This window comes from Ranitomeya imitator, chromosome 7, assembly GCF_032444005.1.
Source record: "Ranitomeya imitator isolate aRanImi1 chromosome 7, aRanImi1.pri, whole genome shotgun sequence".
NCBI classification, from domain to species: Eukaryota; Metazoa; Chordata; class Amphibia; order Anura; family Dendrobatidae; genus Ranitomeya; species Ranitomeya imitator.
The window spans coordinates 221,243,327-221,302,670 of NC_091288.1; the positions used below are offsets into that span (position 1 = coordinate 221,243,327).

The window sequence follows — 59,344 nt, forward strand, 5'->3', positions numbered from 1 at the left end:
CTGTTGGTGTGGATGTGGTCACTGGTCCGGTTGCCCCCCCGGTGGTGGCAGCGCCTGTCAGGAGTTATGCTGCTGTCACCTCCGGGGGAAATAGAGCGTCCTCCTCGTCTCCGGGGACGGCATGTTGCAACGGCGTCTCCTGGAGGCTCTAAGGAAGGGGGAGAGATCACTAATAGTAGAGGGTCGAGAGGTTGATCTATCCTTCCGGATAGAGAGGCATGGCCTCGGGGCCTTCCGAGAGCAAAGAGGGGGGGATACAGTGTGGTCCCTCCCAACAGCCGGGCCGGGTAGTGTGCGTAGGAATGTGGTCCGTCTTCAGTGGAGGGGCAATGATGCGTGTCCTCCAAGGTCTAAAGTTGTGGAGCTCCTGCTGAGGATGGGCTTCAGTGCGATTGACATCTATGCCTTGATACATCCCTATTCCACACCTAATTTTGATGTCAGCTTTGTTCGGCCGGAGGGACTTGAGCTCTTCTAGTCGAACTATAAGTTGGCAAAAAATTAGCCCGGCTGACGAGACTTTGCTGTTCAGGTGGTGTCTCGCCAAAATCAAATCAAGAAAGTGAATAGGGATGTATCAAGCCGTAGATGTCAATCGCACTGAAGCCCATCCTCAGCAGGAGCTCCACAACCTTCGACCTTGAGGGACATGCATCACTGCCCCTCCACTGAAGACGGACCACATTCCTACGCACACTACCCGGCCCGGCTGTTGGGAGGGACCACACTGTATGTACACAGTGACTGCACCAGCAGAATAGTGAGTGCAGCTCTGGGGTATAATACAGGATGTAACTCAGGATCAGTAATGTAATGTATGTACACAGTGACTGCACCAGCAGAATAGTGAGTGCAGCTCTGGAGTATAATACAGGATGTAACTCAGGATCAGTAATGTAATGTATGTACACAGTGACTGCACCAGCAGAATAGTGAGTGCAGCTCTGGGGTATAATACAGAATGTAACTCAGGATCAGTAATGTAATGTATGTACACAGTGACTGCACCAGCAGAATAGTGAGTGCAGCTCTGGAGTATAATACAGGATATAACTCAGGATCAGTAATGTAATGTATGTACACAGTGAGTGCACCAGCAGAATAGTGAGTGCAGCTCTGGGGTATAATACAGGAGGCAACTCAGGATCAGTAATGTAATGTATATACACAGTGACTGCACCAGCAGAATAGTGAGTGCAGCTCTGGAGTATAATACAGGATGTAACTCAGGATCAGTAATGTAATGTATGTACACAGTGACTGCACCAGCAGAATAGTGAGTGCAGCTCTGGAGTATAATACAGGATGTAACTCAGGATCAGTAATGTAATGTATGTACACAGTGACTGCACCAGCAGAATAGTGAGTGCAGCTCTGGGGTATAATACAGAATGTAACTCAGGATCAGTAATGTAATGTATGTACACAGTGACTGCACCAGCAGAATAGTGAGTGCAGCTCTGGAGTATAATACAGGATATAACTCAGGATCAGTAATGTAATGTATGTACACAGTGAGTGCACCAGCAGAATAGTGAGTGCAGCTCTGGGGTATAATACAGGAGGTAACTCAGGATCAGTAATGTAATGTATGTACACAGTGACTACACCAGCAGAATAGTGAGTGCAGCTCTGGAGTATAATACAGAATGTAACTCAGGATCAGTAATGTAATGTATGTACACAGTGACTGCACCAGCAGAATAGTGAGTGCAGCTCTGGAGTAGAATACAAGATGTAACTCAGGATCAGTAATGTAATGTATGTACACAGTGAGTGCACCAGCAGAATAGTGAGTGCAGCTCTGGGGTATAATACAGGAGGTAACTCAGGATCAGTAATGTAATGTATGTACACAGTGACTGCACCAGCAGAATAGTGAGTGCAGCTCTGGGGTATAATACAGAATGTAACTCAGGATCAGTAATGTATGTACACAGTGACTGCACCAGCAGAATAGTGAGTGCAGCTCTGGAGTATAATACAGGATATAACTCAGGATCAGTAATGTAATGTATGTACACAGTGAGTGCACCAGCAGAATAGTGAGTGCAGCTCTGGGGTATAATACAGGAGGTAACTCAGGATCAGTAATGTAATGTATGTACACAGTGACTGCACCAGCAGAATAGTGAGTGCAGCTCTGGGGTATAATACAGGATGTAACTCAGGATCAGTAATGTAATGTATGTACACAGTGACTACACCAGCAGAATAGTGAGTGCAGCTCTGGAGTATAATACAGGATGTAACTCAGGATCAGTAATATAATGTATGTACACAGTGACTGCACCAGCAGAATAGTGAGTGCAGCTCTGGAGTATAATACAGGATATAACTCAGGATCAGTAATGTAATGTATGTACACAGTGACTGCACCAGCAGAATAGTGAGTGCAGCTCTGGAGTATAATACAGAATGTAACTCAGGATCAGTAATGTAATGTATGTACACAGTGACTGCACCAGCAGAATAGTGAGTGCAGCTCTGGAGTAGAATACAAGATGTAACTCAGGATCAGTAATGTAATGTATGTACACAGTGACTGCACCAGCAGAATAGTGAGTGCAGCTCTGGAGTATAATACAGGATGTAACTCAGAATCAGTAATGTATGTACATAGTGACTGCACCAGCAGAATAGTGAGTGCAGCTCTGGGGTATAATACAGGAGGTAACTCAGGATCAGTAATGTAATGTATGTACACAGTGACTGCACCAGCAGAATAGTGAGTGCAGCTCTGGAGTATAATACAGGATGTAACTCAGGATCAGTAATGTAATGTATGTACACAGTGACTGCACCAGCAGAATAGTGAGTGCAGCTCTGGGGTATAATACAGGATGTAACTCAGGATCAGTAATGTAATGTATGTACAGAGTGACTGCACCAGCAGAATAGTGAGTGCAGCTCTGGGGTATATTCCATGACAGAGGAACACCTGTAGGTATGGTGTTGTGGCTTTGACATTTATTCTCCGTTCACATGCAGATAAGGCTTAATATAAGCAATAAACGTTCCATCAGAGATCTCTGCTATGTCGACGCTTCCTTCCCGAGCTGCGGATCGCACTTGTCCTCCTCGTCAGTCCTCCATCGCGCTCTTCAGGCACCAGCTGTAACCGTTGTGGAAGAGGCGCATCCAGGGCGATGCGTCCATTGTGGTCCTCCAGTCCTCTGGCATCCAGGGCCACTGCCACTTCAGGACGCAGCGCTCAGGGTGGGGCATCATCGCCAGGTGGCGTCCATCCTCGGAGCAGAGGCCGGCGATCCCGAGCGGGGAGCCATTAGGATTCATGGGGTACTCCTCCGTGGCGACATTCTGGTCATTCACGTAGCGCAGAGGAGCCAAACGATGAGCGGTCAAGTGTTCGCGAACCTTCTCAGACCGGAATCTCATGAGACCTGGAGGACGGAGGTGAATGGTCAAACCGGGTGACAACCAATGCTCAACCCCGACAACCGGCAGAACCGTTCCCGGAAGAACCGTTCTTTACAGACTTCTCCTGTACGAAGGTCAGAAGTCACCTGGAGACACTTACCTTCTCCATGTGCCACCCACACCCCGAGCGATGACCCCGCCATCCCCTGCAGCAGGACACTGGGACTTTCCTCAATCTTAACAGTCACAAAGCGAGACTCAAACCTTCCGGACAGGTTGTGGCTCAGCAGGACCCCCTGTGTGGGACGCTCCCCTGCCAGAAGGACAAGAAGTGAGGAGAGAAGAACAACATACAAAAAACCCCCAAAACACAAATGTGCGGGTCTCTCACCTGTACGAACCGGGCCCTCCGCTCCTACCCAACCCAGCAGCGCCAACAGCTGGCAGCCATTACAGATACCGAGGCTGAAAGTGTCAGAGCGACAGCGGAAAGCATCAAACTGATCCCGGACACCAGAGTTATACATGACCGAGGCCGCCCAACCTACAGCAGAGAGAAAAACGGTGACATAAGAAATACCAGAATATAAGTAATACTGCCGCTATGTACAAGAATATAACTACTATAATACTGCTCCTATGTACAAGAATATAACTACTATAATACTGCTCCTATGTGCAAGAATATAACTACTATAATACTGCTCCTATGTACAAGAATATAACTACTATAATACTGCCCCTATGTACAAGAATATAACTACTATAATACTGCTCCTATGTACAAGAATATAACTACTATAATACTGCTCCTATGTACAAGAATATAACTACTATAATACTGCCCCTATGTACAAGAATATAACTACTATACTACTGCCCCTATGTACAAGAATATAACTACTATAATACTGCTCCTATGTACAAGAATATAACTACTATAATACTGCTCCTATGTACAAGAATATAACTACTATACTACTGCCCCTATGTACAAGAATATAACTACTATAATACTGCCCCTATATACAAGAATATAACTACTATAATACTGCTCCTATGTACAAGAATATAACTACTATAATACTGCTCCTATGTACAAGAATATAACTACTATAATACTGCTCCTATGTACAAGAATATAACTACTATAATACTGCTCCTATGTACAAGAATATAAATAATATAATACTGCCCCTATGTACAAGAATATAACTACTATAATACTGCTCCTATGTACAAGAATATAACTACTATAATACTGCTCCTATGTACAAGAATATAACTACTATAATACTGCCCCTATGTACAAGAATATAACTACTATAATACTGCCCCCTATGTACAAGAATATAACTACTATAATACTGCTCCTATGTACAAGAATATAAATAATATAATACTGCCCCTATGTACAAGAATATAACTACTATAATACTGCTCCTATGTACAAGAATATAACTACTATAATACTGCTCCTATGTACAAGAATATAAATAATATAATACTGCCCCTATGTACAAGAATATAACTACTATAATACTGCTCCTATGTACAAGAATATAACTACTATAATACTGCTCCTATGTACAAGAATATAACTACTATAATACTGCCCCTATGTACAAGAATATAAATAATATAATACTGCCCCTATGTACAAGAATATAACTACTATAATACTGCTCCTATGTACAAGAATATAACTACTATAATACTGCTCCTATGTACAAGAATATAACTACTATAATACTGCCCCTATGTACAAGAATATAACTACTATAATACTGCCCCCTATGTACAAGAATATAACTACTATAATACTGCCCCTATGTACAAGAATATAACGACTATAATACTGCTCCTATGTACAAGAATATAACTACAATAATACTGCTCCTATGTACAAGAATATAACTACTATAATACTGCCCCCTATGTACAAGAATATAACTACTATAATACTGCCCCTATGTACAAGAATATAACTACTATAATACTGCCCCTATGTACAAGAATATAACTACTATAATACTGCTCCTATGTACAAGAATATAACTACTATAATACTGCTCCTATGTACAAGAATATAACTACTATAATACTGCCCCCTATGTACAAGAATATAACTACTATAATACTGCCCCCTATGTACAATATATCTACTATAATACTGCTCCTATGTACAAGAATATAACTACTATAATACTGCCCCTATGTACAAGAATATAACTACTATAATACTGCCCCTATGTACAAGAATATAACTACTATAATACTGCCCCTATGTACAAGAATATAACTACTATACTACTGCCCCTATGTACAAGAATATAACTACTATAATACTGCCCCCTATGTACAAGAATATAACTACTATAATACTGCTCCTATGTGCAAGAATATAACTACAATAATACTGCTCCTATGTACAAGAATATAACTACTATAATACTGCCCCTATGTACAAGAATATAACTACTATAATACTGCTCCTATGTACAAGAATATAACTACTATAATACTGCCCCTATGTACAAGAATATAACTACTATAATACTGCTCCTATGTGCAAGAATATAACTACTATAATACTGCTCCTATGTGCAAGAATATAACTACTATAATACTGCTCCTATGTACAAGAATATAACTACTATAATACTGCTCCTATGTGCAAGAATATAACTACTATAATACTGCTCCTATGTACAAGAATATAACTACTATACTACTGCCCCTATGTACAAGAATATAACTACTATAATACTGCTCCTATGTACAAGAATATAACTACTATAATACTGCCCCCTATGTACAAGAATATAACTACTATAATACTGCTCCTATGTGCAAGAATATAACTACAATAATACTGCTCCTATGTACAAGAATATAACTACTATAATACTGCTCCTATGTGCAAGAATATAACTACTATAATACTGCTCCTATGTACAAGAATATAACTACTATAATACTGCTCCTATGTACAAGAATATAACTACTATAATACTGCTCCTATGTACAAGAATATAAATAATATAATACTGCTCCTATGTACAAGAATATAACTACTATAATACTGCTCCTATGTACAAGAATATAACTACTATAATACTGCTCCTATGTACAAGAATATAACTACTATAATACTGCCCCTATGTACAAGAATATAACTACTATAATACTGCTCCCTATGTACAAGAATATAACTACTATAATACTGCCCCTATGTACAAGAATATAACGACTATAATACTGCTCCTATGTACAAGAATATAACTACAATAATACTGCTCCTATGTACAAGAATATAACTACTATAATACTGCCCCCTATGTACAAGAATATAACTACTATAATACTGCCCCTATGTACAAGAATATAACTACTATAATACTGCCCCTATGTACAAGAATATAACTACTATAATACTGCTCCTATGTACAAGAATATAACTACTATAATACTGCTCCTATGTACAAGAATATATCTACTATAATACTGCCCCTATGTACAAGAATATATCTACTATAATACTGCTCCTATGTACAAGAATATAACTACTATAATACTGCCCCTATGTACAAGAATATAACTACTATAATACTGCCCCCTATGTACAATATATCTACTATAATACTGCTCCTATGTACAAGAATATAACTACTATAATACTGCCCCTATGTACAAGAATATAACTACTATAATACTGCCCCTATGTACAAGAATATAACTACTATAATACTGCCCCTATGTACAAGAATATAACTACTATACTACTGCCCCTATGTACAAGAATATAACTACTATAATACTGCTCCTATGTACAAGAATATAACTACTATAATACTGCCCCCTATGTACAAGAATATAACTACTATAATACTGCTCCTATGTGCAAGAATATAACTACTATAATACTGCTCCTATGTACAAGAATATAACTACTATAATACTGCTCCTATGTGCAAGAATATATCTACTATAATACTGCTCCTATGTACAAGAATATAACTACTATAATACTGCTCCTATGTACAAGAATATAACTACTATAATACTGCCCCCTATGTACAAGAATATAACTACTATAATACTGCTCCTATGTGCAAGAATATAACTACAATAATACTGCTCCTATGTACAAGAATATAACTACTATAATACTGCTCCTATGTGCAAGAATATAACTACTATAATACTGCTCCTATGTGCAAGAATATAACTACAATAATACTGCTCCTATGTACAAGAATATAACTACTATAATACTGCCCCCTATGTACAAGAATATAACTACTATAATACTGCCTCTATGTACAAGAATATAACTACTATAATACTGCTCCTATGTACAAGAATATAACTACTATAATACTGCTCCTATGTACAAGAATATAACTACTATAATACTGCTCCTAAGTACAAGAATATAACTACTATAATACTGCCCCTATATACAAGAATATAACTACTATAATACTGCTCCTATGTACAAGAATATAACTACTATAATACTGACCCTATATACAAGAATATAACTACTATAATACTGCTCCTATGTACAAGAATATAACTACTATAATACTGCCCCTATGTACAAGAATATACTATAATACTGCCCCTATGTACAAGAATATAACTACTATAATACTGCTCCTATGTACAAGAATATAACTACTATAATACTGCCCCTATGTACAAGAATATACTATAATACTGCCCCCATGTACAAGAATATAACTACTATAATACTGCTCCTATGTACAAGAATATAACTACTATAATACTGCTCATATGTACAAGAATATAACTACTATAATACTGCTCATATGTACAAGAATATAACTACTATAATACTGCTCCTATGTACAAGAATATAACTACTATAATACTGCTCCTATGTACAAGAATATATCTACTATAATACTGCTCCTATGTACAAGAATATAACTACTATAATACTGCTCCTATGTACAAGAATATAACTACTATAATACTGCTCCTATGTACAAGAATATAACTACTATAAAACTGCTCATATGTACAAGAATATAACTACTATAAAACTGCCCCTATGTACAAGAATATAACTACTATAATACTGCTCCTATGTACAAGAATATAACTACTATAATACTGCTCATATGTACAAGAATATAACTACTATAATACTGCTCCTATGTACAAGAATATAACTACTATAAAACTGCTCCTATGTACAAGAATATAACTACTATAATACTGCTCCTATGTACAAGAATATAACTACTATAATACTGCCCCTATGTACAAGAATATAACTACTATAATACTGCTCCTATGTACAAGAATATAACTACTATAAAACTGCCCCTATGTACAAGAATATAACTACTATAATACTGCCCCTATGTACAAGAATATAACTACTATAATACTGCCCCTATGTACAAGAATATACTATAATACTGCCCCTATGTACAAGAATATAACTACTATAATACTGCTCCTATGTACAAGAATATAACTACTATAATACTGCTCCTATGTACAAGAATATAACTACTATAATACTGCTCATATGTACAAGAATATAACTACTATAATACTGCCCCTATGTACAAGAATACAACTACTATAATACTGCTCCTATGTACAAGAATATATCTACTATAATACTGCTCCTATGTACAAGAATATAACTACTATAATACTGCTCCTATGTACAAGAATATAACTACTATAATACTGCTCCTATGTACAAGAATATAACTACTATAAAACTGCTCCTATGTACAAGAATATAACTACTATAATACTGCTCCTATGTACAAGAATATATCTACTATAATACTGCTCCTATGTACAAGAATATAACTACTATAATACTGCTCCTATGTACAAGAATATAACTACTATAATACTGCTCCTATGTACAAGAATATAACTACTATAATACTGCCCCTATGTACAAGAATATAACTACTATAATACTGCTCATATGTACAAGAATATAACTACTATAATACTGCCCCTATGTACAAGAATATAACTACTATAATACTGCCCCTATGTACAAAAATATAACTACTATAATACTGCTCCTATGTACAAGAATATAACTACTATAATACTGCTCCTATGTACAAGAATATAACTACTATAAAACTGCTCATATGTACAAGAATATAACTACTATAATACTGCCCCTATGTACAAGAATATAACTACTATAATACTGCCCCTATATACAAGAATATAACTATAATACTGCCCCTATGTACAATAATATAACTACTATAATACTGCTCCTATATACAAGAATATAACTACTATAATACTGCCCCTATGTACAAGAATATAACTACTATAATACTGCTCCTATATACAAGAATATAACTACTATAATACTGCTCCTATGTACAAGAATATAACTACTATAATACTGCTCCTATGTACAAGAATATAAATAATATAATACTGCCCCTATGTACAAGAATATAACTACTATAATACTGCTCCTATGTACAAGAATATAACTACTATAATACTGCTCCTATGTACAAGAATATAACTACTATAATACTGCCCCTATGTACAAGAATATAACTACTATAATACTGCCCCCTATGTACAAGAATATAACTACTATAATACTGCCCCTATGTACAAGAATATAACGACTATAATACTGCTCCTATGTACAAGAATATAACTACAATAATACTGCTCCTATGTACAAGAATATAACTACTATAATACTGCCCCCTATGTACAAGAATATAACTACTATAATACTGCCCCTATGTACAAGAATATAACTACTATAATACTGCCCCTATGTACAAGAATATAACTACTATAATACTGCTCCTATGTACAAGAATATAACTACTATAATACTGCTCCTATGTACAAGAATATATCTACTATAATACTGCCCCTATGTACAAGAATATATCTACTATAATACTGCTCCTATGTACAAGAATATAACTACTATAATACTGCCCCTATGTACAAGAATATAACTACTATAATACTGCCCCCTATGTACAATATATCTACTATAATACTGCTCCTATGTACAAGAATATAACTACTATAATACTGCCCCTATGTACAAGAATATAACTACTATAATACTGCCCCTATGTACAAGAATATAACTACTATAATACTGCCCCTATGTACAAGAATATAACTACTATACTACTGCCCCTATGTACAAGAATATAACTACTATAATACTGCTCCTATGTACAAGAATATAACTACTATAATACTGCCCCCTATGTACAAGAATATAACTACTATAATACTGCTCCTATGTGCAAGAATATAACTACTATAATACTGCTCCTATGTACAAGAATATAACTACTATAATACTGCTCCTATGTGCAAGAATATATCTACTATAATACTGCTCCTATGTACAAGAATATAACTACTATAATACTGCTCCTATGTACAAGAATATAACTACTATAATACTGCCCCCTATGTACAAGAATATAACTACTATAATACTGCTCCTATGTGCAAGAATATAACTACAATAATACTGCTCCTATGTACAAGAATATAACTACTATAATACTGCTCCTATGTGCAAGAATATAACTACTATAATACTGCTCCTATGTGCAAGAATATAACTACAATAATACTGCTCCTATGTACAAGAATATAACTACTATAATACTGCCCCCTATGTACAAGAATATAACTACTATAATACTGCCTCTATGTACAAGAATATAACTACTATAATACTGCTCCTATGTACAAGAATATAACTACTATAATACTGCTCCTATGTACAAGAATATAACTACTATAATACTGCTCCTAAGTACAAGAATATAACTACTATAATACTGCCCCTATATACAAGAATATAACTACTATAATACTGCTCCTATGTACAAGAATATAACTACTATAATACTGCCCCTATGTACAAGAATATAACTACTATAATACTGCTCCTATGTACAAGAATATAACTACTATAATACTGACCCTATATACAAGAATATAACTACTATAATACTGCTCCTATGTACAAGAATATAACTACTATAATACTGCCCCTATGTACAAGAATATACTATAATACTGCCCCTATGTACAAGAATATAACTACTATAATACTGCTCCTATGTACAAGAATATAACTACTATAATACTGCCCCTATGTACAAGAATATACTATAATACTGCCCCCATGTACAAGAATATAACTACTATAATACTGCTCCTATGTACAAGAATATAACTACTATAATACTGCTCATATGTACAAGAATATAACTACTATAATACTGCTCATATGTACAAGAATATAACTACTATAATACTGCTCCTATGTACAAGAATATAACTACTATAATACTGCTCCTATGTACAAGAATATATCTACTATAATACTGCTCCTATGTACAAGAATATAACTACTATAATACTGCTCCTATGTACAAGAATATAACTACTATAATACTGCTCCTATGTACAAGAATATAACTACTATAAAACTGCTCATATGTACAAGAATATAACTACTATAAAACTGCCCCTATGTACAAGAATATAACTACTATAATACTGCTCCTATGTACAAGAATATAACTACTATAATACTGCTCATATGTACAAGAATATAACTACTATAATACTGCTCCTATGTACAAGAATATAACTACTATAAAACTGCTCCTATGTACAAGAATATAACTACTATAATACTGCTCCTATGTACAAGAATATAACTACTATAATACTGCCCCTATGTACAAGAATATAACTACTATAATACTGCTCATATGTACAAGAATATAACTACTATAATACTGCTCCTATGTACAAGAATATAACTACTATAAAACTGCCCCTATGTACAAGAATATAACTACTATAATACTGCCCCTATGTACAAGAATATAACTACTATAATACTGCCCCTATGTACAAGAATATACTATAATACTGCCCCTATGTACAAGAATATAACTACTATAATACTGCTCCTATGTACAAGAATATAACTACTATAATACTGCTCCTATGTACAAGAATATAACTACTATAATACTGCTCATATGTACAAGAATATAACTACTATAATACTGCCCCTATGTACAAGAATACAACTACTATAATACTGCTCCTATGTACAAGAATATATCTACTATAATACTGCTCCTATGTACAAGAATATAACTACTATAATACTGCTCCTATGTACAAGAATATAACTACTATAATACTGCTCCTATGTACAAGAATATAACTACTATAAAACTGCTCCTATGTACAAGAATATAACTACTATAATACTGCTCCTATGTACAAGAATATATCTACTATAATACTGCTCCTATGTACACGAATATAACTACTATAATACTGCTCCTATGTACAAGAATATAACTACTATAATACTGCTCCTATGTACAAGAATATAACTACTATAATACTGCCCCTATGTACAAGAATATAACTACTATAATACTGCTCATATGTACAAGAATATAACTACTATAATACTGCCCCTATGTACAAGAATATAACTACTATAATACTGCCCCTATGTACAAAAATATAACTACTATAATACTGCTCCTATGTACAAGAATATAACTACTATAATACTGCTCCTATGTACAAGAATATAACTACTATAAAACTGCTCATATGTACAAGAATATAACTACTATAATACTGCCCCTATGTACAAGAATATAACTACTATAATACTGCCCCTATATACAAGAATATAACTATAATACTGCCCCTATGTACAATAATATAACTACTATAATACTGCTCCTATATACAAGAATATAACTACTATAATACTGCCCCTATGTACAAGAATATAACTACTATAAAACTGCTCCTATATACAAGAATATAACTACTATAATACTGCCCCTATGTACAAGAATATAACTACTATAATACTGCCCCTATGTACAAGAATATAACTACTATAATACTGCTCCTATGTACAAGAATATAACTACTATAATACTGCCCCTATGTACAAGAATATAACTACTATAATACTGCCCCTATGTACAAGAATATAACTACTATAATACTGCTCGTATATACAAGAATATAACTACTATAATACTGCCCCTATATACAAGAATATAACTACTATAATACTGCCCCTATATACAAGAATATACCTACTATAATACTGCTCCTATGTACAAGAATATAAGTACTATAATACTGCCCCTATGTACAAGAATATAACTACTATAATACTGCTCCTATGTACAAGAATATAACTACTATAATACTGCCCCTATGTACAAGAATATAACTACTATAAATACTGCCCCTATGTACAAGAATATAACTACTATAATACTGCCACTATGTACAAGAATATAACTACTATAATACTGCTCCTATATACAAGAATATAACTACTATAATACTGCTCCTATATACAAGAATATAACTACTATAATACTGCCTCTATGTACAAGAATATAACTACTATAATACTTCCCCTATGTACAAGAATATAACTACTATAATACTGCCCCTATGTACAAGAATATAACTACTATAATACTGCTGCTAAGTACAAGAATATAACTACTATAATACTGCTCCTATGTACAAGGATATAACTACTATAATACTGCTCCTATGTACAAGAATATAACTACTATAATACTGCCCCTATATACACGAATATAACTACTATAATACTTCCCCTATGTACAAGAATATAACTACTATAATACTTCCCCTATGTACAAGAATATAACTACTATAATACTGCCCCTATGTACAAGAATATAACTACTATAATACTACTCCTATGTACAAGAATATAACTACTATAATACTGCCCCTATGTACAATAATATAACTACTATAATACTGCTCCTATATACAAGAATATAACTACTATAATACTGCCCCTATGTACAATAATATAACTACTATAATACTGCTCCTATGTACAAAAATATAACTACTATAATACTTCCCCTATGTACAAGAATATAACTACTATAATACTGCCCCTATGTACAAGAATATAACTACTATAATACTACTCCTATGTACAAGAATATAACTACTATAATACTGCCCCTATATACACGAATATAACTACTATAATACTTCCCCTATGTACAAGAATATAACTACTATAATACTTCCCCTATGTACAAGAATATAACTACTATAATACTGCCCTTATACACAATTTTAGCTCCAGTCTATAGGGGGCAGTATTATATTAGTATTATTCTTACTGTGTAGGTTTTTACATCCCGGTGGTCACTTGCCTTTCGCGGACCCTAGAACATCTGCATAGCTGAATCCTCCAACAAATATCAGACCCCTAAACATATGCAGCGTTGCTCCTCCGGACAGAAGATCTTCCATGGTGACGTCCCAGACCTATGGAGGAGGAGGACAGAGTGATGGGAGTAGTTGTCGCTGTCCCCTCCCCCTCCATTACTGACAGTACAGTGGAGAAGATCCTGAGCGTCGGCAGGACGTCAGCAGAGCGGTTACTCCTGATGAGCCTGCAGTAATGTTATAGGACATGTCATATTATGGACGTACAGCACAATGTGTTACCTCAAACCCGGCCATCAGCAGCGCGGCCGCCATCTCTCTGTCGCCATTACTGCCCTCTTCCCGTACAACAGCGACACGCGGCTGAGCGGAGCCTGTGAGATAAGTGCCCAGTTATACAGTCACCCGGCACCCTCCCGTATATCCACCACCATCCATCATTACTGCACCTATCAGAGCCGGCTTGTGTGATGGATCGAACGTCAGCTGGTAGTTTGGCCCCTCCCTCTTAAGGAGCCCCGCCTCCTCCTGGGTCACACAAGTGGGGCTGGCCTGCAATCGCTCCAACTGGAAACTTGTCTCCTCCCACCGCGCCCGCAGCGTCCCCACGTCATCGCACAGGACCTCCTCCCCATTCACACGGACTCTGACCTAGAAATTAAAAAAAAAGGGAGGTCTCCTTTAAGAGGCGGGGCCAATGGAAAGAGAAATGCAAATGAATGCAAATCCATAAACAGCAGCACAGAGGACACGGTGCTTCAACTGGGTGAGCACGGACGTCTCCAGCGCACGTCCTGTACCTTTTATAAATTCAGGGTTCATGGCCCTTTAAATAAAGGGAATGTTCCCCATGATGGGACATACCGTGGAGCTCGGGCCCCTTCCCTGCGTCCGTCCTAGTTTCACGCACTGCAGCCCCGCGGCTCGGTACTGCCGCATGACTCGCTCCTGTGCCGCCTCTGAGACCTCCAGAACAATCCCCAGCTCCTCGGAGAAGAGCAGGTCCAGCGCTGAGGAAGAGGAAGGAGACGTGAAGACGCCCAGACGCCGACCGTCACCGGAGAGAAGCTGCGCAGAGACTCACCGCTGACGTCGGGGGAGGAGAACTCCACATCCAGCCCGCAGTTACCAGCAAACGCCATCTCCAGGAGGCAAGTAATGAGGCCGCCATCACTCACGTCATGCCCTGCGCTCAGCGCACGCTCTGCGGATCAGAGGAGGCAGAGGAAGGGTTAAAATAAAGTGCAAAGTACTGAAACACAGATAAGGCACCGAGACCATCAGACGTCCTGCAGGTTCAGTGCTCGCCCAGGTTCTGCGGCTGTGTAATGTGGGAGATGTAGGAAGCAGTGGTTCAGTGTGCGCTCAGGTTCTGCGGCTGTGTAATGTGGGAGATGTACGGTGCAGTGGGCGCTCAGGTTCTGCGGCTGTGTAATGTGGGAGATGTAGGGTGCAGTGGTTCAGTGTGCGCTCAGGTTCTGCGGCTGTGTAATGTGGGAGATGTAGGGAGCAGTGGTTCAGTGTGCGCTCAGGTTCTGCGGCTGTGTAATGTGGGAGATGTAGGGAGCAGTGGTTCAGTGTGCGCTCAGGTTCTGCGGCTGTGTAATGTGGGAGATGTAGGGGGCAGTGGTTCAGTATGCGCTCAGGTTCTGCGGCTGTGTAATGTGAGAGATGTAGGGAGCAGTGGTTCAGTGTGCGCTCAGGTTCTGCGGCTGTGTAATGTGGGAGATGTAGGGAATAGTGGATCAGTATGCGCTCAGGTTCTGCGGCTGTGTAATGTGGGAGATGTAGGGAGCAGTGGTTCAGTGTGCGCTCAGGTTCTGCGGCTGTGTAATGTGGGAGATGTAGTGGCAGTGGTTCAGTATGCGCTCAGGTTCTGCGGCTGTGTAATGTGGGAGATGTAGGGTGCAGTGGTTCAGTGTGCGCTCAGGTTCTGCGGCTGTGTAATGTGGGAGATGTAGGGAGCATTGGTTCAGTGTGCGCTCAGGTTCTGCGGCTGTGTAATGTGGCAGATGTAGGGAGCAGTGATTCAGTGTGCGCTCAGGTTCTGCGGCTGTGTAATGTGGGAGATGTAGGGAGCAGTGGTTCAGTGTGCGCTCAGGTTCTGCGGCTGTGTAATGTGGGAGATGTAGGGAGCAGTGGTTCAGTGTGCGCCCAGGTTCTGCGGCTGTGTAATGTGGGAGATGTAGGGAGCAGTGGTTCAGTGTGCGCTCAGGTTCTGCGGCTGTGTAATGTGGGAGATGTAGGGAGCAGTGGTTCAGTGTGCGCTCAGGTTCTGCGGCTGTGTAATGTGGGAGATGTAGGGAGCAGTGGTTCAGTGTGCGCTCAGGTTCTGCGGCTGTGTAATGTGGGAGATGTAGGGAGCAGGGGTTCAGTGTGCGCTGGCGGCGCCCGGGAGAAGTCATGTAGTTCTGATACTGCTGCAATCCACGGTTGTTACATATAAAGTGTCATAAATGAGTTGATACATTGTTACAGACTTTTTATGGAACAATTTTATAACTCCAGCCCAAAACCTCACCCTATCCCTAAAGCTCACTCTGCCCCTAACTGTAGCCCTGGCCCTCAGAGTTAGGAGAAATATGTGAAAACTTACAAAGAGTCAACTTTATAAGAAAAAATGAGTGAAGATATCTGGAGCAGTAGAAGAGCGCAGTGCAGCCCTGGATATCTACATGGCTGCCTATGCAGAGTGCAGCAGTCGTGAGTAGCTCATCTTCAGCTGCTGACCTTCGCACCGTGACCTGGATGACAACGCTCACTACATCACACCGAAAGGCTTGTTATCTATTTAGCTCACCAAGTAATAAAACCCCTGCGCCTTCGGCAACCTGAGAGCCAGCAGCAAATCAGCAGAATGGAGAGCGCAGCTCCGGATGTGAATGGTCTTACCTTTGATGAGATCTTGTGTGACCTTGAAGCAGGAGACCAAGGTCTGGGGGTCGTCCAGGTCAGGCGTGTGCTCTCCCAGCTGTAAGTAGCACTGAGCCAGGGCGCTGCCACCCAGACGATGCTTCCCGGGATTCACGGGGACGTAGAGGAGGACGCCTGGGGTGCAGACAGAAGAGGCCAGAATTATTCCTGGTCCTCTGCTGTATGTAGCCCCATGGTGCCAGACTCCAGAGGGGGCACTTACCCTTCTGCCCAGGGTTCTTCAGGTCTGGTGTGACGGTGGCAGAGATATCGGGGCACACGGCATACACAGAGATGACCAGAGACCCTGGAGAGCACAGACAGTATGAGACCGGGAGGATGGAGACAGGACCCTTGAGAGGACACAGGGTCATCGGTCACCTGGAGCCTTCACAGTCTCTGATCCCACTCTGGCGGCCATGCTGAGCGAGTCTTTTCCTCCATCCACCGCGATCCCGACCTGCTCCATGACATCACACATGGCCACACACGCATCGTACAGCGCGGCACCTTCTCCCGGGAGTTTGGCCGCCCACATCCAGTTACCACTACACTTCACATCCTGCAAAAATAATAAAAGATGAGCGACTGTACGGAGGGGCAGCCGACAATGAACATCTCGAGAGAATGGGCAAACGGGCACGACCACAGGGGTCAACGGTCGAGGTGCCCCTTCAATGGAGACAAAGGGTAGACCTCCACACAAAGCGGTGTACGTCCGGCACCGATGACACCACAGAATCCCCTGAACTTCACAGGAAAATTACCTTTAGGTCCGTCACTAGGGCAAACACCAGATTTGTAAGAGCCTCGCCCACCGCCATGCGGGCCCCTGCCGCCGGGTCCAGGAGACCTTTAATTGGCTGCTCCCCAATTGCTGTGGCGCCACCTACAGTGTCCGTGTAGGACAGCGAGATCACAGCTACATCTGCCAAAGGGGTGTGAAGTGGCCCCACACATTGCTGCTGGGCCACAAGACCGGTGACCGAGCGATCCACCTGCAGATAGATGACAATTTCCAGGTCACTGTGGATAGCTATGAAGTCACCACAAGTCCCAGCATGGACATGAAATCCACCTTGTTGGTCAGGTATCGTTTGCTGGCAACAGACGGCAGCTTCAGGACGCGCTCCAGGGCGTGCTGGACGCTCAGGTTTTCAGGGAGGGTCAGTGGTAGAAGTGTGGGGGTAACGCGACTCAACTCAAACTCCTATAGAGGAGAAATAAAAGATCAGAGCCGGCACAGCAAAGTCACCATGTCTGGAGGAACCAAACACAAATTAGGCCCTCTACCTTCTGAGGCATCTTCCCCAGGACCCACTCCAGCTCCAGGTCCACCGGGACGCAGTTACGATCACTGCGATCCGGGACAGGATCGTTCTCGCTCCCATTTACCAAGACGATCTATACAGGAGAATATAGATCTCATCAAAGGTGACCTCAAGATCAAGAAATCAGAAGCCTTGCACATGAGGATGACACAGGTCTGGTCTAATTTAGGGGGATATTATCCGACTCTGCATATAATCGAGCTCCATCCTTGACTCGAGGGGCTGTAGGTTCTCACCCGGCCATCTCCTGTGATTCTACCCACAAAGTCCACCGGAGACCTCTCCCTACGACACACGGACTGCAGGAATTCTGCATCCTCTGGACGGATGAGCAAAGCGTTAGATTCCTGGTACTCGGCCCCCCAAATCTCCAGGACACTCAGAGTGGGATCTCCTAACTGGAGAAGACAGATAATCAGCGAAGTTACTGATCCACGAGATCCTGCCCCCAGAAGATCCACAGGTCTCCTACCTGAAAGTTCTTGGTGTAGATGATGGCCCCTTGTGGCTCACTCAGCTCCTTTAGGACATTTCCTGCAAAGATGAGAAGTCTACAAGTCAAGACAGAGGAAGAAACCAGAGAAGGATTCACAGGGGGCAGAAGTGACAACGCAGTTGTCCATCTCTCACCGTTCCCACCGGCCCCCTGGTCGTGAATGCTACAGATTGGATTCCGCTTGCCTCGCTCCACACAGGCGCGGACAGCTCGGTTCATCTTCTGCTCCATTTCCGCGTCCCCTCGCTGCACTGCCCCAAAGTCCAGTTCACTGGCGTTGTCCCCCTGAACCTGATCACCCCCCCCCCCCAAGAACTAAGTATCCATCTGATACAATGTCTGTAATGCATATGATACATTTTAGAATCATTACTTACTTGAATGGAAGATGCGGCCCCGCCGCCTACCCCAATCCTATAGACGGGGCCCCCAATCTTCACAACATGCATGCCTGAGTGGGAAGAAAGGTGTTGTGAGGAGAGGAAGTGAGGTCCACACATTTGACCACCAAACCAGAAAGACACGACAACTCTAGGATAGACATCCATTCGTCGTGGAGGAGCCTTTACCTGGTTCTGGAGCCTCTTTGGTCCGATGAACATCTTCCATAGAACCGATCCCTCCACTGAACATGATCGGCTTTACCCACTCTCTTCTCTCCCCGGAGGGCAGACGGAGGCCGAAAGAGCGAGCGAATCCTGTTACCATAATGAGAGGACTAGAATCGATGGCGAGAAGCGCAGAATAATCCTAAGTGTCTCAGATTAGACGACCCATTCCAATGGCGGAAAGTCATCGAAGCTTGGGAGTGGGTGACCTCACCTGCCAGCACCGGCTCTCCAAACTTATTGCCATAGTCTGAGGCTCCATTACTGGCTTCGATGGCCACCTCTAGGGGTCGGGCAAACTGGACCGGATATTGATATGAGGCGTCCTCCCAAGGCATAGAGTATCCTGAGAGCAAAAGAACACAAGCTTACTGGACAGAAGGAGCCGTAAAGTCAATAACCCGAAGAACGAGATCTTACCGGGCAGAAGACACCAGTCCTGCACGATTCACTTACCGGGAATGTGCAGGTTCCCAAAGCAGTATCCAGCAGTGCCGGCGATTACGTGAGCCCCCTTCCCGGTGCTCTGTACATCCCGAATACGACCCCCCGTGCCTGTAGTCGCACCACTAAATGGAGCAACACCTATAGAAGAAAGAACAATGGTATAAGAAGGATCAGCCATGGGAACACCAGGAAACAACGAGCTCTACGCTCACCTGTAGGAAAGTTATGGGTTTCGGCAGTGAAGATGAGGTGACGGGTGGAGGTCTTCTGTTGGTAGGGGCCAGGACGTGAAGGATCGATGGGGACCAGGCTCGACACCGGTTTCCCCTGGATTGCACTAGACAGGTGGAGACATTGGGAGGACGTCAGCGTTAGTCAAATTAATTATTCTCAATCCTCCTCGTCAACCTTCACCCATCACTGTTAACCATCACCATCTAGTCATTGTCATCATCCATCAATGTCATCATCAAACCGCATCATACATTTCCATCATCATGGTCACTGGTCACCACCCATAGTCCTTGTCGTCCTTCTGTGAAGCCACCTCTTACCTGCTGTTATCACAGAACTTGATGACATTATTCTGGTTGCTGGTGTCCTGGGTCTTCATGATCAGATTGAACAGCGAGTGCGGCCTCTCCGCTCCGTCCACTAGGAGCTTCCCCTTGAAAAACCAATGACGGCTGTGCTCACTACAAGATGGAGGAAAGGATCAGCGATAGTCCGAAGACCTTCTAGATGAGTCACAGCGAACGTCCAAGACATGGACCTGTTAGACTGCGCCAGATCGAAGCACTCCACGCTGCTCGGGTTGCGACCCACGCGCTGGAAGAGAGACGTGTAATAATCCAGATCCCAGGAGTCAAACGCCAGACCTGTGAATGATAATGGGAGGATGGCGAGGAGACGGGCCAGGACTGAGGCCGATAACAGACCCGGCGCCATTTATGCTCCAGTTACGTCTAAAGCTCATTAAATCTGCTGACTTGCAGTTGGCTCTCAGGCAGCCGCTCAGATCTCCTTTAACAGTATGGATCATGTTCGATAGGTAGCATTATTGTCCAGCTCAGTGCAAGAGCATCATGCTGAAGAGCACTACAACTTCCATAATGCAAAGTGTCAGAGTGCACCGCTATCAATGAGGCACAGCTCTACTCTTAGGGATTCAGGCAACAACTGGCAGAATGTTGAGTGCAGCTCTGGATGTGACTGGAGTAGAACATACAACACAATCCACAAGGAGAGCCACGTACCTAGCTCCGTGTTGGCCGCTTCCAGCGCCGCTCGTCCTCCTCCGATCACATCCACCTCGTAAACCTTCTCCGGTGACACAGAAATGGCGAAGCTTCTGATGGGCTCAGGGTAGACGCACTCCGTCATCCGATCGTACAGAGACGTCGTCAGCTTCTTCTTCTCGCCCTCCTCGGGGGCTTTCTGAAACTGATTGGTGGAGACATTCGATCACTAGAAAATTTCCAACTACAACTCCAAGAAAATGGAAGGGCAAGCAGGACCATGGCTGGTGGATAAGAAACGTGGATTGTCGGAGAGGTCAACGCCTCGATCACTGATCCTTCTCGGGTGCACGTCATTGATCACCACCGATCACAGCGCCAGAACAGGAAATGTGTGAAACATGGCGCCCGGCTCACCTTCATCAGATATCGCCTAGAACACTCGATGCGGTCGATGTCGGTCAGACCGATGGAGCGACAGATGGATGCGGCATTCGTGGAAGACGCAGTGGAGAAATTCAACCTACAGATGAGAAGAGGAACCATCAGCAGGAGGTCCTCCCATAAGACATGGAGGCCGTCCGCAATCTTCCTACTCACCTGGGTCCTACTTCCACCAGCAGGTCCAGGGGATCAGGGTGAAGGAAACTTGTGTCTGAAATACTCTGAGGGTCAAAGGGGCAACTGAAAAGCCAACACAGGGCAGCCGTCTGCTTGGGAGTCGGTGGAGAGTCACCTGCAGGGTGAGAAAAGTCAGCGAGTGGAGACGGCAAAGATCGGAGCTCCAGGCCAAGGTGTGTCCTCCACCATCACTAACAGCCAGATCTGTAAATTGTGAGAACCGGAGAGGACACTGCTCACTGCGAAACCTCAGGGACCAAGCCCAGAGGAGGCTGGATGACCCCAGAAGAGGCAGGGCGACCCAAGAGGAGGCAGGACAACCCCAGAAGAGGCAGGATGACCCAAGAGGAGGCAGGACAACCCCAGAAGAGGCAGGGTGACCCCAGAAGAGGTGTGACAGCCCCAGAAGAGGCAGGATGACCCCAGAAGAGGTGTGACAACCCCAGAGGAGGCTGGACGACCCCAGAAGAGGCAGGATGACCCCAGAGATGTGACAACCCCAGAAGAGGCAGGATGACCCCAGAAGAGGTGTGACAACCCCAGAAGAGGCAGGATGACCCCAGAAGAGGTGTGACAACCCCAGAAGAGGCAGGACGACCCCAGAAGAGGCAGGATGACCCCAGAGGAGGTGTGACAACCCCAGTCATCACATACACTGTGTGATACCAACGCATCTATTCTCTCACCCGTCCAGCTGACATTGTAGCACAGCTCGCTCTGCACAGTCCGGATATTCTCAGATCCAGACAATCGCGGGGAAGCATCAGACGGCCGGAAAGAGCAATAGAAGTGCAAAATCTCCATCTCCAATAACCGAGGACGCCTGGAGGAAGAAAAAATGTATCAGGATGGCACAGTGTATCTCATCCTGCCACGTGTGACACTGACTGCTGAGCCGTGTATCTAATCCCGTCACATGGGATATTGCCTACTCATCCAAGTATATAATCCCACCATGTGTGATACTCGGTTTACCAATGTATCTACTAGGCTGAGCCATGTATCTCATCTCGTCACATGTGATATTCACTGCTGAGCCGTGTATCTAATCTTATACTGTGATACTGTCTGCTCAGATGTGTATCTAATCCCACCACATTGTTTATTGCCTACTGAGCCATGTATTTCATCCGGTCACGTGTGATACTTCCTTGCTGACCACCAGGTCCTGGACTTTGCTGCACACAGGTGTGTGACCCCCTGAGGCTGGTCACATGACTGCAGAGTGACAGTGGCTGCAGCTCTGGATGTGACTGGAGTAGACATGATGTAAAGTGTCTTATACCTCCTGCTTCAGCTCTGGATGTGAGTGGAGTAGACATGATGTAAAGTGTCTTATACCTCCTGCTTCAGCTCTGGATGTGAGTGGAGTAGACATGATGTATCGCGTCTTATAGACACAGACACCGGCTGTGGAGTGCAGGCTCTTGGGTCCAGGACCTGACCACAGTCAGTGCTATGATAACACACGGCCGTGTGACCCCCTATACGCTTCTCCACAGACGCTCAGCACAGCATTGTGCCATGTGTACCGGACCACCTGTGCCCGGGGGTCTGCCCACCAGTGCCCGCAGAGGCCTGGTGCAGGGGGTTCATTGTTTCTTCCCACTACTGATCGCCCCCTGCTCCATCATTGCTTTCAACTATATCTGCATCCCCAGAAAGCGGTGACCCCGTGGCCCCATGAATACAGCAGCTGTGACCAACATCCCCACAAAAGTAAAGACCCCAAACTATGCAGAGCAATCCGACCCCATCCTAACAATCACTGACCTGCACCATGTGCTTCCAAAGCAAGAGCCTCTAGGAGGAGGAAACCAGTGTATGGGGGAGGAGGAGGATGGGGGTTGTAGGTGGAGACTGGGAGGAGGATGGGGGTTGTAGGTGGAGGATGGGAGGAGGATGGGGGCAGAGCTCTGCCTGCAGCTTCCTGTCCTGTGACAATCACCCTCTGCCCATTAGTTCCCTCCCACGTGACTCTGATCTGGATACAATGTTGCGGTTTAGAATCTTTTATACTTTGTATCAGCAGAAGACACATGGGAAAGTTTAAAGAGACAGTACACCTGGAATCTCTGCGCCCGCGGGTGGTAATAAACCTATTGTCCTCTGTTTTCAGCCGACGCAGACTGGACAGAAGCAGTTTGCTGATTCCCTTTATTTAGATGATTGATAAATCCTCCCTGCACTCCATGTTACATGGGACTGCCACTTGCATGCAACTTGTCTGTACTTTTACAGAAAAATGACAGCGCTAAAAATTTTGTTGCCCGATAAGTCGCCTATTGCCGTCACCAGCCTTAAAGGCAACGGGCGCATCGCAATACCATTTTATCATGGGGTCAGAGACGCGTGCTGTGACCTCAGTCCACTGCCCCCATGACAGATGATGCCGTACTACCGTCCTCAGGCTCCGGTAAGTGAAGGCTCAGATCTTGGAGTGAGGAGAAATAACGGACGAGTTATCAGATGGCGGCCGCATTCTCTTCAGCTGCTCACAATGGCGCACACGTCACTCCCCGCGGTCACTCAGCTTTACTGGAGGAGGATTTGCTCAGAGACAGATTCCGTACTTTCCATGTTGCATTCATTCTCCTTCCAGAAAATTGTGCAGGATCCTGTATAATTATGGCGCCATCATACAAAGGATGGTGTACCGCAAGTACGGTGGAGCTGTGACCATTAGGGAGGAGCAAAATGCTGCACAGGAGCCTGTTCCAGCACACCCCTCCTGCTGCCGGTCTGCATCCCTTCTGGTTACTCATGGTGCCATGATGATGTCTAACAATCAGAAGATGCCACCATGAATGACTGTAGGTAGGTGTTTCCCGGGACTCGGGTCTGGCAGCCATGTACCACCACTGTGACCACTGGATCAGACTCCTATGAAGCACCTTGCACAACTCTACCAGCCATGAAATCTCCACTGGTGGATAAGCAATAATCATTTCTTCAGCCATTTTCTGAGATTCGACTCTCTGACGTCGTCGGCTGCCGTGACCGGACCTGCAGCTCGTGCGCGGTGTGCAGACGGAGACAATGGTGCAGACAACGCAAAAATCCTTCTCTGCCAGTAAGTATGGGTCTAAGTGATGGTCGTGAATGTTATTCGGCTCATCCCAGACCATCATCGAAGACGTGAAACATCTATTGTACTCAATGCCGCAGCCTTCCAGTCATCATTGCTGCCCCCATCGGGGCTCACAATATAGATTCCCGATCAGGTGGTCTATGGAGTGTGGAAGGAAACCAGAGAACCCGCAGGAAACCCACAAAATACGGGGAGAACATATATTAGAGGTCAGCAAATCTCCTGAAATTAAAATTCTCCACATTCTTCCCAAAAATTCAGTGCACTGTGAACGTGAAGTGCTACAAGGCCTCCAACTGCCCTGAGAACAATATATGTAACACTCTGAGGTCTCCTAGGACTGTATAAACCCCTTTATCACAAGCATAGCCTTAGCGATGCTCTCACACACTAACGTTAATGTTTATTCAGTGTTTTACAGCTTTCTCTCCTCATCCCTATTGCTAAGCTGTGACGTCCTCACTATCCAGGCCGCTAGATTCCCTGCCTTGGCTTTTATACAGGCTGTAACAGTCCCTACCCATTGACAGCGCCAGGTCGGGTGACCCCTTCTCTGACTGATCCCTCATTTGGAGAACAGCCTGAGACAAGAGTGGCTTTGGTGGTTATGGACAGACAAGCAGAGACGGTCGTTCTGGTCCTGGTGCACAGGTGATGGGTCCGTGCCAAGTCCGAGACACGGGGATGTGTGAATCCGACATCATGGGCATCACAAGACACAGCAGAGGGGCTGTAAACCACCGGAAATGCGACTCACCTGGAATTACACATCGATCCTGAGAAAACAGGGACCTGTGAGTAAAGGCACGGACTGAGCATGTGCGAGCGAATGATGTCCCCGAGTCCTGCCGGTGCACTATATGGCGGTCCACGCACCGACATCCTTGTGTCTTCATAGATTAGGGCATTGTCGCTTGTCTGAGGTCAGTCCAAGATGGACGTTGTTAATCTCTATGGACACATTAAGGTTGTTGTGAATGGCGTCCGGTGAGGCGCCATGTGTAATACCGCACATCGAGCCATTACTAATGTGGTGGAGGAAAGGGAAACCATGACTCCGGTCCAGGTAATGGATGAAGAGGACACAAAGCCCGATCCGTAGGGCAGGAAAAGATTATTACACAGATTCAGGACAAGTTACAGAAACAGAACCCAAAACCATCACCTAAGCCAAACCTAAATGTGACCGTGTATTTCCCCGGTATGACTGCTGCCCCCATTCAAAGGCATAAGGAGAACTGTGGGGGTCGGAGCAGCACCTCTCCTGCCATGGGATGGACCCGGCCCCGTCATCATCTCACCCCAGCGCCCCCAGATAGCGAGAGAACGAGGGGCAGAAAGCTGCGTACTGGGCGTAGGAAACACACAGCCCCGTGTAGGGTCAGAGGGGCGCCTAGAACTCATTTTTACCTTAATCTCTTACCTCTCCAGTGATTTTTCATTTTTAAACTGATATTTTTCCCTCTAAGAGCCAGGAATTTTTTACTTTCCCGTCTCCTGAGCCGTACAAGGCTTGTTTTATGTGAGATATAGTTATGAATAATGTTCAATTTACCGTAAAATGTCCTGACATCCAGTGTGCGGCTCCAATGATCTGGTAACGCCATTCTACAGGTCGCCACCATGACGATATTTTTTTCTATTTTAGTAGTAAAAAAAAATAACAAATGGTAAAAAAAAGGGTTCATGTTGCTATTTTATAAGACCTGTAACTTTTTATGTTGCTGGGATTGCCTTTTGCACTCCGAGGAGTTGCCTTTTGCACGCCGCGCTCATGTTTTTCCTGATACCACCCTGGGATACACTCGGCATTGTGTTTGCTTTTATTGCATTTTTGGGAGACATTTGGTGACTTATAAGAAGACATCGAGGGTTATACGTAATAATATAATTAAAGTATAGCAATGATTACGTACTATATCAGCGTGCATCCACCATACACACATATTGGCCACATCCATAGTTAGAAGTGATCAGAGGGCTGTCGGGCATTGTCGGCGTACGGCACTGATGATGATGGCGACACCCCGCGACTATCTGCAGTGCGACCACTAGATGCCCCTACACTCTGTGACATAAATCCAGTGCGGCTCGCTTTATTACACCACACTGCGCTGGGATCATCAGCGGCCGCTTCATCCTGTGCTGGCGGCTCCCACCGGTCCTCACACCACCTCCAGGGGGTCGCGGTCAGTCCGGGACACCGTCACCTCCACCTTCCCCTCCAGGCATTGTGTAATTTGCGCCCCCAGTTCCCGCAGGTACCCCCGCTCCGAGTTACTGTGCTCACACAGGATAACGCTGCGGCCCTCCGCCACCGCATCCAGGACCTCGTGGTGCGACATCTCACCTGCGGAGGGAAAAGGGCGCTCATCAACAAGGAGATAGAAGAGCATGGCTGCTGGCTATAAAGACAGCGCTGCCCCCGTGCTCAGGATGTGGGGGGTACTGCAGTCCACAGGTGCAATACCTGACACAACCTGAGGAGAGAGGCGGCGCCGTGCTCCCAAATCACATATCTGCCCCCCCCACCTCCGCTAATAGACACCATCATGGTGGTCACTGCCCTGTGTTACCTGTCAGGTAGAGATCGGCGGGGACGCCACTTAATATGCTGCTCCCGGAGCCGGCGCAGACGGCCATCACACTCACCGGGGAGTCTGCGGAAACCAAGAAGAGAAGAAGCGTGAAGGATCCTCCGGAGATAAACACACCGGGAGATGATGGGGGGCGCACTCACCCAACATCTTCCCTCGCCCCAGGGCGAGACGCACGTGCTTCAGCCCAACGTGACTTTTGATGCGTTCAACAGCGACCGCCATGGACACTGGACCCGCGAGAGTGCAGAGGCGACCCATCCCCGCGTCCAGCAGAGGGGGCTGCAGAGGCAGATTGTACCCGGGGGTCCAGCATTAGAGGCTAGTGCGAAAATACTGCGGGGTCCACCCTGTAAGGACTAGTGACAATATACATCGGGGGTCCACCCTGTAGGGAGTAGTGATATTATACCCCGGGGGTCTGTACAATGTGGCCAGCAGGGGGGCTACTAATATTATACCCCGGGGGTCTGTACAATGTGGCCAGCAGAGGGGGCTACTAATACTATACCCCGGGGTTCTGTACAATGTGGCCAGCAGGGGGGCTAGTGATACTATACCCGGGGGTCTGTACAATGTGGCCAGCAGGGGGGCTACTAATATTATACCCCGGGGGTCTGTACAATGTGGCCAGCAGAGGGGGTTAGTAATACTATACCCGGGGGTCTGTACAATGTGGCCAGCAGGGGGGCTACTAATATTATACCCCGGGGGTCTGTACAATGTGGCCAGCAGGGGGGCTACTAATACTATACCCCGGGGGTCTGTACAATGTGGCCAGCAGAGGGAACTAGTGATACTATACCCGGGGGTCTGTACAATGTGGCCAGCAGAGGGGGCTAGTAATACTATACCCGGGGGTCTGTACAATGTGGCCAGCAGAGGGGGCTAGTAATACTATACCCGGGGGTCTGTACAATGTGGCCAGCAGAGGGGGCTAGTGATATTATACCCCGGGGGTCTGTACAATGTGGCCAGCAGAGGGGGCTAGTGATATTATACCCCGGGGGTCTGTACAATGTGGCCAGCAGAGGGGGCTAGTAATACTATACCCGGGGGTCTGTACAATGTGGCCAGCAGAGGGGGCTAGTAATACTATACCCGGGGGTCTGTACAATGTGGCCAGCAGAGGGGGCTAGTGATATTATACCCCGGGGGTCTGTACAATGTGGCCAGCAGGGGGGCTAGTGATATTATACCCCGGGGGTCTGTACAATGTGGCCAGCAGAGGGAACTAGTGATACTATACCCGGGGGTCTGTACAATGTGGCCAGCAGGGGGGACTAGTGATACTATACCCGGGGGTCTGTACAATGTGGCCAGCAGGGGGGCTACTAATATTATACCCCGGGGGTCTGTACAATGTGGCCAGCAGAGGGGGCTAGTGATATTATACCCCGGGGGTCTGTACAATGTGGCCAGCAGGGGGGGCTACTAATACTATACCCCGGGGGTCTGTACAATGTGGCCAGCAGGGGGGGCTAGTAATACTATACCCGGGGGTCTGTACAATGTGGCCAGCAGAGGGGGCTAGTAATACTATACCCGGGGGTCTGTACAATGTGGCCAGCAGAGGGGGCTAGTGATATTATACCCCGGGGGTCTGTACAATGTGGCCAGCAGGGGGGCTAGTGATATTATACCCCGGGGGTCTGTACAATGTGGCCAGCAGAGGGAACTAGTGATACTATACCCGGGGGTCTGTACAATGTGGCCAGCAGGGGGGACTAGTGATACTATACCCGGGGGTCTGTACAATGTGGCCAGCAGGGGGGCTACTAATATTATACCCCGGGGGTCTGTACAATGTGGCCAGCAGAGGGGGCTAGTGATATTATACCCCGGGGGTCTGTACAATGTGGCCAGCAGGGGGGCTACTAATATTATACCCCGGGGGTCTGTACAATGTGGCCAGCAGAGGGGGCTAGTGATATTATACCCCGGGGGTCTGTACAATGTGGCCAGCAGGGGGGGCTACTAATACTATACCCCGGGGGTCTGTACAATGTGGCCAGCAGGGGGGGCTAGTAATACTATACCCCGGGGGTCTGTACAATGTGGCCAGCAGGGGGGCTAGTGATATTATACCCCGGGGGTCTGTACAATGTGGCCAGCAGGGGGGGCTACTAATACTATACCCGGGGGTCTGTACAATGTGGCCAGCAGAGGGGGCTAGTGATACTATACCCGGGGGTCTGTACAATGTGGCCAGCAGGGGGGCTAGTGATACTATACCCGGGGGTCTGTACAATGTGGCCAGCAGAGGGGGCTAGTGATACTATACCCGGGGGTCTGTACAATGTGGCCAGCAGAGGGGGCTAGTGATATTATACCCCGGGGGTCTGTACAATGTGGCCAGCAGAGGGGGCTAGTGATACTATACCCGGGGGTCTGTACAATGTGGCCAGCAGAGGCGGCTACTAATACTATACCCGGGGGTCTGTACACTGTGGCCAGCAGAGGGGGCTGGTAATACTATACCCGGGGGTCTGTACAATGTGGCCAGCAGAGGGGGCTAGTGATACTATACCCGGGGGTCTGTACAATGTGGCCAGTAGAGGGAGTTAGTAATACTATACCCGGGGGTCTGTACAATGTGGCCAGCAGGGGGGGCTAGTAATACTATACCCGGGGGTCTGTACAATGTGGCCAGCAGGGGGGCTAGTGATATTATACCCCGGGGGTCTGTACAGTGTGGCCAGCAGGGGGGCTAGTGATATTATACCCCGGGGGTCTGTACAATGTGGCCAGCAGAGGGGGCTAGTGATACTATACCCCGGGGGTCTGTACAGTGTGGCCAGCAGGGGGGGGCTAGTGATATTATACCCGGGGGTCTGTACAATGTGGCCAGCAGAGGGGGCTGGTAATACTATACCCTGGGGGTCTGTACAATGTGGCCAGCAGAGGGGGCTAGTAATACTATACCCGGGGGTCTGTACAATGTGGCCAGCAGAGGGGGCTAGTGATACTATACCCTGGGGGTCTGTACAATGTGGCAGCAGAGGGGGCTACTAATATTATACCCCGGGGGTCTGTACAATGTGGCAGCAGAGGGGGCTAGTGATATTATACCCGGGGGTCTGTACAATGTGGCAGCAGAGGGGGCTACTAATATTATACCCCGGGGGTCTGTACAATATGGCCACTAATACTATACCCCGGGGTTCTGTACAATGTGGCCAGCAGAGGGGGCTAGTGATATTATACCCTGGGGGTCTGTACAATGTGGCAGCAGGGGGGGGACTAGTGATATTATACCCTGGGGGTCTGCACAATGTGGCCAGCAGAGGGGGCTAGTAACACTATACCCTGGGGGTCTGTACAGTGTGGCCAGCAGGGGGGCTAGTAATACTATACCCGGGGGTCTTACCTTCTGCAGGGTGAGCAGCTCCGTGCCCCTGTAGACCTCGGGGTCCTCGGACAGTATGGCGAGGGCCTGCAGCATGGCGGTGTGGGAGCAGCTGAGCCGGACCCGGGCGCCGTCCTCCTTTCCGCCCCTGGATGATGGTCGGGGTCAGGTGTATACAGTGACTGACATTACACATGTATATACACGGGCAGGACGTTACCTGAGCGGGAAGGTGCGCACACACGCCCCCTGCAGGGCGCTCACCCTGCTCAGCACGGACTCCGGGACGTCGCCCCCGAACTCCAGGAGGTGTCCATGTCCTCCGGGGTAGGAGAGGGCGGTGGAGGCGCGGAGCGGCACGGACACACAGGCACCTGCACAGACAGTCAGGGGTCAGGCAGGATCTCGGGGCGAGTTCCCCTAATATGAGGACAGGACTCACCCAGCGCTCGCCCCAGCCAGTCGTTGACCCCGTTGGCGAGAGCGTCGCAGGCCGTGTGTGGGGAGTACACCGCCAGCCGCTTCTCCAGAGCCGTCACCACCAGCCGCTCCTTCCAGTGGGCGCAGGTCACACGCTTCAGTGCCTTGAAGATGGGCGGGTGATAGGACAGCACCATGTCTGCCCCCGCCGCCAGCGCCTCCTGCAGGACGTCCTCCGTCAGGTCATTGGTCAGCAGCATCCTGCGCACCTGGTGCGGGGGGCTCGGCTCCACCAAGAGGCCGACATTATCCCAGCTCTCCGCCAGGGCCGGGGGAGCCAGCGCGTCCAGGCGGGAGACCACCAAGGACAGGTCCATCATGTGCCGGCGAGGAGGACGCGAGGATACGGCAAGGAGGAGGGGCCACAGCGGGCGGCAATGCAGCATTCAGGGCAAAGGGGCGGAGTCTGGAGGCGGGGCAAGGAAACGTGAGAACAATGGACATAAATAATGTGTAAACCCCACACCACCTCCTCCGCTTTATGCCCCGCACCCACCTCCTCCACCGCTGCACACCCCACTGCCCCGCACCACCTCCTCCACCACTGTCCACCCCACTGCCCCGCACCACCTCCTCCACCGCTGCACACCCCACGGCCCCGCACCACCTCCTCCACCGCTGCACACCCCACTGCCCCGCACCACCTCCTCCACCGCTGCACACCCCACTGCCCCGCACCACCTCCTCCACCGCTGCACACCCCACTGCCCCGCACCACCTCCTCCACCGCTGCACACCCCACTGCCCCGCACCACCTCCTCCACCGCTGCACACCCCACTGCCCCGCACCACCTCCTCCACCGCTGCACACCCCACTGCCCCGCACCACCTCCTCCACCGCTGCACACCCCACTGCCCCGCACCACCTCCTCCACCACTGTCCACCCCACTGCCCCGCACCACCTCCTCCACCGCTGTCCACCCCACTGCCCCGCACCACCTCCTCCACCACTGTCCACCCCACTGCCCTGCCGCTGTCCACCCCACTGCCCCGCACCACTGTCCACCCCACTGCCCCGCACCACCTCCTTCACCGCTGCACATCCCACTGCCCCGCACCACCTCCTCCACCGCTGTCCACCCCACTGCCCCGCACCACCTCCTTCACCGCTGCACATCCCACTGCCCCGCACCACCTCCTCCACCGCTGTCCACCCCACTGCCCCGCACCACCTCCTCCGCTGCACACCCCACTGCCCCGCACCACCTCCTCCACCGCTGTCCACCCCACTGCCCCGCACCACCTCCTTCAACGCTGCACATCCCACTGCCCCGCACCACCTCCTCCACCGCTGTCCACCCCACTGCCCCGCACCACCTCCTCCACCGCTGCACACCCCACTGCCCCGCACCACCTCCTCCACCGCTGCACACCCCACTGCCCCGCACCACCTCCTCCACCGCTGCACACCCCACTGCCCCGCACCACCTCCTCCACCGCTGCACACCCCACTGCCCCGCACCACCTCCTCCACCGCTGCACACCCCACTGCCCCGCACCACCTCCTCCACCGCTGCACACCCCACTGCCCCGCACCACCTCCTCCACCGCATCCCACTGCCCCGCACCACCTCCTCCACCGCACCACCGCTGTACATCCCACTGCCCAGCACCACCTCCTCCACCGCACCCCACTGCCCCGCACCACCTCCTCCACCGCACCACCGCTGTACATCCCACTGCCCAGCACCACCTCCTCCACCGCTGTCCACCCCACTGTCCCGCACCACCTCCTCCACCGCTGTCCACCCCACTGCCCCGCACCACCTCCCACTGCCCCGCACCACCTCCTCCACCGCTGCACACCCCACTGCCCCGCACCACCTCCTCCACCGCTGCACACCCCACTGCCCCGCACCACCTCCTCCACCGCTGCACACCCCACTGCCCCGCACCACCTCCTCCACCGCTGCACACCCCACTGCCCCGCACCACCTCCTCCACCGCTGCACACCCCACTGCCCCGCACCACCTCCTCCACCGCTGCACACCCCACTGCCCCGCACCACCTCCTCCACCGCACCCCACTGCCCCGCACCACCTCCTCCACCGCACCACCGCTGTACATCCCACTGCCCAGCACCACCTCCTCCACCGCACCCCACTGCCCCGCACCACCTCCTCCACCGCACCACCGCTGTACATCCCACTGCCCAGCACCACCTCCTCCACCGCTGTCCACCCCACTGTCCCGCACCACCTCCTCCACCGCTGTCCACCCCACTGCCCCGCACCACCTCCTCCACCGCTGCATATCCCACTGCCCCACACCACCTCCTCCACCGCACCCCACTGCCCCGCACCACCTCCTCCACCGCTGTACATCCCACTGCCCAGCACCACCTCCTCCACCGCACCCCACTGCCCCGCACCACCGCTGTACATCCCACTGCCCAGCACCACCTCCTCCACCGCACCCCACTGCCCCGCACCACCTCCTCCACCGCACCACCGCTGTTCATCCCACTGCCCAGCACCACCTCCTCCACCGCACCCCACTGCCCCGCACCACCTCCTCCACCGCACCACATCCCACTGCCCAGCACCACCTCCTCCACCCCACTGTCCCGCACCACCTCCTCCACCGCTGTCCACCCCACTGCCCCGCACCACCTCCTCCACCGCTGCACATCCCACTGCCCCGCACCACCTCCTCCACCGCTGCCCACCCCACTGCCCCGCACCACCTCCTCCACCGCTGCACAGCCCACTGCCCCGCACCACCTCCTCCACCGCTGCACACCCCACTGCCCCGCACCACCTCCTCCACCGCTGCACACCCCACTGCCCCGCACCACCTCCTCCACCGCTGCACACCCCACTGCCCCGCACCACCTCCTCCACCGCTGCACACCCCACTGCCCCGCACCACCTCCTCCACCGCACCACCGCTGTACATCCCACTGCCCAGCACCACCTCCTCCACCGCACCCCACTGCCCCGCACCACCTCCTCCACCGCACCACCGCTGTACATCCCACTGCCCAGCACCACCTCCTCCACCGCTGTCCACCCCACTGCCCCGCACCACCTCCTCCACCGCTGTCCACCCCACTGCCCCGCACCACCTCCTCCACCCCACTGCCCCGCACCACCTCCTCCACCCCACTGCCCCGCACCACCTCCTCCACCCCACTGCCCCGCACCACCTCCTCCACCCCACTGCCCCGCACCACCTCCTCCACCCCACTGCCCCGCACCACCTCCTCCACCCCACTGCCCCGCACCACCTCCTCCACCCCACTGCCCCGCACCACCTCCTCCACCCCACTGCCCCGCACCACCTCCTCCACCCCACTGCCCCGCACCACCTCCTCCACCCCACTGCCCCGCACCACCTCCTCCACCCCACTGCCCCGCACCACCTCCTCCACCCCACTGCCCCGCACCACCTCCTCCACCCCACTGCCCCGCACCACCTCCTCCACCCCACTGCCCCGCACCACCTCCTCCACCCCACTGCCCCGCACCACCTCCTCCACCCCACTGCCCCGCACCACCTCCTCCACCCCACTGCCCCGCACCACCTCCTCCACCCCACTGCCCCGCACCACCTCCTCCACCCCACTGCCCCGCACCACCTCCTCCACCCCACTGCCCCGCACCACCTCCTCCACCCCACTGCCCCGCACCACCTCCTCCACCCCACTGCCCCGCACCACCTCCTCCACCCCACTGCCCCGCACCACCTCCTCCACCCCACTGCCCCGCACCACCTCCTCCACCCCACTGCCCCGCACCACCTCCTCCACCCCACTGCCCCGCACCACCTCCTCCACCCCACTGCCCCGCACCACCTCCTCCACCCCACTGCCCCGCACCACCTCCTCCACCCCACTGCCCCGCACCACCTCCTCCACCCCACTGCCCCGCACCACCTCCTCCACCCCACTGCCCCGCACCACCTCCTCCACCCCACTGCCCCGCACCACCTCCTCCACCCCACTGCCCCGCACCACCTCCTCCACCCCACTGCCCCGCACCACCTCCTCCACCCCACTGCCCCGCACCACCTCCTCCACCCCACTGCCCCGCACCACCTCCTCCACCCCACTGCCCCGCACCACCTCCTCCACCCCACTGCCCCGCACCACCTCCTCCACCCCACTGCCCCGCACCACCTCCTCCACCCCACTGCCCCGCACCACCTCCTCCACCCCACTGCCCCGCACCACCTCCTCCACCCCACTGCCCCGCACCACCTCCTCCACCCCACTGCCCCGCACCACCTCCTCCACCCCACTGCCCCGCACCACCTCCTCCACCCCACTGCCCCGCACCACCTCCTCCACCGCTGTCCACCCCACTGCCCCGCACCACCTCCTCCACCGCTGTCCACCCCACTGCCCCGCACCACCTCCTCCACCGCTGTCCACCCCACTGCCCCGCACCACCTCCTCCACCGCTGTCCACCCCACTGCCCCGCACCACCTCCTCCACCGCTGTCCACCCCACTGCCCCGCACCACCTCCTCCACCGCTGTCCACCCCACTGCCCCGCACCACCTCCTCCACCGCTGTCCACCCCACTGCCCCGCACCACCTCCTCCACCGCTGTCCACCCCACTGCCCCGCACCACCTCCTCCACCGCTGTCCACCCCACTGCCCCGCACCACCTCCTCCACCGCTGTCCACCCCACTGCCCCGCACCACCTCCTCCACCCCACTGCCCCGCACCACCTCCTCCACCGCTGCACACCCCACTGCCCCGCACCACCTCCTCCACCCCACTGCCCCGCACCACCTCCTCCACCGCTGTCCACCCCACTGCCCCGCACCACCTCCTCCACCGCTGTCCACCCCACTGCCCCGCACCACCTCCTCCACCGCTGCATATCCCACTGCCCAGACCCCTCTGTATACTCACAGTCTCCTTTGTGCTGTATACTCCCTACCCCTCTGGAGATGAACACTTGCTGCCCGTACTCACAGGAAGTTTAGACTGTACTGGCGGTCGGCCATATTGCTACACCCATGAGGCGAGAGAAGGCGGGGGCGGCCATGCTGGTACACCCGGGAGCGCGGGCGCAATTCTGGCTCTGATTTTCCCGCGGACACGATGGTGAGTTGTCTCCAGCATCATAAGCTGTCATGGCTGCTCAGTAATTCTGTAAGTAAGTGAACTCCTCCACGATGGGATGTGAAGAAAGAAGGAGCCATGGCCGGCCCGTGTCTCCCCGGCTCCCGTAATCTCACCCCCACCCCCACCCCCACCCCCACCCCCGTGATTCTCCTCACACCGGCTCCCCTCCTGCTCCCCGGCTCCCCTCACACCACCCCCAAGTCTCCCCGCTGCCCCCCGTGTCTCCCCTCACGCTCCCCTCCCGCTGCCCCCGTGGCTCCCCTCACGCTCCCCTCCCGCTGCCCCCGTGGCTCCCCTCACGCTCCCCTCCCGCTGCCCCCGTGGCTCCCCTCACGCTCCCCTCCCGCTGCCCCCGTGGCTCCCCTCACGCTCCCCTCCCGCTGCCCCCGTGGCTCCCCTCACGCTCCCCTCCCGCTGCCCCCGTGGCTCCCCTCACGCTCCCCTCCCGCTGCCCCCGTGGCTCCCCTCACGCTCCCCTCCCGCTGCCCCCGTGGCTCCCCTCACGCTCCCCTCCCGCTGCCCCCGTGGCTCCCCTCACGCTCCCCTCCCGCTGCCCCCGTGGCTCCCCTCACGCTCCCCTCCCGCTGCCCCCGTGGCTCCCCTCACGCTCCCCTCCCGCTGCCCCCGTGGCTCCCCTCACGCTCCCCTCCCGCTGCCCCCGTGGCTCCCCTCACGCTCCCCTCCCGCTGCCCCCGTGGCTCCCCTCACGCTGCCCCCGTGGCTCCCCTCACGCTCCCCTCCCGCTGCCCGCGTGGCTCCCCTCACGCTCCCCTCCCGCTGCCCCCGTGGCTCCCCTCACGCTCCCCTCCCGCTGCCCCCGTGGCTCCCCTCACGCTCCCCCCGTGTCTCCCTGATTCCTCTTCTCCGTTCTCTCTCAGGCGGTGACGCTGCACACAGATTTGGGCGATATCAAAATTGAGGTTTTCTGTGAGCGAGCGCCGAAGGCGAGCGAGGTGAGTGAACCTGACGCCCGTGTCGCCGCTGCCATGCTGACTGTTTCCACTGCTGACTCTGTCTCCTCCTGCAGAACTTCATGGCTCTATGTGCCGGGAACTACTACACCGGCTGCATATTCCACCGCAACATCAAGGGCTTCATGGTGCAGACGGGAGACCCCACAGGTGAGGGGAGCATGCTGATCCAGGGGGTGTATATCGACCTCGCTGTCTCTCTGTTCGCCCCCTCTTTTTTCTGTGTCTCTTCCTCTGTTGGTGCCCTCCTTAGTGTCGCTTGCTCTGTTGGTGCCCTCCTTAGTGTCGCTTGCTCTGTTGGTGCCCTCCTTAGTGTCGCTTGCTCTGTTGGTGCCCTCCTTAGTGTCGCTTGCTCTGTTGGCGCCCTCCTTAGTGTCGCTTGCTCTGTTGGTGCCCTCCTTAGTGTCGCTTGCTCTGTTGGCGCCCTCCTTAGTGTCGCTTGCTCTGTTGGCGCCCTCCTTTCTCTGTGTCTCTGTTGGCACCCTCCTTTCTCAGTGTCTCTTGCTCTGTTGGCGCCCTCCTTTCTCAGTGTCTCTTGCTCTGTTGGCGCCCTCCTTTCTCGGTGTCGCTTGCTCTGTTGGCGCCCTCCTTTCTCAGTGTCTCTTGCTCTGTTGGCGCCCTCCTTTCTCGGTGTCGCTTGCTCCGTTGGCGCCCTCCTTTCTCAGTGTCTCTTGCTCTGTTGCCACCCTCCTTTCTCGGTGTCGCTTGCTCCGTTGGCGCCCTTCTTTCTCGGTGTCGCTTGCTTTGTTGGTGCCCTCCTTTCTCTGTGTCTCTTGCTCCGTTGGTGCCCTCCTTTCTCGGTGTCGCTTGCTCCGTTGGTGCCCTCCTTTCTCGGTGTCTCTTGCTCCGTTGGCGCCCTCCTTTCTCGGTGTCGCTTGCTCCGTTGGCGCCCTCCTTTCTCGGTGTCTCTTGCTACGTTGGTGCCCTCCTTTCTTGGTGTCTCTTGCTACGTTGGTGCTCTCCTTTGTCGGTGTCTCTTGCTCCGTTGGCGCCCTCCTTTCTCGGTGTCGCTTGCTTCGTTGGCGCCCTCCTTTCTCGGTGTCGCTTGCTTCGTTGGCGCCCTCCTTTCTCGGTGTCGCTTGCTCTGTTGGCGCCCTCCTTTCTCGGTGTCTCTGTTGGCCCCCTCCTTTCTCAGTGTCGCCCTCCTTTCTTGGTGTCTCTTGCTCTGTTGGCGCCCTCCTTTCTCGGTGTCGCTTGCTCTGTTGGCGCCCTCCTTTCTCAGTGTCTCTGTTGGTGCCCTCCTTTCTCGGTGTCTCTTGCTCTGTTGGCGGCCTCCTTTCTCGGTGTCTCTTGCTCTGTTGGCGGCCTCCTTTCTCGGTGTCTCTGTTGTCCCCCTCCTTTCTCGGTGTCGCTTGCTCCATTGGCGCCCTCCTTTCTCGGTGTCGCTTGCTTTGTTGGTGCCCTCCTTTCTCGGTGTCTCTTGCTCCGTTGGTGCCCTCCTTTGTCGGTGTCGCTTGCTCTGTTGGCGCCCTCCTTTGTCGGTGTCGCTTGCTCCGTTGGTGCCCTCCTTTCTCGGTGTCGCTTGCTCCGTTGGTGCCCTCCTTTCTCTGTGTCGCTTGCTCCGTTGGTGCCCTCCTTTCTCTGTGTCGCTCGCTCTGTTGGCGCCCTCCTTTCTCGGTGTCGCTCGCTCTGTTGGCGCCCTCCTTTCTCGGTGTCGCTTGCTCCGTTGGCGCCCTCCTTTCTCGGTGTCTCTTGCTACGTTGGTGCCCTCCTTTCTCGGTGTCGCTTGCTCTGTTGGCGGCCTCTTTTCTCGGTGTCTCTTGCTCTGTTGGCGCCCTCCTTTCTCGGTGTCGCTTGCTCTGTTGGCGGCCTCTTTTCTCGGTGTCTCTGTTGGCCCCCTCCTTTCTCAGTGTCGCCCTCCTTTCTTGGTGTCTCTTGCTCTGTTGGTACCCTCCTTTCTCGGTGTCGCTTGCTCTGTTGGCGCCCTCCTTTCTCGGTGTCGCTTGCTCCGTTGAGTCCCTCCTTTCTCTGTGTCGCTTGCTCCGTTGGTGCCCTCCTTTCTCTGTGTCGCTTGCTCCGTTGGTGCCCTCCTTTCTCAGTGTCGTTCGCTCTGTTGGTGCCCTCCTTTCTCGGTGTCTCATGCTCTGTTGGCGCCTTCCTTTCTCTGTGTCTCATGCTCTGTTGGCGCCCTCCTTTCTCAGTGTCGCTGTCTCTGTTGGCGCCCTCCATTCTCGGTGTTGCAGTCTCTGTTGGCGCCCTCCTTTCTCGGTGTCTCATGCTCTGTTGGCGCCCTCCTTTCTCGGTGTCGCTCGCTCTGTTGGTGCCCTCCTTTCTCGGTGTCGCTCGCTCTGTTGGCGCCCTCCTTTCTCGGTGTCTCATGCTCTGTTGGCGCCTTCCTTTCTCGGTGTCGCTCGCTCTGTTGGCGCCCTCCTTTCTCGGTGTCGCTCGCTCTGTTGGCGCCCTCCTTTCTCAGTGTCGCTGTCTCTGTTGGCGCCCTCCATTCTCGGTGTTGCAGTCTCTGTTGGCGCCCTCCTTTCTCGGTGTCTCATGCTCTGTTGGCGCCCTCCTTTCTCAGTGTCCCTATCTCTGTTGGTGCCCTCCTTTCTCGGTGTCGCTCGCTCTGTTGGCGCCCTCCTTTCTCGGTGTTGCTCGCTCTGTTGGCGCCTTCCTTTCTCGGTGTCGCTCGCTCTGTTGGCGCCCTCCTTTCTCGGTGTCGCTCGCTCTGTTGGCGCCCTCCTTTCTCGGTGTCGCTCGCTCTGTTGGCGCCCTCCTTTCTCGGTGTCGCTCGCTCTGTTGGCGCCCTCCTTTCTCGGTGTCGCTGTCTCTGTTGGCGCCCTCCATTCTCGGTGTTGCAGTCTCTGTTGGCGCCCTCCTTTCTCGGTGTCTCATGCTCTGTTGGCGCCCTCCTTTCTCGGTGTCTCTTGCTCTGTTGGTGCCCTCCTTTCTCGGTGTCTCTTGCTCTGTTGGCACCCTCCTTTCTCGGTGTCTCATGCTCTGTTGGCGCCCTCCTTTCTCGGTGTCGCTCGCTCTGTTGGTGCCCTCCTTTCTCGGTGTCGCTCGCTCTGTTGGCGCCCTCCTTTCTCGGTGTCTCATGCTCTGTTGGCGCCTTCCTTTCTCGGTGTCGCTCGCTCTGTTGGCGCCCTCCTTTCTCGGTGTCGCTCGCTCTGTTGGCGCCCTCCTTTCTCAGTGTCGCTGTCTCTGTTGGCGCCCTCCATTCTCGGTGTTGCAGTCTCTGTTGGTGCCCTCCTTTCTCGGTGTCTCATGCTCTGTTGGCGCCCTCCTTTCTCAGTGTCCCTATCTCTGTTGGTGCCCTCCTTTCTCGGTGTCGCTCGCTCTGTTGGCGCCCTCCTTTCTCGGTGTTGCTCGCTCTGTTGGCGCCTTCCTTTCTCGGTGTCGCTCGCTCTGTTGGCGCCCTCCTTTCTCGGTGTCGCTCGCTCTGTTGGCGCCCTCCTTTCTCGGTGTCGCTCGCTCTGTTGGCGCCCTCCTTTCTCGGTGTCGCTCGCTCTGTTGGCGCCCTCCTTTCTCGGTGTCGCTCGCTCTGTTGGCGCCCTCCTTTCTCGGTGTTGCTTGCTCTGTTGGCGCCCTACTTTCTCGGTGTCGCTCGCTCTGTTGGCGCCCTCCTTTCTCGGTGTCGTTCGCTCTGTTCTGTTGCCGCTGATCTTTGCTTTCTTTTTCAGGGACAGGGAAGGGCGGCCAAAGCATCTGGGGTCGTAAATTTGAGGATGAATTCAGCGAATTCGTAAAGGTGAGTTACATTTTGTCCTCCATCCATCAGTCAGGGCCAGTGTACTGAATGTCTGTTAGTCCGGCATCTGATATTCCGGAACATCCTGAAAGTGGCGACTTATCCCGGGCTCGGCTCCCTCTGCTGAGGCCGCTGTGCAGAGACGTACAGTATGTGTGTATTATCACATAGCAGGTCTGATGATCCAGAATCAGCGCCAGAGTATCAGACTGCGGGATGAGATTATTACCAGCCACGCAGGATGATTCCAGTCCTCCATCATGTCTCCCGCAGCACAGCGTCCGCGGCGTCGTCTCCATGGCAAACAGCGGCCCCAATACCAACGCCTCGCAGTTCTTCATCACGTACGGCAAACAGCCGCATCTGGACATGAAGTACACCATACTGGGGAAGTAAGTGACCGGGCCCTGCAGCACAGAGGATGTCAGGAGAGGGGGCCCTGCAGCACAGAGGATGTCAGGAGAGGGGGCCCTGCAGCACAGAGGATGTCAGGAGAGGAGGAGGCCCTGCAGCACAGAGGATGTCAGGAGAGGAGGAGGCCCTGCAGCACAGAGGATGTCAGGAGAGGAGGGGGCCCTGCAGCACAGAGGATGTCAGGAGAGGAGGGGGCCCTGCAGCACAGAGGATGTCAGGAGAGGAGGAGGCCCTGCAGCACAGAGGATGTCAGGAGAGGGGGCCCTGCAGCACAGAGGATGTCAGGAGAGGGGGCCCTGCAGCACAGAGGATGTCAGGAGAGGAGGCCCTGCAGCACAGAGGATGTCAGGAGAGGGGGCCCTGCAGCACAGAGGATGTCAGGAGAGGGGGCCCTGCAGCACAGAGGATGTCAGGAGAGTAGGGGGCCCTGCAGCACAGAGGATGTCAGGAGAGGAGGCCCTGCAGCACAGAGGATGTCAGGAGAGGAGGGGGCCCTGCAGCACAGAGGATGTCAGGAGAGGAGGAGGCCCTGCAGCACAGAGGATGTCGGGGGAGGGGGCCCTGCAGCACAGAGGATGTCAGGAGAGGAGGCCCTGCAGCACAGAGGATGTCAGGAGAGGGGGCCCTGCAGCACAGAGGATGTCAGGAGAGGAGGGGGCCCTGCAGCACAGAGGATGTCAGGAGAGGGGGCCCTGCGGCACAGAGGATGTCAGGAGAGGAGGCCCTGCAGCACAGAGGATGTCAGGAGAGGAGGAGGCCCTGCAGCACAGAGGATGTCAGGAGAGGGGGCCCTGCAGCACAGAGGATGTCAGGAGAGGAGGGGGCCCTGCAGCACAGAGGATGTCAGGAGAGGAGGAGGCCCTGCAGCACAGAGGATGTCAGGAGAGGGGGCCCTGCGGCACAGAGGATGTCAGGAGAGGAGGCCCTGCAGCACAGAGGATGTCAGGAGAGGAGGAGGCCCTGCAGCACAGAGGATGTCAGGAGAGGGGGCCCTGCAGCACAGAGGATGTCAGGAGAGGAGGGGGCCCTGCAGCACAGAGGATGTCAGGAGAGGGGGCCCTGCAGCACAGAGGATGTCAGGAGAGGGGGCCCTGCAGCACAGAGGATGTCAGGAGAGGGGGCCCTGCAGCACAGAGGATGTCAGGAGAGGAGGCCCTGCAGCACAGAGGATGTCAGGAGAGGAGGAGGCCCTGCGGCACAGAGGATGTCAGGAGAGGAGGCCCTGCAGCACAGAGGATGTCAGGAGAGGAGGAGGCCCTGCAGCACAGAGGATGTCGGGGGAGGGGGCCCTGCAGCACAGAGGATGTCAGGAGAGGGGGCCCTGCAGCACAGAGGATGTCAGGAGAGGGGGCCCTGCAGCACAGAGGATGTCAGGAGAGGGGGCCCTGCAGCACAGAGGATGTCAGGAGAGGGGGCCCTGCAGCACAGAGGATGTCAGGAGAGGGGGCCCTGCAGCACAGAGGATGTCAGGAGAGGAGGAGGCCCTGCAGCACAGAGGATGTCAGGAGAGGAGGAGGCCCTGCGGCACAGAGGATGTCAGGAGAGGGGGCCCTGCAGCACAGAGGATGTCAGGAGAGGGGGCCCTGCAGCACAGAGGATGTCAGGAGAGGAGGAGGCCCTGCAGCACAGAGGATGTCAGGAGAGGAGGAGGCCCTGCAGCACAGAGGATGTCAGGAGAGGAGGAGGCCCTGCAGCACAGAGGATGTCGGGGGAGGGGACTCTGCAGCACAGAGGATGTCGGGGGAGGGGGCCCTGCAGCACAGAGGATGTCGGGAGAGGGGGCCCTGCAGCACAGAGGATGTCGGGAGAGGGGGCCCTGCAGCACAGAGGATGTCAGGAGAGGAGGAGGCCCTGCAGCACAGAGGATGTCAGGAGAGGAGGAGGCCCTGCAGCACAGAGGATGTAAGCGGAGGGGGCCCTGCAGCACAGAGGATGTAAGCGGAGGGGGCCCTGCAGCACAGAGGATGTAAGCGGAGGGGGCCCTGCAGCACAGAGGATGTCAGGAGAGGGGGCCCTGCAGCACAGAGGATGTCAGGAGAGGAGGGGGCCCTGCAGCACAGAGGATGTCAGGAGAGGAGGGGGCCCTGCAGCACAGAGGATGTAAGCGGAGGGGGCCCTGCAGCACAGAGGATGTAAGCGGAGGGGGCCCTGCAGCACAGAGGATGTCAGGAGAGGAGGGGGCCCTGCAGCACAGAGGATGTCAGGAGAGGAGGGGGCCCTGCAGCACAGAGGATGTCAGGAGAGGAGGAGGCCCTGCAGCACAGAGGATGTCAGGAGAGGGGGCCCTGCAGCACAGAGGATGTCAGGAGAGGAGGGGACTCTGCAGCACAGAGGATGTCAGGAGAGGAGGAGGCCCTGCAGCACAGAGGATGTCAGGAGAGGGGGCCCTGCAGCACAGAGGATGTCAGGAGAGGAGGGGGCCCTGCAGCACAGAGGATGTCAGGAGAGGAGGAGGCCCTGCAGCACAGAGGATGTCAGGAGAGGGGGCCCTGCAGCACAGAGGATGTCAGGAGAGGAGGAGGCCCTGCAGCACAGAGGATGTCAGGAGAGGGGACTCTGCAGCACAGAGGATGTCAGGAGAGGAGGGGGCCCTGCAGCACAGAGGATGTCAGGAGAGGAGGAGGCCCTGCAGCACAGAGGATGTCAGGAGAGGAGGAGGCCCTGCAGCACAGAGGATGTCAGGAGAGGAGGAGGCCCTGCAGCACAGAGGATGTCAGGAGAGGAGGAGGCCCTGCAGCACAGAGGATGTCAGGAGAGGAGGGGGCCCTGCAGCACAGAGGATGTCAGGAGAGGAGGAGGCCCTGCAGCACAGAGGATGTCAGGAAAGGAGGGGGCCCTGCAGCACAGAGGATGTCAGGAGAGGAGGAGGCCCTGCAGCACAGAGGATGTCAGGAGAGGAGGAGGCCCTGCAGCACAGAGGATGTCAGGAGAGGAGGAGGCCCTGCAGCACAGAGGATGTCAGGAGAGGAGGGGGCCCTGCAGCACAGAGGATGTCAGGAGAGGAGGAGGCCCTGCAGCACAGAGGATGTCAGGAGAGGAGGAGGCCCTGCAGCACAGAGGATGTCAGGAGAGGAGGAGGCCCTGCAGCACAGAGGATGTCAGGAGAGGAGGGGGCCCTGCAGCACAGAGGATGTCAGGAGAGGGGGCCCTGCAGCACAGAGGATGTCAGGAGAGGAGGAGGCCCTGCAGCACAGAGGATGTCAGGAGAGGAGGAGGCCCTGCAGCACAGAGGATGTCAGGAGAGGAGGGGGCCCTGCAGCATAGAGGATGTCAGGAGAGGAGGAGGCCCTGCAGCACAGAGGATGTCAGGAGAGGAGGAGGCCCTGCAGCACAGAGGATGTCAGGAGAGGAGGGGGCCATGCAGCACAGAGGATGTCAGGAGAGGAGGGGGCCCTGCAGCACAGAGGATGTCAGGAGAGGAGGAGGCCCTGCAGCACAGAGGATGTCAGGAGAGGAGGAGGCCCTGCAGCACAGAGGATGTCAGGAGAGGAGGGGACTCTGCAGCACAGAGGATGTCAGGAGAGGAGGAGGCCCTGCAGCACAGAGGATGTCAGGAGAGGAGGGGGCCCTGCAGCACAGAGGATGTCAGGAGAGGAGGAGGCCCTGCAGCACAGAGGATGTCAGGAGAGGAGGGGGCCCTGCAGCATAGAGGATGTCAGGAGAGGAGGAGGCCCTGCAGCACAGAGGATGTCAGGAGAGGAGGGGGCCCTGCAGCACAGAGGATGTCAGGAGAGGAGGAGGCCCTGCAGCACAGAGGATGTCAGGAGAGGAGGGGGCCCTGCAGCACAGAGGATGTCAGGAGAGGAGGGGGCCCTGCAGCACAGAGGATGTAAGCGGAGGGGGCCCTGCAGCACAGAGGATGTCAGGAGAGGGGGCCCTGCAGCACAGAGGATGTCGGGAGAGGGGGCCCTGCAGCACAGAGGATGTCAGGAGAGGAGGAGGCCCTGCAGCACAGAGGATGTCAGGAGAGGAGGAGGCCCTGCAGCACAGAGGATGTAAGCGGAGGGGGCCCTGCAGCACAGAGGATGTAAGCGGAGGGGGCCCTGCAGCACAGAGGATGTAAGCGGAGGGGGCCCTGCAGCACAGAGGATGTCAGGAGAGGGGGCCCTGCAGCACAGAGGATGTAAGCGGAGGGGGCCCTGCAGCACAGAGGATGTCAGGAGAGGAGGGGGCCCTGCAGCACAGAGGATGTCAGGAGAGGAGGGGGCCCTGCAGCACAGAGGATGTCAGGAGAGGGGGCCCTGCAGCACAGAGGATGTCAGGAGAGGAGGAGGCCCTGCAGCACAGAGGATGTCAGGAGAGGGGGCCCTGCAGCACAGAGGATGTCAGGAGAGGAGGGGACTCTGCAGCACAGAGGATGTCAGGAGAGGGGGCCCTGCAGCACAGAGGATGTCAGGAGAGGGGGCCCTGCAGCACAGAGGATGTCAGGAGAGGGGGCCCTGCAGCACAGAGGATGTCAGGAGAGGAGGGGACTCTGCAGCACAGAGGATGTCAGGAGAGGAGGGGGCCCTGCAGCACAGAGGATGTCAGGAGAGGAGGAGGCCCTGCAGCACAGAGGATGTCAGGAGAGGAGGAGGCCCTGCAGCACAGAGGATGTCAGGAGAGGAGGGGGCCCTGCAGCACAGAGGATGTCAGGAGAGGAGGAGGCCCTGCAGCACAGAGGATGTCAGGAGAGGAGGGGGCCCTGCAGCACAGAGGATGTCAGGAGAGGGGGCCCTGCAGCACAGAGGATGTCAGGAGAGGAGGGGGCCCTGCAGCACAGAGGATGTCAGGAGAGGAGGAGGCCCTGCAGCACAGAGGATGTCAGGAGAGGAGGGGGCCCTGCAGCACAGAGGATGTCAGGAGAGGAGGAGGCCCTGCAGCACAGAGGATGTCAGGAGAGGAGGGGGCCCTGCAGCACAGAGGATGTCAGGAGAGGAGGGGACTCTGCAGCACAGAGGATGTCAGGAGAGGAGGAGGCCCTGCAGCACAGAGGATGTCAGGAGAGGAGGGGGCCCTGCAGCACAGAGGATGTCAGGAGAGGAGGAGGCCCTGCAGCACAGAGGATGTCAGGAGAGGAGGGGGCCCTGCAGCATAGAGGATGTCAGGAGAGGAGGAGGCCCTGCAGCACAGAGGATGTCAGGAGAGGAGGAGGCCCTGCAGCACAGAGGATGTCAGGAGAGGAGGGGGCCCTGCAGCATAGAGGATGTCAGGAGAGGAGGAGGCCCTGCAGCACAGAGGATGTCAGGAGAGGAGGGGGCCCTGCAGCACAGAGGATGTCAGGAGAGGAGGAGGCCCTGCAGCACAGAGGATGTCAGGAGAGGAGGGGGCCCTGCAGCACAGAGGATGTCAGGAGAGGAGGGGGCCCTGCAGCACAGAGGATGTCAGGAGAGGAGGGGGCCCTGCAGCACAGAGGATGTAAGCGGAGGGGGCCCTGCAGCACAGAGGATGTCAGGAGAGGGGGCCCTGCAGCACAGAGGATGTCGGGAGAGGGGGCCCTGCAGCACAGAGGATGTCAGGAGAGGAGGAGGCCCTGCAGCACAGAGGATGTCAGGAGAGGAGGAGGCCCTGCAGCACAGAGGATGTAAGCGGAGGGGGCCCTGCAGCACAGAGGATGTAAGCGGAGGGGGCCCTGCAGCACAGAGGATGTAAGCGGAGGGGGCCCTGCAGCACAGAGGATGTCAGGAGAGGGGGCCCTGCAGCACAGAGGATGTAAGCGGAGGGGGCCCTGCAGCACAGAGGATGTCAGGAGAGGAGGGGGCCCTGCAGCACAGAGGATGTCAGGAGAGGAGGGGGCCCTGCAGCACAGAGGATGTCAGGAGAGGGGGCCCTGCAGCACAGAGGATGTCAGGAGAGGAGGAGGCCCTGCAGCACAGAGGATGTCAGGAGAGGGGGCCCTGCAGCACAGAGGATGTCAGGAGAGGAGGGGACTCTGCAGCACAGAGGATGTCAGGAGAGGGGGCCCTGCAGCACAGAGGATGTCAGGAGAGGGGGCCCTGCAGCACAGAGGATGTCAGGAGAGGGGGCCCTGCAGCACAGAGGATGTCAGGAGAGGAGGGGACTCTGCAGCACAGAGGATGTCAGGAGAGGAGGGGGCCCTGCAGCACAGAGGATGTCAGGAGAGGAGGGGGCCCTGCAGCACAGAGGATGTCAGGAGAGGAGGGGGCCCTGCAGCACAGAGGATGTCAGGAGAGGAGGAGGCCCTGCAGCACAGAGGATGTCAGGAGAGGAGGAGGCCCTGCAGCACAGAGGATGTCAGGAGAGGAGGGGGCCCTGCAGCACAGAGGATGTCAGGAGAGGAGGAGGCCCTGCAGCACAGAGGATGTCAGGAGAGGAGGGGGCCCTGCAGCACAGAGGATGTCAGGAGAGGAGGAGGCCCTGCAGCACAGAGTATGTCAGGAGAGGAGGAGGCCCTGCAGCACAGAGGATGTCAGGAGAGGAGGAGGCCCTGCAGCACAGAGGATGTCAGGAGAGGAGGGGGCCCTGCAGCACAGAGGATGTCAGGAGAGGAGGGGGCCCTGCAGCACAGAGGATGTCAGGAGAGGAGGGGACTCTGCAGCACAGAGGATGTCAGGAGAGGAGGAGGCCCTGCAGCACAGAGGATGTCAGGAGAGGAGGGGGCCCTGCAGCACAGAGGATGTCAGGAGAGGAGGAGGCCCTGCAGCACAGAGGATGTCAGGAGAGGAGGGGGCCCTGCAGCACAGAGGATGTCAGGAGAGGAGGGGACTCTGCAGCACAGAGGATGTCAGGAGAGGAGGAGGCCCTGCAGCACAGAGGATGTCAGGAGAGGAGGGGGCCCTGCAGCACAGAGGATGTCAGGAGAGGGGGCCCTGCAGCACAGAGGATGTCAGGAGAGGAGGGGGCCCTGCAGCACAGAGGATGTCAGGAGAGGAGGAGGCCCTGCAGCATAGAGGATGTCAGGAGAGGAGGGGGCCCTGCAGCACAGAGGATGTCAGGAGAGGAGGAGGCCCTGCAGCATAGAGGATGTCAGGAGAGGAGGAGGCCCTGCAGCATAGAGGATGTCAGGAGAGGAGGAGGCCCTGCAGCACAGAGGATGTCAGGAGAGGAGGAGGCCCTGCAGCACAGAGGATGTCAGGAGAGGAGGGGGCCCTGCAGCATAGAGGATGTCAGGAGAGGAGGAGGCCCTGCAGCACAGAGGATGTCAGGAGAGGAGGGGGCCATGCAGCACAGAGGATGTCAGGAGAGGAGGGGGCCCTGCAGCACAGAGGATGTCAGGAGAGGAGGGGGCCATGCAGCACAGAGGATGTCAGGAGAGGAGGGGGCCCTGCAGCACAGAGGATGTCAGGAGAGGGGGCCCTGCAGCACAGAGGATGTCAGGAGAGGAGGGGGCCCTGCAGCACAGAGGATGTCAGGAGAGGAGGGGGCCATGCAGCACAGAGGATGTCAGGAGAGGAGGGGGCCCTGCAGCACAGAGGATGTCAGGAGAGGAGGAGGCCCTGCAGCACAGAGGATGTCAGGAGAGGAGGGGACTCTGCAGCACAGAGGATGTCAGGAGAGGAGGAGGCCCTGCAGCACAGAGGATGTCAGGAGAGGAGGGGGCCCTGCAGCACAGAGGATGTCAGGAGAGGAGGAGGCCCTGCAGCACAGAGGATGTCAGGAGAGGAGGGGGCCCTGCAGCACAGAGGATGTCGGGGGAGGAGGCCCTGCAGCACAGAGGATGTCAGGAGAGGAGGGGGCCCTGCAGCACAGAGGATGTCAGGAGAGGAGGAGGCCCTGCAGCACAGAGGATGTCAGGAGAGGAGGGGGCCCTGCAGCACAGAGGATGTCAGGAGAGGAGGAGGCCCTGCAGCACAGAGGATGTCAGGAGAGGAGGCCCTGCAGCACAGAGGATGTCAGGAGAGGAGGGGGCCATGCAGCACAGAGGATGTCAGGAGAGGAGGGGGCCCTGCAGCACAGAGGATGTCAGGAGAGGAGGGGGCCCTGCAGCACAGAGGATGTCAGGAGAGGAGGGGGCCCTGCAGCACAGAGGATGTCAGGAGAGGAGGGGGCCATGCAGCACAGAGGATGTCAGGAGAGGAGGGGGCCCTGCAGCACAGAGGATGTCAGGAGAGGAGGAGGCCATGCAGCACAGAGGATGTCAGGAGAGGAGGGGGCCCTGCAGCACAGAGGATGTCAGGAGAGGAGGAGGCCCTGCAGCACAGAGGATGTCAGGAGAGGAGGGGGCCATGCAGCACAGAGGATGTCAGGAGAGGAGGGGGCCCTGCAGCACAGAGGATGTCAGGAGAGGAGGAGGCCCTGCAGCACAGAGGATGTCGGGGGAGGGGGCCCTGCAGCACAGAGGATGTTGGGGGAGGGGGCCCTGCAGCACAGAGGATGTCAGGAGAGGAGGGGGCCCTGCAGCACAGAGGATGTCAGGAGAGGAGGGGGCCCTGCAGCACAGAGGATGTTGGGGGAGGGGGCCCTGCAGCACAGAGGATGTCAGCTCTGATCTTATAGGGAGGTCTTGTACTGAGAGATACCTAGTGGAAGAAGCAAACCGTAAAAGCAGCACAGAGTGTTTGAGGCCAGTTGAGTGGTTCTGTTGGCACAATCGGCAGTTCTGTTCTCCGTGGCTCTCGCTTCTCTCATTGTCCCCATTCCCCTTTTCACATCCGGGTGAATGGGAGGACAGAGGCGAAATGTTTCATAGCAGAAGGAGCCGGGTCCCCAGCAGCACAGAGTATTTCAGGAGCTGCTTGTTGTTCCCTCTACGCTCTGCAGAGTCATCGATGGACTGGACACGTTGGATGAACTGGAGAAACTTCCGGTACATGAGAAATCCTTCCGGCCCCTGGAAGAAGTGCGAATCAAAGATGTCACCATCCACGCCAACCCGTTCGCCCTGTGACCCGCACCAGTGACCTATCATCTGTATCAGATGCTGCATGGTGCACAACAGCGGTGCAGAGTGTTTAAGGTGCTTGGACTGTTGCACATGCTTAGTACAGACATCAGGTGCCGTTGTTCGTGTGTGTATATATATATATATATTTTTTTTTTTTTCTGAAAAATTAAAACGAATTTTCTTGTATAAAATCTCTCACGTTCTGGATCTGAGTCTTAAACTCCATCAGAGCCCTAACTCTGGAATTGGAGACCCTCTGTAAAGTCTCATACTTCAAGATAAATTCGCAAAAGTCCAAAGTACTAACGTTTATGATAAATGAGGCCGAGATTGGTGATTTGATGGAGCAAACGGATTTTGCGCTGGAAGGGAAAGAAATAGTCTATCTGGGCATCACTTTTATCTACTATCGATGCCAATCTGGACATTACAAAAATGATCTGTCGACTTTTCTAATCTTGGGCGCTCAGATCTCTCCTTATTAGGCAAAATACCGGCAGTAAAATCCTTTATCCTACCTAAAATCCTTCACATATTTAGGACCCTCCTAATAGTTTTTCCTTCTCGGTTTATCTCTAAAATTCGAGGCATGATCAACTCGTTTGTTTGGAGTGGAGAAAGGGCTCGAGTGGCGGTCGACCTTTTGTACAAACGTAAATGTAACGGAGGTTTTGGTTTACCAACTATATATGCTTATTACCTGGCATCCCTGGTTAAACAAAGTTGGCGTTGGTTCCACGAGCGCTCGCACCCTGCGTGGTTTATCCTAGAATCTATGCGAGAAACGTTCTTCAATTTCTTAATCTAAACAGCTAATTTTTCAAGCTCTAATTTCTGCCTGGAACATACTCATTAAACCTACTAAAAACTCCGTTAGAGTTGAACAAATTCACAAACTTCCTCTACCTTTGCTCGCTTCTATGTATCATTTTTCATTACCCGATATTTGGATCAAGTCAAGGATCAAAAAAATCCCTCCCTCCGAGTTGGTGTTAATAATCGTAAAATAATGAATGTTGAAATCCCTTTCTTTGCTTTTGTGTAACACAAATAACAAATATTTGGAGTCTAAAAAAATCTCTATAACTATGTCAGCAAAGATGTCACCAGTCTTAGGAATATATACATGAAAGGTGGGAGGCTGCCCTCAATATCACCCGTCAGACTGATCAGTGCCACCTGTGCCTCTAATGCCGCAGTCACGGTGGTGCTATACCCCTATTAGACGGGCACATAGAAGTCTCGATCAGTCACCATTATGTCGGAGGGACGGCAGGGCGACCGTTGCCACATATGTTGAGGGTGCTGTAAAGTGAACTCACCGTGGACGCACGTTTCACAACATATAATCTCTTTTTCCAATAATAGCCTTTTTGATAACCCCTCTCTGTTGACATGGAGCACGTGGATTCTTCCATCAAATATATCCTCATCCACATTTTTTTAGTAGTATAGAATACCCTAGGTTATTGGTGGAAAAAACCTGAACTTACAGATATATTAGGTAAACTTTATCTACACGGCTCCTTAGTGGAGCTTTGCTGTTGGTATAAATCTAATAGGGAATGTGAGCTATAGAATGTAACATTTCACAGTTCTTGAGTCATCTGTAAGACGTGTGGATGAACTCACCAGTAAATGTTCTAATGTTTTCTCTTTTGTTTCCGTCTTCTGTTAACCACAGTTAAGTAATGTATCTGATCAGAGATACAGTGTCATGTTCTAACTTTGCTACTCTGACAATCTGAGATATTCTGTCCGAGTTCTCTAAATTTATTGACTCCCTCCCCTTCCCTACCCGATTGATAAAATTAAAAGATTCACTAAAAATCATTTCAAAAGGACTGTGCTATATATGGGGCAGCACGGGGGCTCAGGACTGTACTATATACGGGGCAGCACGGGGGCTCAGGACTGTACTATATATGGGGCAGCACGGGGGCTCAGGACTGTACTATATACGGGGCAGCACGGGGGCTCAGGACTGTACTATATACGGGGCAGCACGGGGGCTCAGGACTGTACTATATACGGGGCAGCACGGGGGCTCAGGACTGTACTATATATGGGGCAGCACGGGGGCTCAGGACTGTACTATATACGGGGCAGCACGGGGGCTCAGGACTGTACTATATACGGGGCAGCACGGGGGCTCAGGACTGTACTATATATGGGGCAGCACGGGGGCTCAGGACTGTACTATATACGGGGCAGCACGGGGGCTCAGGACTGTACTATATACGGGGCAGCACGGAGGGCTCAGGACTGTACTATATATGGGGCAGCACGGGGGCTCAGGACTGTACTATATATGGGGCAGCACGGGGGCTCAGGACTGTACTATATACGGGGCAGCACGGAGGGCTCAGGACTGTACTATATATGGGGCAGCACGGGGGCTCAGGACTGTACTATATACGGGGCAGCACGGGGGCTCAGGACTGTACTATATATGGGGCAGCACGGGGGCTCAGGACTGTACTATATACGGGGCAGCACGGGGGCTCAGGACTGTACTATATACGGGGCAGCACGGGGGCTCAGGACTGTACTATATACGGGGCAGCACGGGGGCTCAGGACTGTACTACATACGGGGCAGCACGGGGGCTCAGGACTGTACTATATACGGGGCAGCACGGGGGCTCAGGACTGTACTATATATGGGGCAGCACGGGGGCTCAGGACTGTACTATATACGGGGCAGCACGGGGGCTCAGGACTGTACTATATACGGGGCAGCACGGGGGCTCAGGACTGTACTATATACGGGGCAGCACGGGGGCTCAGGACTGTACTACATACGGGGCAGCACGGGGGCTCAGGACTGTACTATATACGGGGCAGCACGGGGGCTCAGGACTGTACTATATACGGGGCAGCACGGGGGCTCAGGACTGTACTATATACGGGGCAGCACGGGGGCTCAGGACTGTACTATATATGGGGCAGCACGGGGGCTCAGGACTGTACTATATACGGGGCAGCACGGGGGCTCAGGACTGTACTATATACGGGGCAGCACGGGGGCTCAGGACTGTACTATATACGGGGCAGCACGGGGGCTCAGGACTGTACTATATACGGGGCAGCACGGGGGCTCAGGACTGTACTATATATGGGGCAGCACGGGGGCTCAGGACTGTACTATATATGGGGCAGCACGGGGGCTCAGGACTACTATATATGGGGCAGCACGGGGGCTCAGGACTGTACTATATACGGGGCAGCACGGGGGCTCAGGACTGTACTATATATGGGGCAGCACGGGGGCTCAGGACTGTACTATATATGGGGCAGCACGGGGGCTCAGGACTGTACTATATACGGGGCAGCACGGGGGCTCAGGACTGTACTATATACGGGGCAGCACGGGGGCTCAGGACTGTACTATATACGGGGCAGCACGGGGGCTCAGGACTGTACTATATATGGGGCAGCACGGGGGCTCAGGACTGTACTATATATGGGGCAGCACGGGGGCTCAGGACTACTATATACGGGGCAGCACGGGGGCTCAGGACTGTACTATATACGGGGCAGCACGGGGGCTCAGGACTGTACTATATATGGGGCAGCACGGGGGCTCAGGACTGTACTATATATGGGGCAGCACGGGGGGCTCAGGACTGTACTATATACGGGGCAGCACGGGGGCTCAGGACTGTACTATATACGGGGCAGCACGGGGGCTCAGGACTGTACTACATACGGGGCAGCACGGGGGCTCAGGACTGTACTATATACGGGGCAGCACGGGGGCTCAGGACTGTACTATATATGGGGCAGCACGGGGGCTCAGGACTGTACTATATACGGGGCAGCACGGGGGCTCAGGACTGTACTATATACGGGGCAGCACGGGGGCTCAGGACTGTACTATATACGGGGCAGCACGGGGGCTCAGGACTGTACTACATACGGGGCAGCACGGGGGCTCAGGACTGTACTATATACGGGGCAGCACGGGGGCTCAGGACTGTACTATATACGGGGCAGCACGGGGGCTCAGGACTGTACTATATACGGGGCAGCACGGGGGCTCAGGACTGTACTATATATGGGGCAGCACGGGGGCTCAGGACTGTACTATATACGGGGCAGCACGGGGGCTCAGGACTGTACTATATACGGGGCAGCACGGGGGCTCAGGACTGTACTATATACGGGGCAGCACGGGGGCTCAGGACTGTACTATATACGGGGCAGCACGGGGGCTCAGGACTGTACTATATATGGGGCAGCACGGGGGCTCAGGACTGTACTATATATGGGGCAGCACGGGGGCTCAGGACTACTATATATGGGGCAGCACGGGGGCTCAGGACTGTACTATATACGGGGCAGCACGGGGGCTCAGGACTGTACTATATATGGGGCAGCACGGGGGCTCAGGACTGTACTATATATGGGGCAGCACGGGGGCTCAGGACTGTACTATATACGGGGCAGCACGGGGGCTCAGGACTGTACTATATACGGGGCAGCACGGGGGCTCAGGACTGTACTATATACGGGGCAGCACGGGGGCTCAGGACTGTACTATATATGGGGCAGCACGGGGGCTCAGGACTGTACTATATATGGGGCAGCACGGGGGCTCAGGACTACTATATACGGGGCAGCACGGGGGCTCAGGACTGTACTATATACGGGGCAGCACGGGGGCTCAGGACTGTACTATATACGGGGCAGCACGGGGGCTCAGGACTGTACTATATACGGGGCAGCACGGGGGCTCAGGACTGTACTATATACGGGGCAGCACGGGGGCTCAGGACTGTACTATATACGGGGCAGCACGGGGGCTCAGGACTGTACTATATACGGGGCAGCACGGGGGCTCAGGACTGTACTATATATGGGGCAGCACGGGGGCTCAGGACTGTACTATATACGGGGCAGCACGGGGGCTCAGGACTGTACTATATACGGGGCAGCACGGGGGCTCAGGACTGTACTATATATGGGGCAGCACGGGGGCTCAGGACTGTACTATATATGGGGCAGCACGGGGGCTCAGGACTGTACTATATACGGGGCAGCACGGGGGCTCAGGACTGTACTATATATGGGGCAGCACGGGGGCTCAGGACTGTACTATATACGGGGCAGCACGGGGGCTCAGGACTGTACTATATACGGGGCAGCACGGGGGCTCAGGACTGTACTACATACGGGGCAGCACGGGGGCTCAGGACTGTACTATATACGGGGCAGCACGGGGGCTCAGGACTGTACTATATACGGGGCAGCACGGGGGCTCAGGACTGTACTATATACGGGGCAGCACGGGGGCTCAGGACTGTACTATATACGGGGCAGCACGGGGGCTCAGGACTGTACTATATACGGGGCAGCACGGGGGCTCAGGACTGTACTATATACGGGGCAGCACGGGGGCTCAGGACTGTACTATATACGGGGCAGCACGGGGGCTCAGGACTGTACTATATATGGGGCAGCACGGGGGCTCAGGACTGTACTATATATGGGGCAGCACGGGGGCTCAGGACTACTATATATGGGGCAGCACGGGGGCTCAGGACTGTACTATATACGGGGCAGCACGGGGGCTCAGGACTGTACTATATATGGGGCAGCACGGGGGCTCAGGACTGTACTATATATGGGGCAGCACGGGGGCTCAGGACTGTACTATATACGGGGCAGCACGGGGGCTCAGGACTGTACTATATACGGGGCAGCACGGGGGCTCAGGACTGTACTATATACGGGGCAGCACGGGGGCTCAGGACTGTACTATATATGGGGCAGCACGGGGGCTCAGGACTGTACTATATACGGGGCAGCACGGGGGCTCAGGACTGTACTATATACGGGGCAGCACGGGGGCTCAGGACTGTACTATATACGGGGCAGCACGGGGGCTCAGGACTGTACTATATACGGGGCAGCACGGGGGCTCAGGACTGTACTATATACGGGGCAGCACGGGGGCTCAGGACTGTACTATATACGGGGCAGCACGGGGGCTCAGGACTGTACTATATACGGGGCAGCACGGGGGCTCAGGACTGTACTATATACGGGGCAGCACGAGGGCTCAGGACTGTACTATATACGGGGCAGCACGGGGGCTCAGGACTGTACTATATACGGGGCAGCACGGGGGCTCAGGACTGTACTATATACGGGGCAGCACGGGGGCTCAGGACTGTACTATATATGGGGCAGCACGGGGGCTCAGGACTGTACTATATATGGGGCAGCACGGGGGCTCAGGACTACTATATACGGGGCAGCACGGGGGCTCAGGACTGTACTATATACGGGGCAGCACGGGGGCTCAGGACTGTACTATATACGGGGCAGCACGGGGGCTCAGGACTGTACTATATACGGGGCAGCACGGGGGCTCAGGACTGTACTATATACGGGGCAGCACGGGGGCTCAGGACTGTACTATATACGGGGCAGCACGGGGATCAGTGGTTAGCACTGTACTATATATAGGGCAGCACGGTGTCTCAGTGGTTAGCACTGTACTATATACGGGGCAGCACGGTGTCTCAGTGGTTAGCACTGTACTATATATAGGGCAGCACGGGGCTCAGTGGTTAGCACTGTACCATATACAGGGCAGCACGGGGCTCAGTGGTTAGCACTGTACTATATATAGGGCAGCACGGGGATCAGTGGTTAGCACTGTACTATATACAGGGCAGCACGGGGCTCAGTGGTTAGCACTGTACTATATACAGGGCAGCACGGGGCTCAGTGGTTAGCACTGTACTATATATGGGGCAGCACGGGGCTCAGTGGTTAGCACTGTACTATATGTATAGGGCAGCACGGGGGCTCAGTGGTTAGCACTGTACAATATAGCATCCTGGTGGCTCAGTGGATAGCGCAGTTGCTTTTCAGCCTGGAGTCCTGGGTTCAAATCCCACCAAGGAAACATCTGCAAGTTTGTATGTTCTCCCCATGTTTGCGTGGGTTTCCTCCGGGTTCTCAGCCACACAGATAATACCGCCATACACTGCAAACATGGGTAATACAGCCACACAGATAATACCGCCCTACACTGCAAACATAGGTAATACAGCCACACAGATAATACCGCCATACACTGCAAACATAGGTAATACAGCCACACAGATAATACCGCCGTACACTGCAAACATAGGTAATACAGCCACACAGATAATACCGCCGTACACTGCAAACATAGGTAATACAGCCACACAGATAATACCGCCCTACACTGCAAACATAGGTAATACAGCCACACAGATAACTCCGCCCTACACTGCAAACATAGGTAATACAGCCACACAGATAATACCGCCATACACTGCAAACATAGGTAATACAGCCACACAGATAATACCGCCCTACACTGCAAACATAGGTAATACTGCCACACAGATAATACCGCCATACACTGCAAACATAGGTAATACTGCCACACAGATAATACCGCCATACACTGCATACAGGTAATACAGCCACACAGATAATACCGCCCTACACTGCAAACATAGGTAATACTGCCACACAGATAATACCGCCATACACTGCATACAGGTAATACAGCCACACAGATAATACCGCCATGTACTGCAAACATAGGTAATACTGCCACACAGATAATACCGCCATACACTGCAAACATAGGTAATACAGCCACACAGATAATACCGCCCTACACTGCAAACATAGGTAATACTGCCACACAGATAATACCGCCCTACACTGCAAACATAGGTAATACAGCCACACAGATAATACCGCCATACACTGCAAACATAGGTAATACAACCACACAGATAATACCGCCCTACACTGCAAACATAGGTAATACAACCAGACAGATAATACCGCCCTACACTGCAAACATAGGTAATACTGCCACACAGATAACTCCGCCCTACACTGCAAACATAGGTAATACAGATAATACCGCCATACACTGCAAACATAGGTAATACAGCCACACAGATAATACCGCCCTACACTGCAAACATAGGTAATACAGCCACACAGATAATACCGCCCTACACTGCAAACATAGGTAATACTGCCACACAGATAATACCGCCATACACTGCAAACATAGGTAATTCAGCCACACAGATAATACCGCCCTACACTGCAAATATAGGTAATACTGCCACACAGATAATACCGCCCTACACTGCAAACATAGGTAATACAGCCACACAGATAATACCGCCATACACTGCAAACATAGGTAATACAACCACACAGATAATACCGCCCTACACTGCAAACATAGGTAATACAACCAGACAGATAATACCGCCCTACACTGCAAACATAGGTAATACTGCCACACAGATAACTCCGCCCTACACTGCAAACATAGGTAATACAGATAATACCGCCCTACACTGCAAACATAGGTAATACAGCCACACAGATAATACCGCCCTACACTGCAAACATAGGTAGTACAGCCACACAGATAATACCGCCCTACACTGCAAACATAGGTAA

At 52.3% G+C, this 59,344-nt stretch overlaps 3 protein-coding genes across 5 annotated transcripts; 1 reads left to right on the plus strand and 2 right to left on the minus strand.

Annotated features, from left to right (window-relative positions):
- Positions 1-2,948: 2,948 nt before the first annotated feature.
- Positions 2,949-24,256, minus strand: PFAS (phosphoribosylformylglycinamidine synthase). Of its 2 annotated transcripts, XM_069735103.1 has the most exons (29): positions 24,140-24,256; positions 23,053-23,189; positions 22,346-22,481; positions 22,163-22,268; positions 21,764-21,950; positions 21,280-21,385; positions 21,062-21,202; positions 20,720-20,844; positions 20,517-20,645; positions 20,275-20,406; positions 20,022-20,150; positions 19,830-19,903; positions 19,587-19,743; positions 19,429-19,490; positions 19,193-19,354; positions 18,919-19,029; positions 18,704-18,835; positions 18,393-18,623; positions 18,007-18,187; positions 17,849-17,932; positions 17,605-17,760; positions 15,797-15,916; positions 15,577-15,722; positions 15,162-15,363; positions 14,995-15,086; positions 14,697-14,811; positions 3,773-3,925; positions 3,542-3,694; positions 2,949-3,404 (listed from the first exon to the last, which is right to left on the minus strand). In XM_069735103.1, exons 2-29 carry the CDS (start codon positions 23,168-23,170, stop codon positions 3,085-3,087), a joined length of 3,960 nt encoding a protein of 1,319 aa, XP_069591204.1. In that variant the 5' UTR covers positions 23,171-23,189; positions 24,140-24,256; the 3' UTR covers positions 2,949-3,084. The 2 variants fall into 2 exon arrangements, with proteins under 2 accessions (XP_069591204.1, XP_069591202.1); XM_069735101.1 differs by having other exon boundaries at positions 3,542-3,925.
- A 3,001-nt stretch (positions 24,257-27,257) lies between these two features.
- On the minus strand, positions 27,258-36,859 carry NIF3L1 (NGG1 interacting factor 3 like 1). Its single transcript, XM_069735104.1, has 7 exons — positions 36,752-36,859; positions 31,846-32,289; positions 31,624-31,777; positions 31,425-31,551; positions 28,198-28,336; positions 28,034-28,117; positions 27,258-27,807 (listed from the first exon to the last, which is right to left on the minus strand). Exons 2-7 carry the CDS (start codon positions 32,267-32,269, stop codon positions 27,623-27,625), a joined length of 1,113 nt encoding a protein of 370 aa, XP_069591205.1. The 5' UTR covers positions 32,270-32,289; positions 36,752-36,859; the 3' UTR covers positions 27,258-27,622.
- On the plus strand, positions 36,820-52,694 carry PPIL3 (peptidylprolyl isomerase like 3). 2 transcript variants are annotated; one of them, XM_069735105.1, is made up of 6 exons: positions 36,820-36,946; positions 37,846-37,920; positions 37,995-38,088; positions 41,556-41,623; positions 41,897-42,015; positions 50,738-52,694. In XM_069735105.1, exons 1-6 carry the CDS (start codon positions 36,944-36,946, stop codon positions 50,862-50,864), a joined length of 486 nt encoding a protein of 161 aa, XP_069591206.1. In that variant the 5' UTR covers positions 36,820-36,943; the 3' UTR covers positions 50,865-52,694. The 2 variants fall into 2 exon arrangements, with proteins under 2 accessions (XP_069591206.1, XP_069591207.1); XM_069735106.1 differs by having other exon boundaries at positions 36,936-36,998; positions 50,738-50,993.
- The last annotated feature ends 6,650 nt before the right edge of the window (positions 52,695-59,344 follow it).

What these genes read in the sequence shown, in the direction of transcription:
- PFAS (XM_069735101.1), bottom strand. Translation starts at nt 23,170, where the DNA reads ATGGAGATTTTGCACTTCTATTGCTCTTTCCGGCCGTCTGATGCTTCC. An exon ending in CCAGGGGGCCGGTGGGAACG is followed by an intron (nt 19,491 to 19,586) that starts GTGAGAGATGGA and finishes TCATCTTTGCAG; the next exon opens with GAAATGTCCTAAAGGAGCTG. An exon ending in GAAGAACCCTGGGCAGAAGG is followed by an intron (nt 17,761 to 17,848) that starts GTAAGTGCCCCC and finishes TCTGCACCCCAG; the next exon opens with GCGTCCTCCTCTACGTCCCC.
- PPIL3 (XM_069735105.1), top strand. An exon ending in AATTCAGCGAATTCGTAAAG is followed by an intron (nt 41,624 to 41,896) that starts GTGAGTTACATT and finishes TGTCTCCCGCAG; the next exon opens with CACAGCGTCCGCGGCGTCGT. An exon ending in AAGTACACCATACTGGGGAA is followed by an intron (nt 42,016 to 50,737) that starts GTAAGTGACCGG and finishes TACGCTCTGCAG; the next exon opens with AGTCATCGATGGACTGGACA.
- NIF3L1 (XM_069735104.1), bottom strand. Translation starts at nt 32,269, where the DNA reads ATGCTGCATTGCCGCCCGCTGTGGCCCCTCCTCCTTGCCGTATCCTCG. An exon ending in AGCTGCTCACCCTGCAGAAG is followed by an intron (nt 28,337 to 31,424) that starts GTAAGACCCCCG and finishes CTGCCTCTGCAG; the next exon opens with CCCCCTCTGCTGGACGCGGG. An exon ending in GGGGCGAGGGAAGATGTTGG is followed by an intron (nt 28,118 to 28,197) that starts GTGAGTGCGCCC and finishes TGGTTTCCGCAG; the next exon opens with ACTCCCCGGTGAGTGTGATG.